The 56,702-nt window shown below is 38.0% G+C and overlaps 2 protein-coding genes and 4 pseudogenes across 2 annotated transcripts; all 6 read right to left on the reverse strand.

Moving 5' to 3' along the window:
• Positions 1-6,660: 6,660 nt before the first annotated feature.
• On the reverse strand, positions 6,661-8,790 carry LOC129245114 (maltase A2-like). Its single transcript, XM_054883103.1, has 6 exons — positions 8,290-8,790; positions 7,835-8,178; positions 7,463-7,769; positions 7,093-7,406; positions 6,909-7,037; positions 6,661-6,833 (listed from the first exon to the last, which is right to left on the reverse strand). The coding sequence occupies exons 1-6, from the start codon at positions 8,788-8,790 to the stop codon at positions 6,761-6,763; spliced, it is 1,668 nt and encodes a 555-aa protein (XP_054739078.1). The 3' UTR covers positions 6,661-6,760.
• A 6,392-nt stretch (positions 8,791-15,182) lies between these two features.
• LOC129245116 (maltase A2-like) lies at positions 15,183-16,580 on the reverse strand (annotated as a pseudogene).
• Positions 16,581-26,632: 10,052 nt separating this feature from the next.
• LOC129244401 (maltase A2-like) lies at positions 26,633-30,894 on the reverse strand. The gene is made up of 8 exons (XM_054882023.1): positions 30,862-30,894; positions 30,594-30,703; positions 28,381-28,939; positions 27,971-28,308; positions 27,588-27,894; positions 27,210-27,532; positions 27,026-27,154; positions 26,633-26,960 (listed from the first exon to the last, which is right to left on the reverse strand). Exons 1-8 carry the CDS (start codon positions 30,892-30,894, stop codon positions 26,888-26,890), a joined length of 1,872 nt encoding a protein of 623 aa, XP_054737998.1. The 3' UTR covers positions 26,633-26,887.
• A 49-nt stretch (positions 30,895-30,943) lies between these two features.
• On the reverse strand, positions 30,944-31,784 carry LOC129244402 (jerky protein homolog-like; annotated as a pseudogene).
• A 2,224-nt stretch (positions 31,785-34,008) lies between these two features.
• LOC129245115 (maltase A2-like) lies at positions 34,009-36,000 on the reverse strand (annotated as a pseudogene).
• A 10,370-nt stretch (positions 36,001-46,370) lies between these two features.
• Positions 46,371-48,112, reverse strand: LOC129246276 (maltase A2-like; annotated as a pseudogene).
• Positions 48,113-56,702: the final 8,590 nt, after the last annotated feature.

A 56,702-nucleotide genomic window follows, 5' to 3' on the forward strand; every position in this document is an offset into this window, starting at 1 on the left:
ATATATTTTAACGGTACAATGCGAACTGACAAAATACGTAATCCTATTCCCAATGAAAACTAAAGAAGCAATTTCTATCGCAAAGACACTAGTAGAACAGGTAATACTAAAATACGGACTTTTTAAAACATTAAAATCTGATCGAGGTACAGAGTTTGCAAATGAATTAATGAAAAATATATGCGAAATACTAAATATAAAGCAGACCTTTTCAGCACCCTATCACCATCAGACAATAACAGTTGAAAGGAGTCACAGAGTCCTAAATGAATTTCTATTACACTTCGTAGAAAGTCACGAATGGGACCAATGGCTACCTTATTTTGCATTTGCTTTTAATACCACACCGAACATAGAGACGGAATTTTCACCGTACGAGTTAATATACGGAAAACTTCCACGCTTACCGACTGACATAATCGAGGACAATCAACCAGTATATAACTTAAACAATTACGCAAATGAGATGAAACTTAGACTAAAAGAGTCACTTCTTAGGGCACAAGAACTGATAAAACTAACAAAACAAAAGAGAAAAGAACTATATGACAAGAACAGTAACACATCAGAACTAAAAGTAGGTGACTGGGTATTTGTAAAACTAGAAACTAGAAGAAAACAGCAAAGTCCATATCATGGCCCTTATCTCATAGTAGAGCGTAAAGGAGTCAATTCTGTATTACAAATCAACAATAAGCTTAAAGAATATCATAATAATACCCTTAAGAAATACAAAATCACCTAAAATATTACCATATTAAATAAATTTAAGAAAAATGTACTATAAAACATAGAATTAAAAATAGATTTAGATATACTAAGAAACTTTCATAGTCATAAAATTATTTTTATTGAAAACCACTGTACTTGCAAAATTTAAACAAATTTCTTAGCACAGTAATTTTCAATCTTAACCATAGGGGTGTAGAGTACCTCCACTTCACTTCCAAACATTCCTAATACTCCAACTCAAATCAAGTAAACCACTTCAATTCACTCCACTTTCAATTTCAGTGACATAATTCTTTCATTTCAATGTACTCCACTTTAACGACACAATTCTTTTTCAATTTCAATAACATAAACTCTTTGCCCTTTACTTTGAAACCCGAAACATAAGTAAACACATAGCACACACCAAATGCACTTTTTGTCACACGATACCCCACTCCAAAGCAAAGCCATAACTCATTGTGAAGTAGGTTAACCTAAACAAAATTTAAGTCAACCTAAGCAGAATTTTAATTGTATAGTATTTTAAGTGTTTACAATTTTTGTTATTGATTTTTACTTGCAACAAATGTTTGATTGTAATTATGTATATTGATAACAAGGCAAAAAGAAAGTATAAAAATAAAGCCATTCTATCAGAAGTCAGCTCAGTCAGCTCTAGCAGCTCACACAGCTCACTCCTAATAGTTGGAAGGCAGTCGTTTGCCCTAACTCTAAAAATCTCCTTTTATTTTTAAAGGAATCTTTAGTCGGCAGGTTTGCCCTAAAGCTCTTCCATGAATTAGTAATTCTTTTATTTCGATGATCCTGTTTCGCTCACATACTTGACGATCATTCAAGCACTTTACATTACCCCGCTATTTTAAAATTTTTTCTGTCCTTCTTGAAAATTCCCTACATTTAAAGAATTTAAAAAAAATCTGTCCTTCTTTTCCCTACATGCACATTTTTCGACAAAAATCCCTACATGTAGGGAATTTTCCTTACATTTACCATCACTGGGGAGCGGCCTATTGCCTATTCATGAAGATCGGCGCTGTTGTTCAGCGCGACGCAGTTTGGAGATTACTATTTTTGCCATATTACATACAACCGACCAATATTCTTCTGACATAATATCCACTAGGTTATCAGCCGAAATTGGCTTCCCCACCCTAGTGCTTAATTCCTCCCTTTCGAATACAAATCGCGGACAGACAAAGAAAACATGTTCTGCGTCTTCTACAGCTGGTGCACAATGAGAACAGTACGGGTCGTCTTCGTGCTTAAACCTATATAAGTAGGATTTAAAGCACCCATGTCCCGTCAGTATTTGGGTCAGGTAGTAATCTAACTGTCCATGTTCACGGTTAACCCATTTGGAAATTGTGGAAATCAAACGGTACGTCCAGCGTCCGTTGGGGGACAAGCTCCATTTCTCCTGCCATGAACGCAGGCTACGCTCTCTTGCTATCTTGCGTATTGTCACCCGTTCTGAAGTAGCTTTTTTTTTGGTATATTTCAGCATACTCTGTTGCCATTAGGTTGATTGGGAGTAGACCTGCTATAACCATAGTGGCGTCTTCCGATACCGTGCGAAACGCGCAGCACACTCTGAGGGAACTTAATCGGTACACTGATTTCATGCACTTCACATATGAGGTGCAATTTGTGGATTCCGCCCATGCTGGTGCTGCATACAGCATAATCGATGAGACAACAGAGTTGAGTAGTCTCCTACAGTTTTGCCTAGGGGCTCTGATGTTCATCATTATTCGTGTTAGCGCAGTTACTACTTCTGCTGCCCTGCTGCTCGCGTACGCCAAGTGCTCTTTGAAATTAAGCCTACGGTCGATTATTACTCCCAGGTACTTAATGAATGGCTTCGATCTTATGCCATGATCGCCCACCATTATGTTGGCCGACTCCATAATCTTCCTGCTGCTAATTAGTACTACTTCGGTTTTATGGTCCGCAAGAGTTAGACCACTGTTGCACAACCATTCTTTTACCATGCCCACAGCTTGGGTGCATGCTTCTTCGGCTTGATGGAGTGATTTAGCCACGACCACAACAGCTATGTCGTCAGCAAATCCTACAATTTGTGACCCTAGAGGTAGATTGAGACGCAGAACTCCATCGTACGTAACGTTCCATAACAAAGGGCCGAGGACTGAGCCTTGTGGAACTCCGCCAGTTATTTTGTACTCTTTTACACCAGCATCGGTTTTATAACGCAGGGTTCTGTCGGAAAGGTAACTGGCGACAATCCTACGAATGTACATTGGAATGTGGAAACTATCCAGCGCGATAAGAATTTTGCTCCAATTCGCCGTATTGAAGGCATTCTTAACGTCCAGCGTCGCAATTAGGCAGTACTCCTTGCTACCGTATAGCCAACGAGTACCTTCAATCGCCTTCTGTGCAATGGTTTTGACTGCAGATACAGCATCTGTGGTTGAACGGGCTTTCCGGAATCCAAATTGTCGGGGTGATAGACTGCCTACATCCTCTATAGCAGCCTCCAGGCGATTTGCGATCAGGCGTTCCAGGATTTTCCTGCGGTGTCGAGCATGCACAGGGGGCGGTAGCCTGAAGGATCTTCCGCAAGCTTAGATCCTTTTGGGATTAAAACCAGTTTCTGCAGCTTCCACTGGGTTGGAAATGTACCTTCCTTTAGACATGTATTATAGAGATCTACAAAAATGTCGGTACGACTTTGGATTGCTACTTTTAAGGCCTCGTTGGGGATTCCATCCGGGCCTGGAGCTTTATTATTTTTTATCCGTTTTATGCTCATCAGGAGTTCTTCTTTGTTTGTTAACTGCACATTTTGGTCGCCTTCACCGAGTCTTACCAATTCGTAGTCTCGTATAGTGTCTTGCACGGGGAACAGTGTTTCTACCACATTACGTAGAGTAGCTGGGCAGTGGCTTAAATACTTTAAGTTTTTTCATAACAAGCCTGTATCCAAGGCCCCAAGGATCATTATCGGAATCGTCGCATAGCTGGAGGAAACACCGGCGTTTACTATTTTTAATTGCCTTTTTTAGCGCTTTTCTTCTTTGCTTTTATTGGATCTGGTTTTCTCGGAAACTGTCCCTACCCCTGGATCTTTGGTAGGCTCGCCTGGCTCTTTTACATTCGCTGCGCAATTCTGCAATGTCTGCTGTCCACCAGTAGACAGGTTCGCTGTTGTGCCTGTTGGGCCTAGTTTTGGACATGACTGTATCGCATGCTTCCGTTAAGTGTTTCATGGTTTGCTACCAGATTGGTAGCGATTTCCGCTGTTACCTTTAGCGTCGCCGTTTGTGTTCCTCCATAAGCTTTTCGCAGACCTAAGATGGCTGAGATAGGTACCTCTAGTTCTTGGAATTGTTTTGCTACCGCCTCATGGACTTCTTCCTTTGTCGTGATTTCATCAAGGTCACGAATTTCCACCTGCCTCAGCTCCGTAAGCGCCCTGACATCTACAGTTTCCCCTAGGGCCGCCTTAACAGCTTCAAGAACCTTCGAGGTATTTGGGTCTGATGATTTTTCCAGCAGCAGCAGTAACTCTCCTTTGGCTGTTTTCTTTACTCCTTGTATATTATTGCTAAGCTCCTTAAGACTTGGCTCTGTCTTAACGCGCTTCAGGATCACGGCATATGAGATGCTACCAGCGCTTTTGACTACGATAGCGTCCTTACGTGGTGGTCTTCTCCGTCTTCGATTGTTTTTGGCGTCGCTATTTTCCGTCTTCTTATCGTCTCGCTTTAGTGTAATCTGCGTAGCCCCCTTTTGGTTCTTCTTCGATTTAACCAATTGCCATTTTTCTGTGCTTGTTTGCTCGTTCGTTGTAACCGGCGTATTCCTCAAGACTTCAACCCGGCTAGTTTTGCTTCTTTTGGCTGAGCTTGCGGCGGCGTTAACAATTGCCCTCTTTGGCGTATAATCCGTTGTGCGCTTGATCAGAGGTGATGTTTGCATCCCTTTGTCTTGAATGACAGGTTTCGCCTCATTCGTCCCTCTTGGTGCCTGGTTCATCGGGGTAAAGGCAGATCTTCCTAGTTTTTTATGGAGATCCGTTATACTCGCTATCAGATCCCGCATTGGCTGGTTGATGTTTCGCTTTGGAAGCTCCATCATTTCCGCTAACTCCTTGACTTTATCGCCGATTGCTTGGTGCATTTCTTCAGCCGTCATCGCCTTTACGAAACCGAAGTGCTGCATACACGGTGACGCCGATCTAGTCCTTCCTGTGTCTGGTGGCGAGTGCGTCAGCCTTGAACTCCTTTGGAAAGGGTTTTTAAGGAAGTCCCCGCAGCCATTATTGCCATCTGCAATAGCTGTTGTGATTTTTGCTGATACTTCAGCCTCTTCTGTCGTTTGTAGTTTTGTATTATTTTTATTCATTTTGTATGGGCTCCAACTTCTAAGTCGTTATCCATATTCCGATGCGTAGTCACCATTCATGGAATTGTCAATGTCCTTGCATGCAGGGAGGCCATGCTAGGGTTGACAAAGGCTCCTTATGGGAGCTTAAGTTCAGAGCCGAATCAGTGTTAACTAGGAATATTACATCTAGACCTACGCCGACACTTAATGGCGACGAAATATGGAGCGTTCCTAGAGATTTGCCATCATTTTAACGGGGCGGGGGCAACTGCACCATTAGCCTTAATGCCGTTTCTGCTGGATACCACTCCGCATACTAGGGAAACAGAATAGTGCAGTCGTCAGCTCAAAGTTTTATGTCCAATCATTTTCCAGTACGCCATAATTAAGACCTTACTGGGCTCAGTCTTAATGTCTTTGTTGATGGGTTGACAGCCGCACCTAACATGGTGAACAGACGCTGACTAGGAAGCCGTCCATTGTGGAGCCGTCGCGCCTGGTTTTTTGTATTACTCATCATGTCTACACATGATGAGGTGGACACCTATATCTAAGAGGCGGTGTCTTCTCGCCGCTGTCACAAGAACTTCATCAGATTTATGCTGGCTTTTATACCGCATCCTCCGCTCCTGATCGCTCAATTGTCGGGGATTGCTTATTCGTTTAAACTTATTTCGCAACTGGCCTGCTACTACAGGCTTTCCGGCTATCCGCAACCTGCCGATCCCCACGGTAGCTTAGAGCCCAGCTTAGCAGTCCGATCCCTAAGGAGAGTGGACCTCCGTGTATTGAGGTGCATGTCTGTATGTGCATATGTACATATGTACGTTTACCGTATACCTGTTCAGTCATTCGGCATGCTTGGGTGTAGACAAACCGATGTGAATATATAAAAGGCAAAAAACAAGACTTTCTGTCTCAGCGTGCTCCATTCCACTAAGGACTCTGTTTAGCAAAATGCATCCGTTTTTCTTTTTGCCACAGCACTGGGCGTCGTTTACTATTTGCGTATACGAACAAAGACGTCGTTGCTCGCCTCTACCACTCGTCGCCTTTCCTCTTCTTGTCATATTTCATTCTTGTTCTTGTTCGAGATTGTGACTCTATGTAAGGTTTTTATTTTTGTTTTCGAAACAAAACGTCGATTAACTATAAAAATTTAACTTTATTTCACGGATATAAAACTGAACTAAAGCGAAGAAACTTTGTTAGGGCTATTTTGCGCACGCACAGGTGGCTTAGTGTATTCCGGGGGTCAATCGTTATATGTAAGTTCGCTATGCTATTACCAATTCTGTCGCATCATAGACAAAAGGTCAGTTAATATATATATATGTATATATGTATATATGTATATGTACATATATATGGAGATAGAACATAGGTTCAAATCTCGATGAAACACCAAAATGAAGAAAATGTTTTTTCTAATAGCGGTCGACCCTCGGCAGGCAATGGCAAACCCCCGATATATGTATTATATGTATATATGGTATACATTGTAAAACTAAGAGCCAATCAACCAAACAAATTCAAAAACAATCTTTGAAGAAATTTTATTGCACTATAATGATGTACTCGAAATTGCTCTAGCCAGTACTACTAAAATACTTTAGAAAATAAGTTTGGACAATCAGCTTGAACTGCCGATACTCATACATACAAATGTAATTTACGCAGTCCATCGCAAAATTACCGCTTCATATGGCATCAAATAAATTCGTTGGCTTAAATCGACCTTGTCGCTGAAATGTAAAAACAAGAAGAAACACATTTGTTTTCATAAACTTTTCCAAAGTGTCACCGCTCAAGACACTTACCCATATTTGTGTGGTGAATAGGAAGTGAGTAGCACGTACTCCATAGTCTTATTCGTCAAACCGTCCAAATATTCTATCTGGCTACCGAAGTTAGCTAGTAAACGGTACTCCTCACGACCGACGGCAGTTCTGAAAACGTCATTTCAATCAATTGTGAAATATAAACATCTCCACTTCAACTAACCTCACAACTTGAAAGACCTGCTCCTTCAAAGCTCCATACGAAAATCCACCTTCTTCTTTGAACGCCTTGAATGCTTCCGTTTGTTTCAAACTGGTCATTCCCTTGTATATGTTCAAGGTGCTACGTGCCACGCCTCGCTGAGTCTGTACATTGAGATATGAGTAGTTAGGATTGACGGGTAGCCAAGTGGAGTTTCCAGTGCTAAAGCCAGCATTATTTGAAGTGTCCCATTGCATGGGAGTACGCTCTGGGTCTCGGAAGTCACAACTTATTGTGCAGTCGATGTCTCCATCAGTCATGCCGATCTCATCTCCCTAAATTAGAAATAAAAATGGCCACTTGTGACAAGAATTTGATTGTTAGCACTTACGTAATAAGTAACAGATGTGCCGGGCAATGCATGCCCTATCATCGTCATCAAATCTGTCCTAGGTACTCCTATGCGTGTGGCTGGACGACTGTTGTCATGGTTTCCTATTACCCAATTGGCCACCTTATGATTCGTCCACATTATATCCATCCATTCTTTGGCGTATTCTTCAACAGTCTGTGCAGTGGAACTTTCTCTTAATTGAATAAAGTTAAAATTCATTGGCAATTGACTTCCAATATGAGTGCCATTGCTGACATAAGTGCTCAAAATCTCAGTAGTGGTATAAGCTTCGGCAATTTGTGGTCTATGGAGAAATGCAATTGATTAATTTATACGAAACTATTAATCTATTGATTATATGTGCCTCACAATGTGTCGCCGCCATGTTTTTGTTGGTATTCGTCTAAAAACTCACGCCATTCGTATAATAACTCCACACTTTCTGGTCGATTCTGCGCATAAGCGTTTCCTCTGCCGGATGGCGCATCTGGATATGAACCATTTTCATAACGAAATTCAACGAAAAATGGTACTGCATCAATACGGAAAGCGTCCACTCCTCGATCAAGCCAAAAGTCCAAAACCTCGATTAGACGTTCGCGCACTGCTGGATTTGTGAGATTTAAATCCGGTTGTTTGGGTAGAAACTGATGTAAGTAATACTGTTGGCGTTCTTCATTCCAAGTCCATGCGGAACTACTAAAAGCTGCTCCCTGTAAGAAGAAATAAAATAGAAAAAAGTAGATGAAATAAGAAAAAATACAGAGTAAAGTTTGATAAAAGGAAAAATAGCAAACAATAACTAATCTATAGTAGTAACTCACCCAATTGCATGGCACACTACGCTCGCCCGTTTCTGGGTCGATTTTGCCATCATGCCATACATAGAAATCTTCGTAACCTTCTTCACGGCGTACCGACTTCTGGAACCACTCACATTCATCACTTGAGTGATTTGGAACAAAATCCAATATCATCTTTATACCCAATTTATGCGCCTTTGCAATCATTGCATCAAAATCCTCCATTGTACCAAACAGTTCAGCAACTTTGGTAAAATTAGCTACATCATAACCCATATCTGCCATCGGTGATTCGAAGATAGGCGAAAGCCATGCAGCAGTCACACCTATTTCCTTAAGAAATTCCAAGCGAGATGTAATGCCATTCAAGTCACCTACACCATCACCGTCACTGTCCATAAACGATCGAGGATAGATATGATAAAGTGTGGCCGACTCCCACCAGTCGACTGTGGTGTTCGCAGAAGCGCTAAGAGCACAGAAAACCACAAATGTAAACAAACGTAACGTATCGGAAGCCATGACGGTAAGTACTAACGGACTACTGTTGGCCAAACTTATATTTATACCTCCAGATATACTACGATAAGAATGTTTATTGCCCGAATAGGGAAATTAACTATTATATGACTAAATAACGGAAATCCCAAAACACCACAGTCTGGACAATATTCGTCTGTGTGCGGATTGATTATTATCACCACTGAGCATATTGTGCTATAAACTTTGTGAGTAAACATACCTATTTTACTTCTGGTCAGTACTTCAATAAAAATATGTAGATATGTTCAGTAGCCCTCGATTTGTATGATAAATGGTTGATTTGATTTGCAAGTTTTAAGAAGGTGAGAGTTTGCAGCCAACTATAAAGCTAAAAGTGTTTAAATATATTGACATTTGTAAACATTTCGGTAAACTAAGAGTACCGAAAATGCCAACATGGCTTTAGAGACTCTAGGGATCTATTAGTGAGTGATGATGCGTTCCCAATTTCCACGCTAATAGGCTAAATTTTCTAAGACTTTGAATTTGCATTGCTGGGAGTGAAAACATCTTAAGACCACATCCGGAATATCTCACTTGTTTATTTGCAAAGGGAATTATCAAGCAAAATTTATCCAATTAACTATGTGCGGTGGCAACGAGTTTGTGGTTCACAGTTAATTGGATACTGAAAATATGTGAGACTATGCGTCATGCCGCACACCCAATGAAACAATAATTTTGACGTGATAATCGTTATCTTGCTCATTCGGCGTTACCTTGCTTGAATTGCATGTTATGTTATCTTATGTTATGTTATGTTATAATGATGATGTTTATATATGTTATTATTATGTTTATGTACAAATAAATATAACAATAATATTTGGGTTATTTGTATATATTATATAAATATAAAAATATAAGTAATGATATATAAATATAAATAATGATATACAGGCATGTTCTGCAAATCGTTGTCGGGCAATATTTTCGCATTTTCCGTTTTCAAATCGTTTGGCATGTCCTGTAAATCGTTCCGTTTTCGTTTTTTTTTCGAACATCAGCAAATCGTTTTGTCACCCTGTTCTGGAAATCGAAATCGTTAAAATTTTCCAGTTAAATTTTCGGCAACTTAAACGTTAGCGGTTTGTGGCATTACTGTTTGGCATAAACTGTTTGTTGAAATAAATTGATCAAAATGCGAGTATTTACTCAAAATAACTGCATATATTTATGTAAATAAAAGTTTTTGTTTAAAATATTTAAAACTTATTCAAAAACCTTTAGGGGGAAACACAAGAACTCCAAGCAATAGCTAATTTTAGTCGAGTTTATGGAATCTCATCCAGATTTGGCGAAGAATTTTTCGAAGGGCGACAGAGTTGCTGTTGAGGAAAAGTGGAAAGAGCTAACGACGCTGCTAAATGCAGAAGGGCCGCCCCCCCAAAAAGATGTTAATGGATGGAAAGAAGTAAGTATTTGGTCAAATATTAAAATAAATATTTTTGAGTTGTCTTTTTTCAAGATATGGTCTGACTGGAAGGGGTGCATTCGGAAAAAGGTTGCCCATAACAATCTAGAATCGAGGGCAACAGGAGGTGGACCCTTTAATAAGCATGTACTGACGAGCAACGAAGAAGTGGAATGCAAGAAGTTGTGAAATTTTTGCAGCCGTTGAGGGCATACACCATTCTAGAAGCTTTGGGACAGAAGAAAATAATAGAGATTCGACGACTTTGTCGTGCTGTTGAGAAACAAAATGAATTGCTGGCAGAGCAAAATTGCTTGAAGACTCAAAGTATAGAGCAAAAGCAAAGACATTACCTCAAAATGGAGCAGTTGCAACATGAAACAGTTAAAATTAAAATTGAAATGCTTGAGATAGAGACTAAAAAATAAATATAAATGAATCTTATTGAACTGTTATGTATATATTTAATTTTAATATGAATAAATTTTATGTTTCATAATATTAAATTTCTAGCAATAGAATCTCTTATACCTCTGCCAACACTATATAAACTACTGTTTTCCTCATTTTCAGCAATTTCCTCATCAATTGGATTGTTTTCTAATACGCTTTCTGCTTCAATGTCATCTATTTGATTACTCCTACATATGTTATGTAGTGCGCAACAAACATTTTTATCTTCACTACCTTTTGCGGCGTATATGGCAGGGTAGTTTTCAAACAACGAAACCGACTTTTTAATACTCCTATAACATGCTCAACGATGTTACGTGCTTTTGCATGCTGCTGGTTAAATCTGTGTTCTGCTGATCTTGGGTCTGGGTTTCTATATGGAGTCAGTAGAAATGGCTCTATACCAAAACTAGAATCTCCCAGTAGCCAAGACCCTCGGTCACCAGCTTCATACTGAGATAGGTAATAGTGGTTTGCACTGCTCATACTAAATACGAAAGCGTCATGGCTTGCACCAGGCCGAGTTGCATCTACTGCTCTTATTATCATATCAAAATCACAAATCTGTAAAATAAAGGCAGTAATTTTTAAATTTTAGAAACACAATTTAAATTCATTCTTACAATCATTGCGTTTATGCTAAAAAAACCTTTTCGGTTAAAAAATAGATGCTCGTTCTCAAAAGGTTTAATCAGAGCCACATGTGTTCCATCAATACACCCTATTACTCTTGGAATACCGAATTTTTCTACAAAATGAAGTTTTCATTCTCTTGAATCCTCTTCAGACATTTTCAGCTTAATACACTTAGGACACAGAACATTTTCCAAAGCATTGATCATTTCGGATAATATTTTTGAAACTGTGCTTCTACCCATAGCAATATCTGTATCCTTTCCGACGGAACGTTGAGAGGAACCTTCTGCGAAAAACCTAAGACTTGCTGCCAGATTTAGTAAAATAGGTATGGACGTTTCTTTGACGAAACGTTTTACTTCATTGAGCACTTCTAAAAAAGCGCACTTGTTTAGGCGATAGTTGGAAACAAATCTAAAGTAGAAAAACTTAATGAATGCAACAAAGTATAACCATTTCTAATCTTACGTAGAACCCGGTGCACTGAGAGGATTCGAATGGTCTCTTAAACGCCACCTATCTATTCTACTTTAGTAATCTTGCTTCTGTTCGTTTAACACATAAGCTGCCATAAAAAACATGATCATTTTTTAATTAAATCCGTTTATTTTGAAATTATTTCGTATTTTATGCCAACGGATTCTTTTGTCATTTGGTTTGTTTAGTTGTCAAAGAGAAATCAGCTGTTTCGAACTTAAATTCGAATTTAAATGAAATCGGACGAATTACAGAACACCGAAAACAAAATCGTATGAATTGCCATTTCGGATCCGAATTGAAATCGCGCGATTTTCAGAACATGCCTGATATACATATATTCTGAATTTATAATTAGTGACGACTAGTTGTTAATAATACCTGTTGTTTTAATGTTTTTATTATTATATATGAAGGAAAAAATGTGATATTTACCTCATACCTTATAAGATATGTTGTATACTAATATATGTATATAAACATGCATACATACATATACTTTGGTGCAATTTTCATAGTCTAATATACATACATATGTCCTATGCCAATACATATAAACATACATATATACAATTTCGCGCCTTTTTCAAACAAAAAGAACAAATCTATGTATATGTAAAGGTGCACACAAATAATATGGGCCTATCAAATGTACGAATCTATTCTCTACGATATGATATGATAAGAAAAGTAGGGAATGAAAGGGAGTGTTTCGAGTGTAATGTGTCTTGAAAAAGTCGTTGACTTAATAACGTCTGATGCACAATCGAAATTGAACATGTCTTTCATGAATTTGATAAATGTTTCGACATTTTTCACGTTTGTGTAAATGTAACTTGATAAATTCCATTGCGATTCCATTTACCTCATTCTCTATATCCATACAAAATATCTATCAAACAAATAAAATTAAATTTTCCTTTTGAAAACTGCAACCATTCCATCAGTATTTTCTTATGACCTTGTCACATTAAACTATCTTCAGTAAACCGACTTTACAGACAACCTCTTTTTTTTGCAAACAAAAGTCTCCAATTTGGTTGTCATGATAGCCCGAACAATATAGATCCATCTCAAAGTTAGAGCTTACTTCAATAACCCAGAAACAACTGCAACTTTAAATATCAGAAACCTTTAGAATACAAACGTCATCTATTACCGTGACGCTGGTCTTCAACACCATCACACAGAGTCTTCAACCTTCGTGAACAAATGCCTGCGCTGTGGAGAACAACAATGAGGAGCACATTCTATGGCAAATCAAATGCAGAAAGTGGCGTTGGAAAGCATCACTAGAATGGCACTGGAAGGGAACCCGCAGAGGAGCAGAGGTCGCGGTCGCCACTTGGCGAAGGTCGATGTTGCACGAACCAGCAGATGCTGGCATCACATGGGACGGCGCAAAACCAACAGCCCAGAAACGTGTACGACAGAGGAGTCTTGTTGAGGCCCTATACTCCCGTGTGGAGTGAGCAAGGATTCATATGAATTAATAATAGAGAATTTATAGCAGTGACGTCACTATAATTTGTTCTGATGCATCCCATAGACTTCAAAAATTTACTTCAAATAAAAATCTGGGTATTTCATATTTAATCGATTAAAAAAATTCAACATTCAATTCGATTCTTACCTCTACATAAACGCAATACTAATTCAATATAAAACAAGTAATGCATGCTAAATTCGGTTCGGCCCGAGCTTCATTCACATACCCGGCCTCACTTTAGTAAAAAAGTGAAGCCACGACCTTCCCCACCTGCAGAGGATACCTTTCTCTTTCTATGGTACCACCACCTGGTACCCCATCGAATACTTTCAGAGCTAGAGCGTTTGTATCAGTAAGGGAGTTTTAAAAGGAGCAAAAGTCGCAGAAATTGCGAGGAGTAGCCAAATTTAGTTAATTTCTGAAAAGTTGAAGCCAAGTCGGATAATGGTAACACTGAACATGAGAGCAGCGCTATTGTTGTACTGCCGATACCGATGTACAACGTAAACCCCAGTAAACCGACGTTCACAATGAGTCCGTTCGGTAACTCGTTTAATCGACGGGACGCGCAAAACGCGTCGTGGTGCCACAATGCAAGTATTGTCACATAAACAATAAAAAGAAATGTTCTTGTCTTGAAAGCAAATATTATATTTCGTTGGGTATAAAGAGGTTTTTGTTGGTTGTGAAATATATTATAAAATAAATTCGTATGGACGCGGAAACGGGTTTCGTAGAATTTATGGTAGTCGTGGACGGTGCGTGCAACCACAACTTCGATTTAGGCACGCACATTTAGTTTTCAGGACAACTTGGATAATCCTGGCTTTTCTATGCCCTTTCAACCTTTTATTGAAGAGATAAAGGTGCATTTTAATTGGCTCAATTAATTTCTATTCCATTTATTGTTTGTATTTAATTTGATATAATAAAAAACCCCACCCATAAAAAATTTTCGCGTTATAAAATTGTTCTTCTTTATTCATTTTCTCGGTCAAGGCTAAACACGAAAAAACATATACGAAGTTTTCAAACAAGTGAAGGATTACTAAACCACCCGTACATTCATCTATTTGAAGCAATCAAAACGCGCCTTCCTTGTGGCCTTGGAACACGAGCTTATCCGCCTGTAGACGCAAGTGCTTCTTCTGCCAAGTAATTGATTTGAGATTGGGTGAATTATTTATTAATTCATTTGCAGATAAACTGCTAATTTTTCTAAGCGAAATTAATATATAAAACATCAAAACGTAAAACATTACGAAAAGCACGCAAGAACCACAAATTTTGAGCGCTATGACCAGCTCCGTCCTTTGACAACTTCCCTCTCAGAGCGATTTTAATTCACTTAATTTACTTAAATGCCAGTAAATTTTTCATCTTCCAATAATTACAATATTTTAAATTTCTTACTCATTACTAGTTCTTTAGCTCTGTACGATGAAACTAGTTGTTCTTTTTTTTATAAAAATTACTCTTTCAATAAATTTACTTTTTTAATTATGTCCGAGCACTACCAATTGTGAATTTCAAATGAATTTTTTGCGAATCGAAATAAGCCAGACACGCGGGCTTTAAACAAGCCTCCTTTCAAAAAATTTTATTGTTGTAGTTTTTAGAGGAATTTTTGTTGACCTCGCCGAAAGCCAGACCTGTGAAAGATTTCAAAACAAAATAGTACTAAACTAAAACTTACAGCTTTCACATATTCTTAAGACATTGAAAAAGGATTTTTTTCAACAAAAAAATAATTTAAATTATTCTTATAAATGCTGGTTATACTATACTAAAATCACATAAGAAAATTCATTTTAACAGTCAACTGAAACTTCCGATTCACATTCACGCAACCCACCGCAGCTTTACCGCTTCATGAGGCATCAAATAAATTCGTTTGCTTAAATCGACCTTCTCACTGAAATGTTTGTTTCAACCTGGTCATTCCCTTGTATATGTTCAAGGTGCTACGTGCCACGCCCCGCTGAGTCTGTACATTGAGATAAGAGTAGTTAGTGCTAAAGCCAGCATTCTTTGAAGTGTCCCATTGCATTGGAGTACGCTCTGGGTCTCGGAAGTCACAAACTCTTTTTGTGCAGTCGATGTCTCCATTAGTCATCCCGATCTCATCGCCCTAAATTGTAGAAGTAAAAATTGCAGCTTGTAATAAAAATTTCCTTATGTAACAATTAGCACTTACGTAATAAGTAACAGATGTGCCGGGCAATGCATACACTATCATCGTCATCAGATCTGTCCTAGTTGCTCCTATGCGTGTGCGGACGACTGTTGTCATGGTTTCCTATTACCCAATTGGCCACCTTATGCTTCGCCCACATTATATCCATCCAATGTTTGGCGAATTGTTCAACAGTCTGTGCAGTGGAACGTTCTCTTAATTGAATAAAGTTAAAATTCATTGGCAATTGACTTCGAATATGAGTGCCATTGCTGACGTAATTGCTCAAATTATCAGAGGTGGTGTAAGCTTCGGCAATTTGGGCTCTTTGGAGAAATACAATTAGACAAAGACTAATTTAGTTAATTAGTTTCATTAAGACAAAACTATTACTACTCTATTGATTATTTGGCATCTTATTAGATATGTCTCACCTAGCATCGTCGCCATGTTTTTGTTGGTATTCATCTAGAAATTCGCGCCATTAATATAATAATTCGAGAGTTTCTGGTTGATCCTTTGTATATTTTGGTCAGTCCTAAGTCCATCAATTGAAATCGACTCATCTGTACCACGCTTCTCTATGAAAAATGGTACTGCATCAATGCGAAAACCATCCACTCCACGATCAAGCTAAAATTCCAAAACCTCGATCAAATGTGCTGATACCATAGAGTTGGTGTAATTAAAATAAGGTTGTTTGGCTAGAAACTGGTGTAAATAGCATTGTTGGCGTTTTTCATTCCAGGTCCACATAGAACCACCAAAAATCTGTAAGAAGAAATAAAGAATGGTGGGTTGCTAGAAATAAAACTAACAATAACTTGGCGGCGTACGCTCGCCCGTTTCCCGATCGATTTCACCGTCATCCCATACATAGAAATCATCGTAACCATCTTCGCGACGTATTGCGCCTTAGCAGTCACACCTATTCCCTTGAGAAATACCAAGCGAGATGTAATGCTATTCAAGTCGCTTATACCATCACCGTCACTGTCCATAAACGATCGAGGATAGCTCTGATAGAGTGCGGCGGACTCCCACCATTCGACTGTGGTGTTCGCAGAAGCGCTAAAACCGCAGAAAGGCACAATTGTAAATAAGTGTAATAAAGCGGACGCCATCTCGGTAAGTACTAACGGACAGCTGTGGCCCAAACTATTATTTATACTTCGGGATATACCAAGATAAGAATACTTATTTTTTTAATGGGGAAACTGAAGATCACTCGGCTGTATATCTGAGAGCTATGTATATAGGCCGTTGATTGACGAACAGACAAGATATAAATGTACTTCACTTGAATTTTTAAAGTGTTACTTAATTATATTATTACTGTGCGAAGTGATTGTAATCTGCCATAAATAAATTGTGAATAATTCGTGGAAATTAATCAGATGGTTCTAACTTTCAAATCAACAAATTACAAAAACAAAATAGGTGTAATTTTTTATGTACTACTTCAGTCACCTTAAATTGATTGGCGTGGAGTCTAATATTGCGTAAATATATTAATTAGCTTAATTAAGAATTAAAAGAGAAATTATAAGTTTATCTTATCATAATATACGAACTAAAAAGGCAATTAGTTGTGAACATATTTTAGAAGACGATGTAACGTTCTAATTTTAAAAACACATCCCTGAAAAAATATTATTATTATACCTATTTGTATTTTTCTATGTTTACTGATATAATTTATTATATAAAAAGCAAGATAATTTTCAAATGAAGATATTAATTATTAATAAAACCAATGATTACTACAGTTTTATTACAAAAAGTAGAATTCTTAACTGGTTTCGTTATATTTGAAACTCAAATAAGCCAAGTATAGGTTTTTTGTTGTTGTATAAATAACAAGAGTTCATATTTTTTTTAACCCTCCATCAGGCGCGTGGATTACATATGTAATCCACCCTTCTTTAATCAGTAGCCAAATTAAACTTAGCTCGAAGATGTCAATTCCCGTTTCAATAGCTGTCTATAATATGCAGAACTATTAATTTAGTGCAAAACTAAAAGGGTAGACCCCCGGTTAGGCCGTTTAGTGGAAGTTAAATACGAGTGGACTACAATTGTAATCCACGCGCCTAATTACGTAACATTTTTTACAGAGTGCACAATTTAAAAGTTTGTCTGTTGGAACACATAGGTAAGTTATAACTATAATTCCAAAAATAGAATTATTTATAAATCTTAGTATTTTCATAATTAAAGAATGTTCACTGCAGGAAATATTTCAGTACAGAAAGTAATATAGTATTTTTGTTTTATATAGAAATTGAAAAGTCTGATGAAAGAAAAATTCGTTTGGAACATGGCACAGATCCTGCTGTTTGGTCGAAATGGTTATGAGCTTTCTAGCGAAAATGAAGGTTCAATAGATGAAGCAGATGAAACTAGAGAGCAACGACGTAGAAAGTAGCGATCATCAAACAGACTCTGAACAAGAACTTTCTTCTGCTGAAAAAGAAGCTATTATAGAGTGAAAAGTCTACGCCGAGAGAAAATCAGATGGCAATAATTTTACAGGCACGCATTCGTTCCCACAATATTATAAAACTTTGTCCTGGTCCAAAAGGTAACGCTCGAAGTGCAGCTTCGAAGATTGATTGTATTCAACAACTTTTTCTAACAGACAATATTGTTCAAAAGATAACTGATTCCACAAATCTATATATTGAAAAAATCAAAAACATATTTGAAAGGGAAAGGGAGGGAAGATTAACTAACGAAACATAAATAAGAGCCTTTATTGGAATTCTATTTCTAATTGGAACCTTGAAAAGTTCTAGAAAAAATGCTCACAAAATATGGGATAACTCGAAAGGAAACGGAGTGGAATTATGTTACTTTGGAATGAGTGAAAAGCGTTTTAGATTTCTGTTAAGATGCCTAAGGTTTGATGACATTAGAACAAGAAATGGTAGGAGGAAGTCGATAATTTTGCGCCCATCAGAGATGTATTTGAAATATTCGTGGCTAATTTTCAAAAAAATTTTATTGCAAGAAAATTTTTGACAATAGATGAGCAGGTATTGGCTTTTAGAGGGTGGTGCTCCTTTAAACAGTATATGCCTAGTAAGCCGGCTAAATATGGGCTAAAGATGTTTGCGTTTGTCGATGCAAAAATTTCTTATACATTTGATCTTGAGCCTTACGTGGGAACTCAGCTTGACGGACCATACAAGCTCAGTAATTCTCTACAAGAAGTTGTTCTCCGATTGGTGCAGCCAGTAGAAGGAACAAACCGCAATATAACTGGCGATAACTGGTTTACCAGTGTACCACTTGTAAAGCAATTTCTTAATGAAAAGAAGCTGACATATATCGGCACTATGCGCAAAAATAAACAGGAAAATCCCGCTGAGTTTTTGCCAAGAAAAGACAGAGAAGAAAAAACTTCACTTCTGGGTTTTCAAGAAAAGTACACAGTAACTCCAAATTGCCGAAAAAAAAACAAAACCGTTATTTTGGTTTCCTCAATGCATCATGATAATTTGATTCACCTAGAAAGTGGTGACAAGAAGTTACCCGAAATAATAACCGCGTGGATTTGGTAGATCAGATGTGCGAAAAGTACAATGTAGCGAGAACAACAAATCGGTGGCCAACTTGATAAATATATCTGCAATCAATGCTGATTGCGTTTATAAAGCTAAGAATCCAGAAAAAAAATTTTAAGATCTGATTTTATTGAAATGATTACTTGGAAGCTAATAACACCTCAAGAACGATCAACCATTCCAAACGTGTCAAAAGAAGTTCAGCGCCAATCCCGGCAAAGAACATATGAGAGATGTGTGCTCCGCCTGTTTGGCAGAAAAAATACGCTCTATATTTGAACTATGTTTACTCTTTTGTATACCCTTATATTTTTTACTGGTCAGTTTGTGTTAGATATAAGTCTGGTTTATTATTATAAGAATGAATTTGATTAATTTTTTTAATTAAACACTCTAATTCTGCAAACATTTTAAAAACTTGCCATTAAACAGCTCAAAAGAACATGAATTAACTGTTTTAATTTTTTTAATGTTTACAAAATATTACAGCAGCAAAATAAGTTGGAGGGTTAAATAATTCTAAATTATCTCAATTTATTCATTTATTTTCAAGAAGTGTAAGTATATTTGAGTTCAGAAAAAAGAACCAAAAGGGCACTTGGCACTAAATCATGCTTCTTGGCGTTCTAATTTTCAAAACACTCTGAATGCAGTGCTTAAAACACGAAGGTGGCAACTACAGTGCCACGCTAGTTCGCGCTCTCTACACAGAGCATTGAGAGTTTCATATCAGATTATCTTTACATACTGAATGCTCTCGCCTTATCACCTGATGTATGGCCATGTAAAAATAAAAACTCCTTATCTGCTACGTCCAGGGGACTGCCCACAACGACTTAGACTAACTAATTATGACATTTCATTATAAAATTGAATTACACTCTACACCAACACCAACAACTGAAGCGTTATACTCTCCTTATCTACATGCTATACTGCTACAAAACTGTAGGGACATGTGTGTTTGTGTGTACATTGAAAAGATTGTCATAGGAATGGTTATAGATGATGTAGGGAATTTAACAGAATATTTCAAGATCATTTCTAAAAACTTGATTTGTTAACACGACTGTTCAAAGACTTTCAATTATAATCAGAGGTTTTTCATGAATACGACATGTCCTATTTTTTATCTTGCAATGTCATGCGCGAGATATCGTTGGCTGGCGTCGAAATATTTTTAAAAATCCTACCTATCGATTTCGACTCATAATTAAAATATATATACAATATGGGGTACGTGAAATATATGAAAAAGAATGGCGCGTGGATTGAGGTACGTCGATGATTATGTTAATAGGATGGTTTGTCAGCACTAGAAGTGGAAGGCGGACGTGTCAACAGAATGCATTCAGCTGTACAGGGTGCGTACGGTATTGGAGGATAACTTGAGAGTAAAACTAATTAGCTTTATTTTGAATAAAATTTACTGAAACTTCACTTAACCAACTTATTGTATATTGATAAAATACAGGTTATATGGGGGTCTGGAAACGTTTGTTGCCCGAATCAAATACTCCTTATTCATATTGATCATTACGGTACTAATAACAGCCTTCAGAGAAGAAATGGTGATATAAAGATGCTTAATGGTTTCACGCTCGACTGCAGCCCATACCTAGTAACTCAGGAGATTACGTTCTGAGCAGTTAGATAGCCATAAGTTCAGAGTTACATATGTAGACATGGAAGTTTTAAGCCGCAAATCTTGTGCCGCTATAGCTTTGTATGAGGGAGCAGAGTCTCGCTGAAAAATGGACTGCCACTACGCACAAAATCAATCCAAGCTTTCATTACTCTTTCTAAAACCTCGATATATACAGCAGAATTCTCCCGAAATCCTTGAGTAATGAAGTTTGGTGGCATGGTAACAGGAACCTCTGCAGGATTGGAACATAGCCATTTGCCATTTCTGTGGTTGGTCTTTTGGTCTTGGTCAAAATTTTTTCATCCGAAAGAGAAAAACAAAACATCCCAGACGCCTTAATTTTCTTTACAAGGCGTTTTGGTCGCTGGCTTCGTGTTTGCTCTGACATAAACTGTCTTCTGCACATAACGTAGTTCTCATTAATCCAAGGCCTCTGAATTTGGATACTCTTTCTATGGGTTCACCTTGCATCGATAAAGTTAAATTATTGTAAATATTTTTCTACACTCAGCCATGCATTTAGTGTTTGTGGCGTTGATTTTGAGGGCGTATTTATTGCTGTCTGCTTTCACCAACCTTGTCTAAAAGGCTAGAGTCGGGGCATCAGCATAGCTGATATTCTTGATAATCACAGCATTTGAAGTGCTTCCTGAAAAATTGCTTCAGAGTAAATATTGAATAAAAGGTGTGACAATATGGCGCGTATTTACGCCTGTCTAACATCTATCAATATTTCAAATTCGTTTGCATCTCATCTCTTCTAACCTCTGCGGTTTGGATCCAATATAGATTTCTTATACAGCGCAACTCCTTTTCCTCGATGTCAAGTGATTGTAACTACTAAAGCCAAATTGTATAGAACGACTTTTTTTGTGTAACGGTATCTTCGGTATTGCTGGATTTCTCAGGTTTGTAGTTAGATTCATAAAATAAAACAGTTCCTCTAAACAACTAGTTGCCGCAGAATGTCCAAAGTTATCAACTGGTATTAAATCTTCACTTAAATTGAAAAAAAGTTATAACTACAAACACAGTAAGTCCAAGATCTTCCGCGGCATCATTTTCCGGTCCTCTTTCGTAGTTTACTTATTTACACTCTGCACTCAAAAGTAACAGATTTAATAAACCTTTGTTAGATGTGATGCACTACATTTTCCTGTCATGATTAGGTCTGAAAATCTTTATGTCAGTAGGCAAAGCGCTTAGTCAATATAAATTGAACATTTTCTCATTTTTAAAAACAGAGCAAAAACATTTTTTTTTACTATTTGTTAATATAGTTACCAAGGTTTTTTTCATATGGAACGAATAAAAAAAACACAGTAATAACTTTTCTAAACTGCCGGTGGGCTGGGCAATGCGTACGCTTTTCAGAAAATCAAAATCGCTTTAAAGACGAGCAGGTAAAGTTGCCCGGTTGCTGTACCCATACACTCAAATTCTCATAATTTAGTTCCGGTCGAAATTCTGCTGATAAGCGAAGAGCTGAGCGTCGTAGTCAGTGTGCACTCTTCTACCCCTTATTATTGAAATTTGTTGGGCTACCACTTCTACCGCACAAGGTTTAAAATCTATAACATTTAAGGATGCACACCTGTCTCTTTTTGACTTGCAACTTTTGTTCAAAGTACCAAGTACCAAAGGGGAATACTTTTAATGAATTGTTATTTAGTAACTTAGGCCGATGTGGTGTAATCTGAATACTTTGCCTCATGGGAGTGCGGCCGCGGAGCAGTCCTTTCCTTTTATGAAAATCATGAGAACCGGAAAAAGGAAAGAGTTAAAACTGAATAGGATTGACATTTCGTAAAAAATGCGGAAGAATGCTCCACGGCAGTTAATGTTGCTTTGACGTGACATTAGGTCTCTTCTATTCACCACTTCTCTGCTCGCTGTCTCTCTGTTCGATTAACTTGACAAAAAATTTGCATGTGAAAGCAACAACTAAATTATCGAGCAAGATTCATCATTATCGAGCATGGTTATACCTCATAAAACTGGCATATTTCAAACAACTAGGTGCCGCGAGCGTTCGACTGTGAATACTTTTAAGTGCATACAGTCGTGGTCACAAACTTAGCACTCTACGCCAAGGCAACATCTCTCCATAGCTTTTCTTCTTAGCAAACTTAATGATTACTAAAATTTATTCTTGGAAAATAGGACTATGTACCGCTATAATCGGTGTCTTGTGCATTCCTACTTTCCCCATAAAAATCATTTTTATGCAAGTAGTCGTTAGTGCTCACAGAGGTATTTTGCTTCTTGTTTTAAATTCGTTATTCCAACAAGTTCCGTTTGTTGATTTTTGTAACTGAACTAGCGCTACTAGTGTGTATTATTATTAATAATACTCATATATGAATTCATTTTGTTCATAATTATGTTTGTTGTTGTTGTTGAAGTGGTTGAGTATTTCCACTGAAATAATAATAATTTTACTACCACCGCTCTCGTATGATGATTTTGTTTTTTGGTTTAAGGCAGGTGCATTTAGTGAGGCCCAAGTATGGCAGCAAATTCTTTATCTCAATATCTGAGATCTCATTAATTTGCTGCAAGAAAGGCTTACCAAAGGAGCGGAGTCGTGCCCTAGCTAGCCCTGGGCATTCACATAAGTAGTGGAAAAGACTTTCCTTCGCCTCTTCCGCTTGACTGCTTCTGCAGATAGGATTGAAGGGTAGGTTAAGTATAACTGCATGATCCCCTACTTTCCAATGGCCTGTAGTGGTTGCAGTGATGCGTGAGATGTTTGGCCGAGAGCATCCTACCAGATCATTCGTCCTGTGTTTTTTGTTGAAATACATGTAGTTAGTTGCTTTTATCTTCTTTCGGCTAAAGCATGATAGTGTGAAGCAATGGATGCTTTTAATCGGGGGTGCTTTGAGCGGGGTGCAGACTGCCACTGACTCTGCTATTTCTAGTGTCGAACCTTTTCTTGCTAGCTCATCGGCTATCTCATAACCCCGTATGTTCCTGTGACCGGGAGCCCGTATCAGAGTGATTTGAAGCCAATGACTAAGCAATTCCAGCTCCTCTCTACACAGTAAGACTAGTTTGGATGAAATGGAGTTGGAGTCTAAGGCCTTTATAGCTGCTTGACTGTCTTGCACCAACTTCACCTCACCGATGATTATTCTAGTTTTAAGCATGTTCTCTATCCATTCGTTGAGACCTATGTCTGTGCCTAACATATTAAGAGCCTCAATTATGGATCTTGTGCTAACATTGTTGAACGCTACCTCTATGTCGACTAGTGAGTATTATTTGTTGTCCGAAAATGATTTCTTGTCGGATACTTTCCAATTTGTGACTATTTTGGAATTATTGTTTGTGCATAGGGTAACGTCTAAGACCTCTTCTGAGCCTGGAAAATTTGTCGAGCTCGGAAAAGTGAAGGTCGTTGCATATGTCGAGGTTGGTATTTAGTAGGAATTCAAAAAGTGACTCACCTCTTTCATTCGTCTCTGAACTGCCCCAGAGCTCGTTTCTGGCGTTTGCGTCGGAACCCAGCAATAGTTTAACTGTGTTGTTTAATGTTGATAGGAATCGGGCCACTTCGTCTGGCGGCGCTGGTTTATCATGTGGCATATACAATATGTACACCGATGCCAGGTATATTGCCGATTTCTGCAGCTCCACTTTCACCACAGTAAAGTCGGGAGTACTAAAATTTGAACACAGAAAAACTTTTAAGTGTTTTTTAGTGATTATGCATGATCGGGGCTCACCGTCTGCTTTATTGTAGAATATGTTAATGTTGTTGTTGTCTTGGAACCCTTTAACCTCATTGTCTCTGGCCCAGGGTTCCTGTATAAATCCGATGTCGATGTCCCTTCCATCCAAGTTCTCTGTAGCACACTTCGAGTGCTGTAGATTCACCTGTATGGCTCTAGGCATCGGGTTTGTTGACATCTTCAGCTATGTAGAGCTTTTCTAGCATTTCTAGCTGTATATTGCTTTCTACCTCATCTAGATCATCCTCATTTCCATTGCTGTCTGCTTTGAAAATTTTCAGATTGGCCTTTCTTAGACCAAACCGCATTTTGTTGTCAGTTTTTTTGAGTATTGGCAGGCACTCATCGTTGATCTGCAGAACGAATTACATGCTGCTCTTTTGCGGTTTTTCTGCCTTCCCGATTGCCCAGTCATCCATCGGCACCGCAGGGTTGTGTGACTTTAAGTATTTCAGCACATCTGCACCGCTTAAGTCCATCATAGGTAGCCAAATGCGAGCGCGAGTAGGCCAAGGTATGTCCCTGGCCGGAATAAGCTTAAGCTTTAAGCCTTCCAGTGAGCTGCTGATCTCAGCAACGCACCTTTCTAGAACAACCCTAGATGCTTGTCTAGTACGAGCTTGGGCAGTTTGGCCTCCACCTGCCCCCACCTCTGCAGGACTACTTTGCCGCTGTTAGTGGTTTTTGTTTTGCCGTATCTTCGATTCTGTTGGACACCTTAGGTCTCTTCGTTGCCTGATCGATCACGTACTGGTATTTTATTTTATCGGCCGCGTCACGCTCGTCAGTCGTTCCAGCGAGTTCGTTCTTAGCAATCTTGCTGAGAATGAACCTCTCCTTCGTATAGCGAGACTTCATGAGGGCACCCTCCGACTTAGGTTTTTTTGCAGTCTGACTCTCTCTCTCTCTCTGAGTGCCAGCAGGTTATCCTCCTCGGAGGAGGGTATTGTGTCGCAGTGCGGCACGAATTTTTTGTTTTTATCTTTTGTGTTTGTATTCATTCTGCTTCTTACGGTTGCTTCACCTGACTACGTCAAGCTCCACAACCTATGAATTTCGAGAGGAAGTAATGGGACCCCCCCGCAACAGCGCCCCTTACCGCGGTAAGGCAACAAATTACTCTCGAAGGCGGGCAGGTATTCGAGAGGGAAACTCCGTTCGCGATGCACATGCTTCAATTCCCTGCACCAATCAGCCCTCGGCACGATTCCAAGAACACCTTGGCTTGGGAATGTGTGGGAATGAATGGAACAGGACACGCGCCGTTTCGCGAATGGGTTGTTCGCTAATCCCTATACCGAGCTTCCCTCTCGGTTCATGGTAGGTGGAATTCTCAAATAGAGTTTAACTTCCATTTAAGCCCCCGCGGCAAGGAGACCAACATGAAAGGGTCATAATTATGGTACTGTGCATATCGAAAATCCCAAGGGGTAAAAGTTTGATTGGAGCTGGAGAAGAAATTCTTGCTGAGAATCAGAGAATAACGCCAAATATTGATATAAAAACGCGAAAGCCCTCATACATACTATATATTAGCAACTCAATTATATGATGAAGCAGTACGCAGAAGTCAAAGGAAGACCGGGTGTCAAAAACTTTAAATAAACCGTTGAGAACGGTGGGTGTTCTGTCATTGTTTGGGGTTTATTGCGACTCAGGGAGTCGTAAAACTAGTTTTTTATTGGTCCATTATCGAGGAAAATTAAAACTCCAGTGCAGGTAAAATAGGCATGTCAAGGAGCGGGTTTTTTATTTCAACACGATAACGATCCCAAGATTATGACTTATGTGTTAAAATGGGATATAAACCCTATGGAAAATCTTAGGTCCTACATCGAGGATGAAGCTCGGTAATACAAAAATACAAAATGAAAATATGGAAATGGAAAAAAATGCCTCCCGAATTTCAGCGCAAGTTGGTATAATCTATGCCAAGACACTTAAAAACTGTTTCCAAACATAATGGTTGTCATACGAAATATTAAATCAACATATTGTATGTACGTACACACATACATATATACCCCATGCAGGACACCTTTGGGAGCAATAATTCCTCATTTTTTATGCATTGTTAAGTTTATATGATAAACAAGACAAATAACAATACTTTTTAAGTTTTGCTGAATTATTTATGCAGAATTGATCTTCGAGTTTAATTGTGTAATATCTTAGATAAATTTAAAATAAAAAATCACAAACAATTTAAAGGTTCGTCTTCGGGTAAGAAATACTTATGTGTGCCACTGTATGTTCAAAGATACAGAAATGATAGGGGCTTTGTTTGGATAATTTTCATACCGGCCCTTATTACAATTGTTTTCACATAACAGTACTGAGAGTATTAAACAAGATTTTGCGCACTAGAATACAGTTAAAGTTGTTCTAACAAGTGCTGGTTGCCAAATGCGAAAAAGACTTGTAAAAATATATAAGAACAGTAGCTCGAACTGCCGACACATACATACAAATGTACTTTACGCAACCCATCGCAGAATAACCGCTTCATAAGGCATCAAATAAATTCGTTTGCTTAAATCGACCTTATCGCTGAAATGTAAAAACAAAACAAAAGTAACCAACTTTTCAAAAATGTTACCACTCACGACACTTACCCATAATTGTGTGGTGAATAGGAAGTGAGCAGCACGTACTCCATAGTCTTATTCGCCAAGCCATCTAAATATTCTATCTGGCTACCGAAGTTAGCTAATAAACGGTACTCCTCAATACCAGCAGCAGTTCTGAAAACGTCATACCAATCGATTATGAAATTTTAAAATCTCCACTTCAACTAACCTCACAACTTGAAATACCTGCTCCTTCAAAGCTCCATACGAAAATCCACCATCTTCTTTGAACGCCTTGAATGCTTCCGTTTGTTTCAAACTGGTCATTCCCTTGTATATGTTCAAGGTACTACGTGCCACGCCACGCTGAGTCTGTACATTGAGATATGAGTAGTTAGGATTGACGGGTAGCCAAGTGTAGTTTCCTGTGCTGAATCCGGCATTCTTCGAAGTGTCCCACTGCATTGGCGTACGCTCTGGATCCCGGCCGTCGACGTCACAAGATATAATTGTGCAATCAATGTCTGCGTCAGTCATGCCGATCTCATCTCCCTAAATTATTGGATGCTGGTAATGACAGTGTTCCTAAGTATAAATTAGCACTTACGTTGTAAGTAACAGATGCGCCGGGCAATGCATGCACTATCATCGTCATCATATCTTTTCTAGTTTCCTCTAAGCGTGTAGCTGGACGACTGTTGTCATGATTTCCTACTACCCAATTGGACGACTTGTGCCTCTCCCATACGGCATCCATCCAGTCATTGGCGGCTCTTTCAAGATCCTGTGCACTAATAGAGCCTTCCAAAGTAACAAATAACAAGTTCATTGGCACTTGACTACCAACGTGAGTGCCATTGCTGATATAATCGCTCAACGTCGTAGAAGGGGTATACGCTTCGACAACTTGTATCCTAAAAAGAGATATATTTAATTATTTCACACACAATTAATACTCAGTTGGTTATCGTCCGAATAGATGTGTCGCACCTTGTATCACCGCCATGTTTTTGTTGGTATTCATCTAAAAACTCGCGCCATTCATATATTAAAAGGACATTTTCTGGTTCATTAAGTGTATATTCTCCAAACATCCTCTGATCTGGATATGTGCCATTTTCATAACGCTTCTCTATGAAAAATGGCACAGCGTCAATGCGAAAAGAATCCACCCCACGATCAAGCCAAAATTCCAAAACTTCGATCAAATGTTTTTTTACCATAGGATTCGTGAGATTAAAGTCAGGTTGCTCAGGTAAAAACTGGTGTAAATAGTACTGTTGGCGTTCATCATTCCAAGTCCACATAGAACCACCAAAAATAGATATCTGTGCGAAGAAATGAAGAATAGACGTTGATAAAATGAAAAGTAGCAAACAATAGCTTATCCGCTTACGCACCCAATTACTTGGCTCACTACGCTCGCCTGTTTCCGGATCGATTTTACCGTCTTCCCATATATAAAAATCATCATAACCATCTTCACGACGAATCGACTTTTGAAACCACACACACTCAGAACTCGAGTGATTTGGTACAAAATCCAATATCATCTTTAGACCCAATTTATGCGCCTTTGCAAGCAATTCATCGAAATCCTCCATTGTACCAAAGAGCGGATCAATGCTGGTGAAATTAGTTATATCATAACCCATATCTCTCATCGGCGATTCGAAAACAGGCCCAAGCCATGCAGCCGTCACACCTATTTCCTTGAGAAATTCCAAACGAGATATAATTCCTTTAATGTCACCTATACCATCACCGTCACTGTCCATAAACGATCGAGGATAGATCTGATAGAGTGTGGCGGACTCCCACCAGTCGACTGTGGTGTTCGCAGAAGCGCTAAGAGCACAGAAAGACACAATTGTAAATAACCGTAATAAAGCGGACACCATCTCGGGAAGTACTGTAGAACAGGTGATGGCCAAACTTATATTTATACTTCCAGATATACTAAGATAAGAATGTTTATTGACCGAAGAGGGTCAATATTAATATTATGGTATATGTTTGCGTAATGGAAATCTCCTAACACTTCACATCAATTCCGTACAATATTCTTCAATTGAAGTATAAGTGTGTGGAGCGATTTTTATCACCAATGAGCAAATTGTTTTACCAATTTTGTTGGTAAACGTGCCTACATATTTTATCCCAACGTAGCACTTCGTTAAAAATATGTAAGTATATACAAATGTTGATTAGCCTGATAAAAAAAATCCCTCGTTTTCTAGGTAGATGGTTATAATGTTCGATATCTCGTAAAGTATCGATCGAACAATTTAAGGTTTATTCTCGGTGTCAAGGTAATATTCAACATAAAACATTTATCTTGGTATATTTTTTATTTGTTCCATTCAGTAATGAGTTACAGGGTGTTAACAATAGAATTAAACAAAGAGAAAATTTGATCCATTATAGAGTTTTTTTGATAAAGGCGAAAATGCAAGACAGGCCGTTGAAATTACTGGAATACTGGATCAGCTAATGACGTGCAATTTTGGTTTCTTCGATTACGCTCAAGCATTTTTTATGTTAAAGGAGCACCTCGCAAAGGGCATGCCCATTGTCGAAAATCTCGATAAAATCACAGAAATAATCGAAGTTTACCGACATGTTAGTAGTCGTAGCATCGCCCAGGATCTAAAGATCGATCACAAAACAGTTTTAAACTATTTGCAAAATAATGTATGATATTTCCCCAAACTTATACATATACTGACATTTGTACCTATATTGGCATTCGGTAAATTAAGCGTACCGAAAATGCCAACTTGGCTTCAGAAGAGTCCAGGGACCCATTAGTGAGTGGTTGAAGCTCACTCCCAGTTACCACCGCTGATGACAGTTCGATATGACAAATTTTTAGAAACGATTTTCGTTCACATAATAGGAAGTAATTAATAATCTGGTAATTTTTTTTTCATTTTTTTGAGTGAAATCATTCCAACAAAGTATGTACTTTTGATACTTTACCATATCTGTAGCATTTCATTATGTATTTCCGAACTAAAGTCTGCACAAACATTTGGTAAGAGGTAAATGAGACGATTTCTTACGCAAACGTGTAAATGGCGAATATGAACCGGGTGTACCAGAAATGTAGGATATTCAGCAGAAGTTGCTTTTTAGCGCACTGGGCAACGCATCATTGGTACGTTAATACAGAGCTCAGCAAGGCGTAAGTTAGGCTTTACAGATCTTTATAGGGTTGACATCGACGCTATTGACGCACAGCAGATAAGACAGCTACCACCGCTCGATAACGTGAACTAATTCAAACTAAGGCAGTTCACGTTAACAAAAGTTTTTACGTTTTGGAATGCACGAAAAGACTAAATAAATGTATTTTTTCACATTTAAATTCACATTTTATTCTTGTTTTCGTTACATATTTATTGAATATTAAGTCATACGATAGTGTTATTTAAAAAAATCAGTCATCTTTTTTTGTATCTCCTATTTTTCTAAAACTTGAAGCACAGCTTTCTCCCTTAACCGTCTTAGCACACTCATATCATTTTGATCGACTTCTTCATGACCAGACCATATTAACTCGTTGTTGAAAATTTCAACTGCTTCAGTCTGCTTAATTTTCTCCAGTTACTGTAATACGCTGTCATCATAGGATTCGTCCTCCTGTTGATGATCGCCATCTGCATTGCTCTCCTCGAGATCTTCGTTCCATTCATGAATGGGTGGTAACGTGAATTCAATCTGAAATTTTTAATAAAAAAAGTGTTTTCAATAACCCACATACATATCTTTGAGCATATCTGCGAACACGATCGAACCTCAGGATTTAAACTACTAAGGAGATCGACGGTGTTGCTCATCAAGGGGCAAGGTTCAGCTTCCCATTTTTCTTTTAAAACCGCCAACGGAACATTATCTTCAGGATCATCCATGCTTACCGCGAAATTTGAAATACTGTTCCAGCACTTAGCTAATGTTGCTTCACCAAAAACCAAAACCAAGCCGCATCCAAAGATGTATAGCTGTTTTTAAGTTGATTTTTTTCAACGACTCGAGCAAAACAGACTTTGTCGCAGCTATTGAAGCTAGAAGGCTGTTTCTGTAATGCAACTTAGTGATTTTTATTGCATTCTGATCCATCGGTTGAATGAGGGGAGTAACGTTTGGTGGCATAAACATTGCCGAAATTTGCCCATTCTCCGTTGTCAGTTCAGCTTCATTTGGGTGAGAAGGAGCGTTATTGATTAGGAGGAGAGCTTTAATTGGTGAGGCTTTCTCCTTTAAAAACGATGTAACCTTAAAAAACAACCAGTTAACCTTAAAAATCGGACAAACCTTAAAAGGAGTATTGCCCTGTGGAACAAATGACTCATGAAACCATTGCTTGAAAATAGCCGACGTCATCCAGGCGGATTTCGAGCTCTTATGGTCGGTGGGACACTAAAAGTTTTTAAAACTGGGCGTGGATTCTCCGCCTTTCCAATTACCAAAAGCTTAAGATTGTGAGATCCAGGGGCGTTTGAACAGCATAAAAACGTGATTCTCTGCTTCTCAGACTTTACCCCTGGGGCTCTCTTCTCTAAACTTGACGCGTACGTTTTCTCTGGCAAAAGTCTCCAGAATAACCCCGACTCATCAGCATTATATAACTGATCGTTGCACAACTCCAATTCGGCCATTTTAGCTTGAAGTTTTTCTTTAAACGGATTCACTAGCTGAGGTTGCGATGACAGTTTTTCGCCTGATATTTTAAGAAGACGAATACCGTACCTCTTCTTGAATCCTTGAAGCCATCCATCAGTAGCGAAGAAGTTTGCTTCATTTTCTTTAAATTTTGCATGCAGTGTTTTTGCCTTTTCTTTCAACATTAGAACACTTACTGGCCAGTTTTTATCTCGCATTCGGATAAACCAACGATAAAGAGTTCTCTCCATTTTGGGCAACTCTGAAGAACGCAGTGGTTTTCTATTTTCAGGTCCACAATACGTGTTGTTTACGCATTTTAAAATCACTTGCTTTTTCGCATTAATGTTACAAATTGTTGATTTAGCAACATTATATTTCTTTGCTAAAATCGTCACAGATGAGCCTATTTTTGAAAAGCCGACAGAAAAGTCAACAGAAAACATAAAACGAAACACTCTTTGCCAAACCAAAACCGCGACTGAACTATTTTACTTGTCACAATCCAGCTATCCAAGGAAATTAAATATCTTAGAGTAATCCTCGATAGTAAGCTCCTACGGAAACCACACGTTGAAACAAAGATATCCAAAGCACTGACAGCTTTCTGGCAGTGCAAAAGTGTCTTTGGGAAAACGTGGGGTCTTTCTCCTAGCAAGGTCCTATGAATCTACACGGCTATGATAAGACCTATTATCACCTATGCATCAGTGGTCTGGATGAGTAGACTCTCTCTCGTGGGAGTCAGGAGGACCTTATTGAGACTGCACCGGAGCTTTCCGACTACTTCAGGCCCGGCCTTAGATGCTCTGATTGGTTTACCACCACTTGATGCTTTCATCCAAGGAGAGGCCTTGAAAGCCAAGTGCAGGCTGAAACACAATGGGAACTGGTACGGCCCCTGTCCGGCATTGGAAAACAGAGAAAGCATGGACGTCGATCCAACGATTCTCTCCATGCCCCTTGACTCCATGCCATCAAGAGTCGTACTTGAAAAGAGATACAGTGTAGTGCTGCCAGGGGCTCAGTTGTGGTCAAACTCAGCAAATGAGCCCGGCAAACACTGTTTTCGCATTTTTACGGATCGCTCCAGGACCGAGCATGGCTCCGGCTTTGGGGTCTACGTGGTATCCAGCGGCACAAAACTGAACTTTGCTCTTGGAATGCATGCATCTGTGTTTCAAGCAGATCTACATGTGTCGTAACCACGTTGCGCTCATGGCCTTAGACAGCTCCCCAACCACATCAGGGGTAGTCAAGTCCTGTAAATCCAGGCTGAGCTATGTCGGTATACCTATATAATAGCCTGATGCTCACATGTGTCACACGTGGGTATCGCGGCTAACCAGACCTCTGACTCCTTAGCTAAGATGGGCTCTGAGGCCAACTTCTTTGGTCCAGAGCCCGTTTTGCCACTCCGTTCTGTGGCCATCAAAGCCACGGTTAGCAAATGGGTAACTACCACCCACAGGCGAGTTGGCAGGCTGAAAGAGGCTGCAGATGGACTAAACTGATGTTACCTGTCATGTCCGATCGACTGTTGCAAACCCTTCTGTCATTAAGCAGAGGGAAGTGCAGACGACTGGTTGGACTGATGACGGGTCACTTTCTGTGGGTGAAGGACATGGAAAGGTTGGGCATCTCAGGCAGTGTACTCTGCTCAGCTTGTGAAGAGGAGGATGAGACGGCGTCTGTCCCGATTATCGGAGATCGGGCAGATTTAAGAAAATTAAAAGGGAATCCAAGTGTAGTACAATGGACTTAATTCATGTCTCAGTGCTGCACTTGATAGTTGTCCTGACAAAAAAAAGTCAATGCACAAAAATATCTGTTCACGTTTTGGGCTGTTCACGCTTTAGAGTGTTAACGTTATCGAGCGGGCGCTTATTTATAAATAATACGAAATATTGCGACGTTGACTATTAAGATTTCTTAGAATTCTTGTTATCGTCAAGATAATCGCTACTAAGAACTCACAAACAGAACAATAGAGTTCCGGCCACCGTTGTTGGCGTGTAAATAGGGTATCGAATAAGTGTTCACTTGGATGGTTAAAACCGATCATTTAAATCAAATTATTACGTGAGTCCATTTACATTTTTGTTACTTAGGGTGTTTGATACACGAGGCGGCCACTGCGCATGTATTTTGCCTGGAAATTTTATTTCAAATGGTATCTTTCGCAAATCCATAGTTTTCGTAGAAGATTTGATATATTTTTGCATTTCCAATAAGATTTTATTTCACTATAAAGTAACTAAATTATTCTAACAAATACTGGTTACCCAACTTATATTAAAAACAATTGCGAAAAGTTTGAACAGTCAGCTGGAAGTGTTGACCATCATACACACAAATATACTTTATGCAGTCCACCGCAGTATTACCGCTTCATATGGCATCAAAAAATTCGTTGGCTTAAATCGACCTTATCGCTGAAATGTAAAAACAAAACAACATTTTGTAACTTTTCAAAAATGCCAACGCTCGCAACACTTACCCATATTTGTGAGGTGAATAGGAAGTGAGCAACACGTACTCCATAGTTTTATTCGTCAAACCATCTAAATATTCTATTTGGGTACCGAAGTTAGCTAGTAAACGGTACTCCTCACGACCAACAGCAGTTCTGAAAACGTTATTTCAATCAGTTGTGAAATTTTAAAATCTCCACTTCAACTAACCTCACAACTTGAAATACCTGCTCCTTCAAAGCTCCATACAAAACTCCACCATTTTCTTTGAACGCCTTGAATGCTTCCGTTTGCTTCAAACTGGTCATTCCCTTGTATATGTTCACGGTACATTGAGATATGAGCAGTTAGAATTGACGGGTAGCCAAGTGGAGTTTCCTGCGCTGAATCCAGCATTCGTTGAAGTGTCCCATTGCATTGGCGTACGCTCTGGATCGCGGAAGCTGCAAGTTGCACTGCTGCAATCAATGTCTCCGTCATTCATGCCGATCTCATCTCCCTAAATTAGAAATAAAAATAGCAGCTTGTAATAAGAATTTCCTTAAGTGACAATTAGCATTTACGTAATAAGTAACAGACGTGCCGGGCAATGCATGCACTATCATCGTCATCAGATCTGTCCTAGTTGCTCCTATGCGTGTGGCTGGACGACTGTTGTCATGATTTCCTGCGATCCAATTGGCCACCTTATTATTTGCCCACATTATATCCATCCATTCTTTGGCGTATTCTTCAACAGTCTGTGCAGTGGAACTTTCTCTTAATTGAATAAAGTTAAAATTCATTGGCAATTGACTTCCAATATGAGTGCGATTGCTGACGTAATTGCTCAAATTATCAGAGGTGGTGTAAGCTTCGGCAATTTGGGATCTTAGGAGAAATACAATTAGACAAAGATTAATTTAGTTAATTAGATGCATTTAGACAAAACTACTACTAGTATTTGGCATCTTATTAGATATGTCTCCCCTAGCATCGCCGCCATGTTGTTGTTGATATTCATCTAGAAATTCGCGCCATTAATATAATAATTCGCAATTTTCTGGGTGATTCTTTGTATATTTTTGATCTCTCCTTAGTCCATCAGTTAAGATCGTCTCATCTGAATATGTACCATTGTCATAACGCTTATCTATGAAAAATGGTGCTGCATAAATGCGGAAAACGTCCACTCCATGATCAAGCCAAAAGTCCAAAACTTCGATGAGATGTTCACGCACCATAGGATTGGTGAGATTTAAATCAGGTTGTTTGGCTAGAAACTGATGTAAGTAATACTGTTGGCGTTCTTCAATCCAAGTCCATGCAGAACCACCAAAGACTGGCATCTGAATGAAAATATATGAAATGGTTGTTGATAGCTGGTAAGAGCTAATTCCAATAATCACCCAATTACTTGGCTCACTACGCTCGCCCGTTTCTGGGTCTATTTTGCCATCATCCCATACATAGAAATCATCGTAACCATCTAATCGACTTCTGAAACCACTCCCACTCAGAACTCGAGTGATTGGGAACAAAATCCAATATCATCTTTATACCCAATTTACGCGCCTTTGCAATCATTGCATCAAAATCATCCATTGTACCAAAGAGCGGTTCAATTTTGGTGAAATAAGACACATCGTAACCCACATCTTTCATCGGTGAAGCGAAGATTAGTGAAAGCCATGTAGCTGTCACACCTATTTCCTTAAGAATTTCCAAACGAAATGTAATGCCATTCAAGTCACCTATACCATCACCGTCACTGTCCATAGAAGATCATGGATAGATCTGATAAAGTGTGGCCGACTCCCAACAGTCGACTGTGGTGTTCGCAGAAGCGCTAAAACCGCAGAAAAGCGCGATTGTAAATAAGAGTAATAAAACGGACACCATCTCGGTAAGTACTAACGCACCGCTAATGACCAAACTTATATTTATTATTGCAAGTAGACTAAGATAGGAACGTTTATTGCCCGAATAGGGAAATTAAATATTATATTACTGTACAGATATTTGATTGGCGAACAACGGAAATACCTAAATGCTTCACATAAATTCTGGAGCGCTTGTTATCACCAGACAGCAAATTGTGTTACCAATTTTGTATTTATTCATACCTTTTTTACCCCTTCGTAGCAATTCGATAAAAATTTGTACGTCAGTCTGAAACCTGTATGTAAATACAGATTACATATAAAAATTTAAGGAAATTTTATGTTTCAATAAACCAACTATTAAATTAAAAGTTTATGTCGACATTTTTAATTTCAAAACGTAGAAGGTCATTGAGCTGAATAAGCTGGAACTGGTGGTGGTTAATCGAGCGTAAAGATAGAGAACAGAAAAGTAGCGAATAGGTTCGCCTTGGCAGTTGAAGACAAAAATTTGAGAAGTGAGTGATAAGAGTGAATATAAAACAAAAACGATATTGGTGACGTTGGCTACTATTGCAGCTGCGCTTGAGATCAAGAATACGTTAAGAGTGCACGTTAGAAAGTTAATACAGCGAATACGAAAAGTTTGCGTGGGCGATGATATTTTTTGAAAAGAGGCGCGAAGAGTAATATTTTCGGTTAGAAAATGGGAGCTATAAGCAATTGCATTTTACGCTCCTCTGAAGCATTCAAATAATTGTAGACAAATATAAATGAAAACTATAAATTTATTTATCTAAGCGGACCTGAGTGCTATATAATTTTAGTTAAAAGCTAGGTTTAGAGTGTCTATTTTCTTTCTTCTTCTACTTTATAATGAAAGAAATGTACAATTTGCGACTACAACTACGGTCCAATCATTTCAATATGAGATTCGTACTAAAGGTATTACGAAAATAAATCCAAAAACTGACCCGGGGCAAATATTCTCAGTGGTAGGCATTGAGGATTGCTTTTGACGTGAGCAACCATACGTTGGCTTATCACAAGTGGAATCTTCCAGTATAAAGCGTTTTTCAATGCGCTTCAACTTTTTTCCGACAGGGAGGGCGAACGACGCAATATTTTTTATTTTTCGCTTGTCATTTGTAAACTTCATTAGTATACATTTCATCATGGAACGCTACACACTTGAACAACGCGTTAAAGTTATTCAGCCTTATTATGAAAACGGGCGTTCAAATCAAAATGCATATCGCGCACTTCATCTTCAGTGAGGACGCACATTTTCACCTCAGTGGATTCGTCAATAAGCAGAATTTCCGCATTTGGGCGAAAGATTATCCAAGAGAGATTGCCGAAAAACCAATGTACCCACAAAGAGTGACTGTTTGGTGCAGTTTACATGCCGGCGGCGTAATTGGCCCATATTTTTTCGTTGACGAGAACGATCGCCACGTTACTGTGAATGAAAATCGATACCGCGACATGATAAACGATTATTTTTGGCCGCAATTGAATGGTATGGACTTAGACGACATGTGGTTTCAACAGGACGGGGTCACAAGCCACGCAGCACACGCTACAATTGATTTGTTGAAGAGTAAGTTCGATGACCGCATTATTTCCAGAAATGGACCGGTCGAATGGCCGCCGCGCTCGTGTGATTTGACGCCTCTAGACTATTTTCTTTGAGGTTATGTGAAGTCATTGGTCTACAGTAACAAGCCGGCGACGATTTGTGAGCTCAGAGCCAATATTGAACGCGAAATTGCTGGAATTTCGGCCGATTTATGCAAAAGAGTGGTCAAAAATTGGGTTCAACGATTGGACTTCTTAAAACGTGCACGCGGTGGTCATGCAAAAGAAATCGAATTTCATACCTAAATGTATATGCTCAAACTCGATAATAAAAAAAAAATAGTTAAAAAAGTCAAACCCTTTGTGTTTTATTCAAAAAAAAAGTTGAAGCGCTCTTACTGAAAAACGCTTTATTTTGATATCAGAAGCACTGGAACGTTTAACGTTGACGTGAAGTGATGTGATTATCAATAACTACTAGGTTAGAAATATTAATATGTGCATATGTGTTTGAAATAAGTAGTAAATAAATTATTTAATGTAGTATTTAACAGTTGCATATAAGTTTATTGGAAGAAATCATTAAAAGCCTAGCAGAGCTAAAATTCTGGTATTCTGCAACTTTTAAACCACTTAGTGGTATCTTTTGGTGTAGGGAAATCAGAGGCAGCACCACTCGTCATCCAACTCATTGATTTCTATCAAAAGTTCCGTTTCACAATCAATTACATCAATACTAATTCATCTGCACTAAAATTATTCACAAAATCACCATCATTGTCGTGTTTCTTATCGGAAAAATTCTCAACTCGTTCATCGACTGCCCATTTCTCTTCCTTGATAATTTATTGGTAGCGCGTTCGTCTATTCAATACAAAACATGCAGATCATAGCGGTGTTTTGAATGTTTTGAATTATTATATAAACACACACAGTTTATCAATGAAGTGTTTTCACATCTACTAATCTAGCGAAATTCAGACAATTTACTTGTATTTTTCCATGATTTGTTTTCAATTTTTGGTTTTGTTTGACTAATATAAAAAATTTAGAAGGCGATAGTAGAAATACGGAATAACTGCCGTTTAAAAATAACACAAACATTAAAAAGCAAAAACAATATACACTTCAAACACAGCAGTTAAAAAAGACTTTTTACATTTGCATTTCATGGTAAAGTTTTATCGATTCGGTGCAGACGTGCTTTTATTAGCTCTTGCTTTGTGAAAGTTTCGTAGTGAATCTACCAATCGTACAATATTTAAAAACATACAGCGATATAGACGCTTTAATACTGCAACAAAATACATCTTGTGCTATCTTAGCCCAACCTTTGTTTTGCAAATATAAATACAAACAAAATAAAAACATAAAAATAATAAAAACAACTAGTGAAAAAATTTAGCATTTAAAATGCCTGTGGGGCGCTCTCCTCCCAAAGAGAGGCTCCGCTCACCAGCGCAAGAGCAACTAACAAGTGCTAAGTTCAGCTACAATGTTCCGTTCTCGGCAAGTGAAATAAAGAGTAAGTCATCAGCTGTACAACCTCACCTGGCAACCGCCGTTAACTCTATACCCACAACTCCTCACTCATGGCATGAGCAATGCCAAACTCCAATTCAACTAATCAGCATTTCTCATCCCACCACTTGTCTGGTAGCTCTCACAAGCGCAACAACAATCACAACAGTTACAACATCAGCATCAACAAGCAGAACCGCTACTACAAACTCTTCAATATTCTCATACTCGCCAATCATGTCTACATGCCCAAACATAGTTATGCAGGCAAAAGCAGGTGAGAACAACAAAGAGCTTTCTCTTCCAAAGAGAACACGTAATTCTCCAGATAAGAATACAGAAACAACAAAAACCACCAAAAAACATAAAGCATTAGCAAACCAAAAAACAATTACAACCTACTGGTTAAGTAAACCAACAAATAACAAATCAATCCCGCATACTCTGACATCAAACAGATTTGATATACTCTCTCTTGATGATGAAAAAGAAAAAGGAACGCAAAACAGTGGGACAAACAACACTAATGAGCAGCAAAAATCTAAAACTCCAAAACCACCACCTATATTTGTACAGAATGTTGAATACATCAAATATTTAACCGACGCGCTAAACAAACTTCCGAATTGCGTTTTTGAAATGAAAGTCCTGCAAAACAATGAAGTAAAAATTCAACCCAAAGAGTCATACCACTATACACAAATCTCTAAACTATTAAAAGAAAAAAATACTCAGTATTATACATATAAGCCCAAAGAGCAAAGGGGATTTAAAGTGATACTGAGGAACTTGCACAACTCCACAGATAAAGGAGAAATTGTAAAAGAATTAGGTGAACTTGGGCATGAGGTTACAAATATTCATAACATCTTACACGCTACTACCAAATCACCTTTGCCACTGTTTATACTAGAATTAAAAACCAAGCCCAACAACAAAGATATATACACTATTACACATCTACTACATTGCAAAATTAAATTTGAGCCTCCACATCAAAAACGCACTTTGCCTCAATGCACAAACTGCCAAAAATACGGCCATACAAAAAATTTTTGTTTTAAAACACCTGTGTGTGTCAAATGTGCTGGAAGTCATAAAGCCATAGAATGTCCAGTCAAGGACATTAACGAAATAAAATGTGCTCTCTGTGGTAAAAACCACACAGCTAATTACAAGGGATGCATGATTTATAAATCATTAAAAATACAGCAATTTCCAAGTCTCAGACACAAAAATCCCACCACAATTACAAACACACAAGAAAAAGTTGCATCACAAACTACACTAGACAATGTGACAACCCAACACAGTACTACAACACCAAATTTATCTTACGCTCAAGTAACAGCCATAAACACTAAAAATGATGCTCAATCTATTGCAGCAACTATAACGGAAAACAAAGAAATTTCAGAATTGAAAGATATGATGAAACAATTAATCTCACAAATGTCTGCAATGATAAACATGATCACGTTACTTTGCGCTAAATTTAATGAACGAACAAGATAAATTAAGAATTGTCCTTTGGAACGCTAACGGTCTAAGCCAACATGCACTGGAACTAAAAACATTCCTAAAAAACAATAACATAGACGCAGCTCTAATATCTGAAACACATTTCACAGATAGAAATTATTTAAACATTCCTAACTATACTATTTATCACACCAATCACCCTGATGACAAGGCACATGGTGGAACGGCAGTAATTATAAACAAAGACATTAAATGCATTGATGTGAACCACTATAGACAGGACTACTTGCAAGCGACATCTATACAAATTGAGGACTTTAGTGGTCATTTAACCCTTTCTGCCATATACTGCCCCCCTAAACATAAAAATTCTAAGACACTATACTTTGACTTTCTTAAAACTCTTGGAGGCCGTTTTATTGCAGGCGGAGATTTCAATGCAAAGAATACCTTATGGGGATCCAGAATAACAAACACGAAAGGAAAAAATCTTTACGATGCAATAATAGAAAATAAAAGTGACTTTTTAAGCTCTGGAGAACCAACTTACTGGCCAAATGATATGCGGAAGCGACCTGATTTAATTGACTTTTATATTACGAAAGATATTAAAAGTGAGCAACTGGAAATAAATCCAAGTTTTGACCTCTCATCTGACCACTCTCCAATATTCCTAAGCTATGAAACCAGTCCTATCCTAAACTACAAGACACATAAATTTTACAATAATTATACGAACTGGAACTATTTTCGTGAAATTATGGAGCAAAGCCTTAACATAAAAGTCCCCCTAAAGAGCGAAAAAGAAATAGACTCCGCAATCGCATACTTCAATGACAGTATAGTGTATGCAACAACAACTTCCACACCTATAATCAAGATGAGTAACAACAAACACAAATTGCCCCATAAAATCTTGGAAAAAATCAGAGAAAAACGAAAACTAAGGCAACAATGGCAATCTACACGCTCACCAGATATCAAAAAAAGGCTGAATATAGCAGCAAAAGAAATCAAAGATATATTAAAAGTGGACAAGGACGAAAAATTTGAAAAATATATCGCATCACTGGGAGCTACTAGAGCTACAAACTATACACTATGGAAGGCCTGCAAAAAAATCGAAAACGCAGTTATGCACCAACCCCCTCTAAGGACAAGTACAAATTCTTGGGCGAAAACACCAAAAGAAAAAGCAAATATACTCGCTGATCATTTTAAAAAAACATTTACAAATCAACATAACAACCAAGACATTGACAATTCTGAATTTCATGCCCACCTCACAAATAACATAAACATACCAATCAAGAAAATAACTTCAAAAGAAATTCGTATAGCAATTGAGACAAAAATTGACGTAAATAAATCCCCAGGATATGACGGAATCACAGGAAGGATTCTAAAGGAGTTACCTGACAAAGCAACTCTGTACTTAAGAAATGTATTTAACTCAGCATTACGAATGAAGTATTTTCCACTGCCTTGGAAAGTTGCTGAAATCATCGCAATACCCAAACCCAATAAAGATGCCTCTGAAGCTTCTTCATACAGACCAATTAGTTTATTACCATCATTATCTAAACTTTTTGAGAAGCTTATACTTGACCGCCTTGACCCCATACTACAGGCGCGAAACTTATTTCCCTCACACCAATTTGGATTTCGTAAAAAACACTCGACAATAGAACAGGTACATAGAGTAACAAATAAAATATTATCAGAAATTGACAAAAGAAATACATGTGTTGCTGTGTATCTTGATGTAGCGAAAGCTTTCGACAGCGTGTGGCACAAGGGTTTAATATTTAAACTTAAACAGTATCTTCCACTCGACTACTATTTGTTAATGAAAAGCTATTTAGCAAACAGATTCTTTTATGTGAAATATAGAGACAAATACTCTAATATTCAACTCATGGAAGCCGGTGTACCTCAGGGCAGTGTACTAGGGCCTGTACTATATGTGCTGTACACAGCTGATATTCCCCTGCCTGCAAGTATCGACATGATAGCAACTTTTGCAGATGACACTGTCCTATTGGCAACTCATAAAACCTTAGAAGCAGCAACAAACAAGTTACAACAAATTTTGAACAAAACACTAACATGGTTTAATGCTTGGGGTATACAAATCAATAGCGGCAAAACAATTCATGTAGTTTATTCCAACAAGAAAGTAAGACACAAGAATCTGACAATAAACCACTCACAAATCCCAATAGACACCAAAGCAAGATACCTTGGAATGACTATTGACTCCAAACTTCTCTGGAAAGAACATATTACGATGAAAAGAAATGAGGTAAAAAACAGATTCCGACAACTATATTGGCTACTTGGCAGGCGCTCAAAACTGTCATTGCTGAATAAAATACTTATATACAAAACTGTGATTGTGCCAATCTGGGCATACGGCATAGAAATCTGGGGTACTGCAAGCAAAAGTAACATTAACATTATTCAACGACTACAATCTAAAATACTCAGAACTATAACCAATGCACCTTGGTACATCCCAAACGAAGACATTCATCGCGATCTCAACATCGAAACAATAGCAGAAATCATCCGCAAACGCAGCACAAATCATATTGTCCGTTTAATGAACCATTCCAATAATGACATGCGACAACTCCCAACAGCAGAAAGGGCAAACTCTAGGCGGCTCAAACGACCAACCCCAACTCAGCTGATAACTAGAATAATTTAAAGCTATGCACATACCTACACTTGTAAACTCACACAAAAACTTAACCCAAATGTAATATTGATAATGATTAATGTTATAAAATCCAAGCTGCAGAAAGAATTACTTAGTGTCATACGACAGGTGTAATTAATAAAGGAGGCAAAAAAAAAAAAAAAAAAAAAAAAAACATTTGCATTTAATAGATTTACGTTATAATCCTTGGGTTTCTTGTGCCATTCCTCTAAAATAACATTCTTGAGCAGGTTTTGGGCTGGTGTATTCAATACTTTACACCAATTAAAAATAAGCCACATTTTCACATTTTGTATTTGGATCGCTATACTTTTAGAATTTAAACTAAGATTTCTTGTCAACAAAGAAGCCAAATTTTGGTGCGCTATTTGTCTCTATTTGTGGAACAACATCAAACCGCACACCACAAATAGGAGGAGGAGCTGGGCCAAAACTTAAAATTATGTAAACGCCAATTATTTATTTATTTTTAATGTCTCAAATGGCATATCAGACATCCATATTATCTTCTATAAACACCAAATCTCCCATTCCCAAGCTGAATATGCATCACCTCGCCATGACTGAAAGTTTTCCATTTTTCACTGTGGGCATAATACTCCGCCTTTCCAGTGATTTTAATGCTGCCTCCACACTCTAATGGATTCATTGTTGTTATACAACAGGATTTAGTGGCATCGCAGAATATTCAAACATCCCAGTAGCTGGCTGAGCTTGGTACGTTCTAGCAAAGGCTTCTTTCGAGCAACTCGTGAAGTATAATTGAGGTTTCCGGGCTTGGCGGATTGTTTCATGAGAAGTCTCTACTCCACACTCATCTCTAAGCTCACTAGTATATTTTATATCCGAAATCCGTGGTTTTGTGGCTACTTTTCCCAACAAAATACATTCGGTGCGGTCAAACATTTTCCGTGCTCTTCCACTTGCAGATTTTGACTCCAATCTATTTAAATTTTTTGCGCGATTTATTATGTTGTAAAGGGTGGTAAAGTTTCAAGCGTCGGTGTTGATTTTGAATAAAATACAATTTATAGCTCAATTACGTATGGAATAAAATATCGGCAAAGTGGCCTCGGCGGCACACCTCCATCCGATGGTCCAAATTTTCGATGACGCTGAGGCATAATTGAGGTAGTATGCCGTTAATGTGCCCAATTATCTCATCCTGTAGCTCTTGAATTGTTGCTGGCTTATCGACCTACACCTTTTCATTCAAATAACCTCAAAGAAATAAGTCCCGCGGTGTCAAATCACGGTTTTAAATCACTCTTTGTAGGTGCATTGGTTTTTCGGCAATCACTCTTGGATTATCATTCGCCCAAATGCGGCAATTCTACTTATTGACGAATCCACTGAGGTGAAAATGTGCCTCATCACTGAAGATCATTTTCTCGAAAATTGGTAATTCACTGTTGCCATTTCCTGCCACCGTTATGACCATTGACGACGCTTGAAATGGTCAAGAGGCTTTAGTTCTTGAGTCAATTGCACCTTGTAAGCGTGTAAATACAAGTCTTTATTCATAATGTTCATCAACGACGAGCGTGAGAGGTGCAATTGTTGGGCACGACGACAAGTTGAGGTGGACGGCTCTTCAACCACACTATCGCGAACCGCAGCAATATTTTCTCCAGTACGAGCTGTATGAGCATGCACTGATGTTTTCACATCTCCTACAGACCCAGCTTGCTCAAACTTTTCCACAATTTTTCCGATTGTACGCACATTTGGACGATTAAATTGATCGAAAAAATCCCGAAGTGCGCGATATGCATTTTGATTTGAACGCCCGTTTTCATAATAATCCTGAATAGTTTTAAGGTGTATCTTTCTACATATAACTCAAATTGAGTTTGTCTGAGAGTGAAAAATGTCAAATGAAATGTAGAAAGCAACTTGACGGTTGGGTGTGGTTCACATGCCGATGCCGAAAAGAGCTTTCTTGGCAGGGTTTTTGTTTTTGCTTGCTTTGGTGGATTAAAAATTTTACCGTTACGAAGTACTGTTAACTATGTAAGTTAATGAAATCCAGTCAACAGCAATGGTTTTATTAGTATTGTGTTTTTAATCAATTTCAAAATATTGAGGTGCATGTGTGTATGTGCATATATACATATTTACCGTATACTTGTTCAGTGATTCGGCATGTTTGGGTGCAGACAAACCGATGTGACACGGTGTCGCAGTCCTTTCTGAGCGGGCAAGAATCAAAAATTTGATTGCCCCAAATGTATAAATAGACGTATTTGGTATTGTTGGAATGCTTTAGAAAAAAACGTATTCCTTATCTCGGTCTTAATTTCGTCGAAAATATTAAAGGCAAAAAACCAGATTTTCTGTCTCAGGATACTCCAGTCCACTAAGGACTCTTTTTAGCAAAATACAACCGTTTTTCTTTTTGTCACAGCACTGGGCGTCGTTTACTATTTGAGTATACGAACAAAGACGTCGTTGCTCGTCTCTACCACTCGTCGCCTTTCCTCTTCTTGTCATATTTCATTCTTGTTCTTGTTCGAGATTGTGACTCTATGTCAGGTTTTTATTTTTGTGTTCGAAACAAAACGTCGATTAACTATAAAAATTTAACTTTATTTCGCGGATATAAAACTGAATTAAAGCGAAGAAACTTTGTTAGGGCTATTTTGCGCACGCACAGATGGCTTAGTTTATGCCAAGTGTCAATCGTTTATGTAAATTCGCTGTGCTATTACCAATTCTGTCGCATCATAGACAAAAGGTCAGTTAATATATATATATATTATGTATACATGAATATGTAAATATATATGGGGAGAGACTGTGGGATCAAATCTCGGTGAAGCACCAAAATGAAGAAAACGTTTTTTCTAATAGCGGTTGACCCTCGGCAGGCAATGGCAAACCTCCGATATATGTATGTATACATATATGGTAAAATAAGTTCCAATCAACCAAACGAATTCAAAAGCAATCTCTGAAGAAATTTTATTGCACTATTATGATATACTCGAAATTGCTCTAGCCAGTACCACTAAAATACTGTAGAAAATAAGTTTGGACAATCAGCTTGAACTACCGATACTCATACATACAAATGTACTTTACGCAGTCCATCGCAGAATCACCGCTTCATATGGCATCAAATAAATTCGTTTGCTTAAATCGACCTTATCGCTGAAATGTAAACACAAAGCAAAATTTTAAAACTTTTCAAAAATGCCTACGCTCGCAACACTTACCCATATTTGTGAGGTGAATAGGAAGTGAGCAGCACGTACTCCATAGTCTTATTCGCCAAGCCATCTAAATATTCTATCTGGCTACCGAAGTTAGCTAGTAAACGGTACTCCTCACGACCGACGGCAGTTCTGAAAACATGAGTTCAATTACCATTGAATGAAATTTTGTGAGAGATTTGTGTTCATTTCAACTAACCTCACAACTTGAAAGACTTGCTCCTTCAATGCTCCATACGAAAATCCACCATCTTCTTTGAAGGCCTTGAATGCTTCCGTTTGTTTTAAACTGGTCATTCCCTTGTATATGTTCAAGGTGCTACGTGCCACGCCTCGCTGAGTCTGTACATTGAGATATGAGTAGTTAAGATTGACGGGTAGCCAAGTGGCTGGACGACTGTTGTCATGATTTCCTGCGATCCAATTGGCCACCTTATTATTTGCCCACATTATATCCATCCATTCTTTGGCGTATTGTTCAACAGTCTGTGCAGTGGAACTTTCTCTTAATTGAACAAAGTTGAAATTCATTGGCAGTTGACAACCAACGTGAGTGTCATTCCTGACATAGGTGCTCAAAATCTCGGTAGTGGTATAAGCTTCGGCAATTTGTGGTCTATGGAGAAATGCAATTGATTAATTTATACAAAACTATTAATCGATTGATTATATGTGCCTCACAATGTGTCGCCGCCATGTTGTTGTTGGTATTCGTCTAAAAACTCACGCCATTCGAATAATAATTCCACACTTTCTGGTTGATTTACCGTATACTTCTGTGATTCGCCGGGCGGCGCAACTGGATATGAACCATTTTCATAACGAAATTCAATGTAAAATGCTACTGCATCAATGCGGAAAGCGTCCACTCCACGACCAAGCCAGAAGTCCAAAACTTCGATTAGATGTTCACGCACTGCTGGATTTGTGACATTAAAATCAGGTTGTTTGGCTAGAAACTGATGTATGTAAGTAATACTGCTGGCGTTCTTCAACCCAAGTCCATGCAGAACCACCAAAGACTGATTCCTGTAAGAAGAAATAAAGAGTAATGTTTGATAAAAGGAAACATAGCAAACGATAACTAATCTATAGTAGTAACTCACCCAATTACTTTGCTCACTACGCTCGACCGTTTCCGGATCGATTTTACCATCATGCCATACATGGAGATCTTCGTAACCTTCTCCACGGCGTACCGACTTCTGGAACCACTCACATTCATCACTTGAGTGATTTGGAACAAAATGCAATATCATCTTTATACCCAATTTATGCGCCTTTGCAATCATTGCATCAAAATCCTCCATTGTCCCAAAGAGCGGGTCAATGCTCATGAAATTAGCTACATCATAATCCATATTTGCCATCGGTGATTCGAAGATAGGCGAAAGCCATGCAGCAGTCACACCTATTTCCTTAAGAAATTCCAAGCGAGATGTAATGTCATTCAAGTCACCTATACCATCACCGTCACTGTCCATAAACGATCGAGGATAGATCTGATAGAGTGTGGCCGACTCCCACCAGTCGACTGTGGTGTTCGCAGAAACGCTAAGAGCACAGAAAACCACAAATGTAAACAATCGTAACGTATCGGAAGCCATAACGGTAAGTACTAACGGACTACTGTTGGCCAAACTTATATTTATACCTTAAGATATATCAAGATTAGAACATTTATTGACCGAATAGGGAGATTAAATATTATATTACTAAATAACGGAAATCCCAAAACACTTCACATTCTAGACAATATTCGTTAGTGTGCGGAGTGATCATTATCATCAGTGAGCATATTGTGCTATGAGTTTTGTAAGTAAACATACCTATTTTATCCCTGGTCAGCACTTCGATAAAAATATTGAGAAATATGTTCAGTAGTCTGAAATTTGTATGATAAATGGTTGATTTGATTTGATAGATGGTTGATTTGATTTGAAAGTTTTAGGAAGTTGAGAGTTTGAAGCCAACTATAAAGCGAAAAGTGTTTAAATATATTGACATTTGTACCTGCATTGGTATTCGGTAAACTAAACTTTTCTAGCCTGTTTTAAGTAAAAGTAATGTTTATAATTTTGTAAAATATACATTTATAAAAATTAGTTCAATAATTCACTCAGTTTTATTTAGTATTATTTTTTTTAACATCTGGTCGCATTGCCGCGATTGCAGTTGTTGTTGGTGTTCTCCTGTTTTCAGCAGTCAAATCTCTCTCTCGCTACTGCAGTGTTGCCTAGTTTTGGATATAAAACCGCAAAATAAAATGCCTAATTTCTATTGAATTACTTAAAGAACTTTGTATGCGTGACAAATTGTCTTTGAAATATGAGCTTTTTTTAATTAAATGTGTTATGATTGTGTACAATTTAATTTATGAGTTTTTTGTTAAGAGAAACTCTTGTGTTAAGAGAACGACTCTTTTGCTATATTTGACATTTAGGTATTTGACAAGATAAGGTATTCCATTTGTAAAATATCGTTATGGCTTCTTGAGTATTTTCTGGTATTTTGTTGCTTATTTCTACTATGAATACACCTCTTAATGCCCTATGTCCCACTAAGGATTGAGGACCGGAAGGAACGGGTTCACCTCTATGGTTTTAATTCGCATTCAGTAAATTCGAACGCTTTTTAAAATGTGTAAAAAGGTTTTCAATCTTAAGAAGAGTTGAAAGACGGACATTTAATATTCTAACATAACTTTAAAAGGAGCAAAACATTAACTTAAAGCATTAAAGAAACAAATACTAAACTTAAAAATTTTCGCATTTTGGGTATAAAAAGCACTATTTTTATTGGTTGGCAGCACTGCACAACTTGGCAAAAGTGACATCCCGCACTCTCTGATGGGCGCAATCTTGTTTCTATCATTCTTGTGTGAAGTCTCTACTGTTATACGGAAGTGAAATATCGCTGGTCTTCAACACCATCACACAGAGGCTATAACCTTCGTCAACAAATGCCTCCGCATCATATGTAGATTATTCTGGCCGAACACCATCAGCAACGATGAGCTGTGTAGATGAACAATGAGGAGCACATCCTATGACAAATCAAACGCAGAAAGTGGCGTTGGATAGCATCACTAGAATGGCGCTTGAAGGGAACCCGCAGAGGAGCAGAGGTCGCGGTCGACGAATATGAATTAATAATAGAGAATTTATAATTTGTTCCGAGCTCTTTACAATTCACGCAATAATTTTTGTCTTGAGCTTTTCAAACGATGCGGTCGTTATACTATCTATCGTGGCAAATCTCTGTCCTTTCATAAATATTTTTAGTTTTGGGAACTGGAAAAAGCCGAAAAGTATTAGTTTTGACCAAATTTCATGTTTGTACTAAATAATTAAGAATTGGAAACCCAAAATTCCAAACAATAGTAATTTTTCATATGGCACCTCCGAATGAGCCAAACAGGAGATTCAAAAAAATGTATCCCATGGTAGGTAGGTAGGTAGGGTGGTTGTCATAAGACACACTTAAACCTTTCGCAGGTCCATTGTGATACCACTGGAGCTTATCCTTACTCTACTTGTTCCTTTTCAAACCATCCGGTTGCTTTAATAAACGAGCAGAGCTCCGTTAGTTTTAGATGGGCTATGTCCGCTACATCGGTTAGAAATACTGTATCAAGAGTGCGCAGCCTTCTCATAGCTAGGCTTTCACACTCACATAAAAGGTGTCTGACTGTTTCCTCTTCTTCTGTATTAAGACAGCTTCTACAGAAATCGAAGTACGGGAGTCCTAACCTTCTAGCGTGGCTGCCTATTAAACAATGACTAGTTAATACACCTATCATTTTTCTTATAGATTCTCTGTTGAATCTTAGCAAGATCTTCGATCGACCGCTGTTCCAGTTCGGCCAAGTGTGTCTGCTTAGTTCGAATGTTGTGAGGTTTTGCCAGCTTGTATTTACCTTTTTGATGGTTTCCCTGTATATAAGTAATTTACAAGTGGCTATGGGCATGGGTATCAGCGCCTTATCCGGTTCGAGATCGAACGTTGTACCGGTTCGTGCAAGTTCATCCGCCTTACAGTTTCCTGCAATGTTCCTGTGGCCTAGTACCCTGATAAGGTGCACCTTGTAGCACTTAGATACGTCATCTAGTAGTTTAAAACATTCTAGAACTGTTTTTGACGAGTGCGTTTTTGATTCGAGCGCTTTTATTGCTGCTTGACTGTCCGAGTAAATTAAGACTTCATTTGTGGATAATACTCTCGTTTTTATTTCTTTAAGTCCCTCTTTTATGGGAGTGACTTCCGCCTGAAATACACTGCAATGATCAGGTAAGCGAAATGATTGGCATACTCCGAGTTTATCGGAGTAGACCCCTCCACCTACTTTGTTGTCCAGTTTTGAGCCATCTGTGTAGATGTTTAAGTCATTTTTCTTAACAATAAGAAACAATGTATCCCATAGACTAGGCACGGGCAGCAGCGTGGCACGCTCGCAGCAGAGCGTGCTAGCAAAGTGCTGGATGGGGGGGGCGACAAACTTACATCAGAAGGGTAAGCAATAGGCATGTACGTATATTAATCACTTCTGAGCAACACATATGTGTTTGTAAAAAAGAGAGTGCAGCTTTGCCTATAGCAAAGTTACCAGATAAGGGGACTTCATTCCATGTTAAGGGATTTCGAAGTGTTGATCGTTCATATTAAATAATAAAATGCTTTTGGTTTTTTTTTTACTGGAAACGCTTCTTTGAATATTAACATCATCTTTGCAAATTTCTATTTTATTTACTTTTATAATTTTTATAACCAAGAAGCATAGGCGATTTTATAATCAAGAAGTTTGAACATTCGCATGTCAAAGTTTCATAGTTGCTAAACTATGTGGAGATAAATTTGTACTGACAAATCGGTGTATATTTTTCTGAATGAAAAAATTGTCTTCGTTTACATATAAGTATGTATGTATATCGTATGTTTTTATGTTAGTGCATTTTTTGTTAAAGAATGCTGGTCACAACAGCGAACAGTAATCTCAACCAGCCATGTTTTATTTAAACAATGGATGCTATACATTTTATTTTGTTAAAAAGGACAATTTATACATGTTTCCATTAAAAAAATAGAGGATTTTTTCAAAAAACATTGAGGAAATTATCATAGCAGAATGGGTATTCTTGGTGAGTACTTAGTTGCTCTCAAATTCAAATCACACGCATATGGCAATGCGCACAGTATTTTTTTTTTTTTTTTATTATTAGTATTTTCATTGCAACTAGTATAACATTACATACATAGGTATATATACTAACGAGCAATTTTTGTAGAGTTTTGTTACAACAAATAATTTGAGTTAATCCTCAGCAAAATACAATTCATACTTTAACTGATTTTTATTTATTTATTAGTTTAAATCTAGGGGTTTTTTACGTTTGAGCCTTCGTTTCCATTTTGTATTATCGTTAAGAATCAAGGCTTCATTGTTCACATGCTTGCTTAGTCGCTCTGCGTGCGACTTTGCAAATTTCTTTATGGTTGCCGTAACCGAATCAATATTGAGGTCACGTTCTAGGTCTTGCGTCCTAATATACCATGGAGCGCAAACTGCATGCTTGAGTGCCTTAGTCTGAAATCTTTGTATATGCGCTGTATTACTATAGCTGGTGCATCCCCATAGCTGAATCCCATAGGTCCAGATAGGTTTGAGAACTTGTTTGTAAAGCAGTATTTTATTGTGTGCGGATAACGCTGATTGCTTTCCCATAAGCCAATGCATATTTTGGAATTTTAGGTCCAGTTCTTCCCTTTTCTTTTTCACGTGCGCACTCCACCTAAGTTTCGTATCGAGCGTCATACCTAGATACTTTGCTGTATTAGCGTATGGTACTTTAATGCTGTTTATGTATATTGGCAGGTAGTTGGTCTTTTTGTTTGTAAAGTTGATGTGTACAGACTTAGTTTCGTTCAGTTTAATGTGCCATTTATCTGTCCAATTGTATATTTTATTGATAGCAAGCTGCAGTTGTGCAGTAGACTCTATTTCTGTCTTTCCGACGGTTAGTATTGCAGTGTCATCAGCAAATGTTGCTATAAAGCAATTTCTGCTGTTTGGCAGGTCGTGAGTAAAAAGTAGATAGAGAAGGGGACCAAGCACACTTCCTTGCGGCACACCAGCTTTAATCTCTTTCAGTTCAGAGAACTCATCTTCGTATCTGACGCGAAAATAGCGCTCAGACAGGTAGGTTTTTAAGATATTAAAACATGTTTTTGGCAGTACATTCTTTATTTTCCACAGCAAGCCAGCATGACATACTTTATCGAAAGCTTTAGAGACATCGAGAAATACAGCCGAACACACATTTTTTTCTTCAAATGTGTTCTCGATGATACGCGTAATTCTGTGAATTTGGTCAATAGTTGAGTGGCGCGCGCGAAATCCAAATTGGTGTGTTGGTATTATTTGTTTGTTTTCTATGATATTGCTCAGGCGCTTTATCAAACATTTTTCCAACAGTTTTGATAAGATGGGCAACAGTGAAATTGGTCGATATGATGCTACATCGTTTGGAGGCTTTCCTGGTTTTAGAATCATGATGACATCAGCTATTTTCCAATAGATTGGAAAGTATTGCAGCTTAAAGCAAGCATTCATTATGTTTGTTAGCTTAGTAATGATATTTCGTGGAACTTGTTTGAAGACTTCGGCAGTTATTAAATCAAACCCTGGAGATTTCTTCGACTTCAACTTTTGTATCTCGGCGCACATCTCATCTTCAGTTATGGGTACTATATCGCCATAATCATCATTGGCTATGCCATCATTATTTAGTATTGGTGATGTGTCGCTATTGGGTGTAAAGATTTTTGCTAGATAATCTGAAAATAAGTTTGCTTTTTCTATGTTGGTTTTCGCCCACCCATTATTGTCTCTTTTGATTGGTGGATTATGGTTAGCTGGCTGTTTAAGCTTTTTGGTGCATTTCCATAGTGAGTAGTTTGTGTCTCTTTTATTATTTAATTGCTGTGCGTAGTTTGTAAATGATTGATTTTTATATTCTTTAATTTTACGGCTGAGATCTGTCGCTGCTTTGTTCAAAGCTGCTTTATCAACAGGTGATCTTGTTTGATGCCACCTACGCCGCATTTTTCGCTTCTTTAGCACCATTTCTTTTATATCTTTTGTGTATTTGTGGCCAGCGGAAATTTTCATTAAAGGAGGTGTGCTCGACCAAGCAGAGTGTTGTATTTCTCTCGTCAGTTTTAAAACTTCGTCATCTATCTGTGTTGTTGATTCCATTGGAAACGTATTGTCTTCAGATTCTTCTAACATTTTGCGGAAATAATCCCAGTCGGTAAATTGACTAGTTAATTTGAGAACTGGATAACGTAACACTACCGTTTCGCTGAGAGTTAGATAGACTGGCGAGTGATCTGAACTCATGTCTAGCCCATTTTCAATATTAAGATATGCACTGGAGACTTTTCTGGTGATGAAGAAATCGATAAGGTCCGGATTTTTTTGTGGATCAGATGGCCAATACGTTGGCATCCATGAAGATGCAGTGTTACAGTTTGTTTGTTGAAGCGCTTTGAAGAGCTCCCTTCCTTTAGTGGTTGTTAGCCTAGATCCCCAATGGATATGTTTAGCATTAAAATCACCGCCCATAATGAATTTTGTTTTATGACGCTCAATAAGATGGACATATTGATCGTATTTGATTTGGTGCCTTGGAGGACTATAAACAGCTGTCAATGCTAGATCACCTCCAGCATTAATTGTGATGGTGGTGGCTTGGAATTCATTGGTGCTGACTTTTTCTTGTTCGTAGTGTTTAATATTGCTTCTAATAATTACGGCACTTCCGCCTCGTGCACTGTTGCTTGGGTGAATAGTGTGGTAAGTTTCAAAGTTTTTGATCTTGAAAAAAGTTTGATTAGTGAAATGCGTCTCAGCAATTAAACAAATGTCGATTTTTTCTGAATTGAGAATCATTTCCAATTCATGCTGGTGCTTTGAGAGACCGTTCGCGTTCCATAACATTATTTTTAAAAAGTTAGGCATGTGTAATTGACTGATAAATTTTAAATTCAAGATTTTGCAACCTTTGCTCCAGTGATTTGTTAAATTCTTGTTGTTCTGTTAGTTTTTGCAATATTTTTGAAAGTATATTTTCTTCATGTGTAGTGACATTTTCGTTAGTTTTTGCCACTTGTGAATAGGTTGGTAGATTGCTTGGAGCTCGAATTGGTATTGGTTTATGCGATATTGATTTTGTACTAGCTTCATCTTTATTTTTCTCTCTTCCTTTAGTTTGGCTTTCAGTCTCAGTGTTATTTTTCCGCTGTCCGATTTTTTTGTCGCGAATTTTTTGTAGTTCTTTGGCTACTATGCAGCCTCTGTAGCTAGCAGGGTGTGCTTCTCCACAGTTGCAGCATTTTGGCAGCTGCTCCTTTGATTTTGTGCAGTCGATTGTTTTGTGCTTCTGCGCACATTTGACACAGCGTGGCTGTTTGCCGCAATAATTTTGAGTGTGTCCGTAGGACTGACATGACTTACATTGAGGAATTAATGTTGTTTGTTTAATCGCTTCAATTTTGACAACCGCATGTAAGATTGTTTTTATTTCAAATATCTTTTTAATATCTTCAATTGATTCGAATGTGAGTAGAAACATATCTAGTGGCTCCTTTGTTTTCCATTTTAGCTTGTTAACTGCATTAGTGATTTTTAGGCCTTGTTTTTTAAGATCTTGTATGATATCAGTAGGATCGCACGAATGATGAAGATTTTTTGCTATAACTTTTATTGGTCTTGTTTGCTTATTTTCATAAGTGTACCAAGAAATGTTTTGTGTTGATAGCGACTTTGTAGTCTTTCTATAATCATCTGGATCAAATGTATTTATTTTATAGATCTTATTGTTCAGAAGTTTAATAGAGAACGCATTGCTAGACCCGTTTTTTACAATGTTGAACAGTTTTTGGTACTCACATTCAGCTGTTACCATAATTGGTGGCGGACGTGGGGCTTTTTTATCATCTTGTGGTGTTTTATTGTTGGCTATTACTGTACTCAAATTTGAATTTGAGCCTATTTGTTCAGGTGAATTGACAGCTTTTCGTTTTTTAGATGGACGCTTTTTTAAGATCCAGTCCGTCTCTCGATCTAGCTCTTCTTCATCGGTTTCGTATTGAGGTGGTGTTTTATTTTGCTGTGCACTGTTGGTTTTACTAGTGACTATAGTTTGAGCTTTTAGTTTAGCGTTTTCTGTTTTTAGCTGTTGTAGCTCATTTTTTAGTTCAGCACAAATTTGTTGCATATTTTGTAGTTGTTTCGATAAATTTTTAATTTCTTCTTTCTCTATATTTTCTTGTTTTTTTAATAGATTTCCTCCTATAAATGGTGTATTAATAGTGGCTCGATTTTTTAACGAATTTCCACCGCCCGGTGGAGGTGTTCTTTGCAAATTCATTTTTTTATATTTTTATTTAGATGGCAGCCCTGGCGTCGATAATGCAGGTGGTGTTAAGATTTCAATGGCAGTGCATAGGTGGCGCGCCGCACAGTATTTAATTATGATAAACAAGTACAGTTGGAGGCCGCTCTCCTCTCTCTGCCGCAATTGTTTCAGTTTTTTTTTTTTTGTTTTGTTTTTTTTGTTTTTTGTTTTGCTTACTTATCTATTTGTTTACTTATCAATTTGTTCCAAATGATTTTGCTGATGTCTAAGACTGGTATCCGATCGCTGGTACCTAGTCACGGTAACTTTTGGTTTAAATGACACTTTAAAATTGTTAAAATAGATAATTCATTTAGAGCACAAGTTCAACACGTCCACTCTCGGCAACTGTTGTTTCGGAACGCACAGTATGACAAAGTACACAAAAATGATTAGAGAAATTTATTTGCATCCGCTCATGGATTTCGCACCATCGGTGGCAACGCAAACCACTTTTCGTCATGATACATGTAAGTATATACTATTGGTTGTTTATTTTTATTTGCAGTTGTGCATTTCAGAGTGTATTGAATTTAGATAGGCGAAATTAATTTTCAATCACGTCCACTTTTTATGAAAAATAAAAGAAAAAATGGTATCATTTGACAAACTTCGGTAGCTGAAGAGAGTTTGCAATTTTATAAAGTAATTTGCTAAAAAATTTGATTTTCTGGATTTCTTAGCTCAATTTAAAAAACATCAATTTAAAAAAATATAATATAACCGATCTCAAAAAACA

The sequence above is a fragment of the Anastrepha obliqua genome, chromosome 4 (assembly GCF_027943255.1).
Source record: "Anastrepha obliqua isolate idAnaObli1 chromosome 4, idAnaObli1_1.0, whole genome shotgun sequence".
In the NCBI taxonomy this organism is placed as follows: Eukaryota; Metazoa; Arthropoda; class Insecta; order Diptera; family Tephritidae; genus Anastrepha; species Anastrepha obliqua.

Coding starts and splice junctions, on each gene's coding strand:
- LOC129244401 (XM_054882023.1), bottom strand. CDS start 30,894: ATGGATGATCCTGAAGATAATGTTCCGTTGGCG. Junction 28,940..30,593: donor TATGATGACAGCGTATTACA/GTAACTGGAGAA, acceptor TTCTTATCTTAG/TATATCTGGAAGTATAAATA. Junction 26,961..27,025: donor TATTCACCACACAATTATGG/GTAAGTGTCGTG, acceptor TTTACATTTCAG/CGATAAGGTCGATTTAAGCA.
- LOC129245114 (XM_054883103.1), bottom strand. CDS start 8,790: ATGGCTTCCGATACGTTACGTTTGTTTACATTTGTGGTTTTCTGTGCT. Junction 7,770..7,834: donor AAACATGGCGGCGACACATT/GTGAGGCACATA, acceptor ATTTCTCCATAG/ACCACAAATTGCCGAAGCTT. Junction 7,407..7,462: donor GCACATCTGTTACTTATTAC/GTAAGTGCTAAC, acceptor TTTCTAATTTAG/GGAGATGAGATCGGCATGAC.